At 56.5% G+C, this 69770-nt stretch overlaps 2 protein-coding genes across 3 annotated transcripts in view; both read right to left on the reverse strand.

The window, feature by feature from the left end:
• VPS13D (vacuolar protein sorting 13 homolog D) overlaps positions 1-5292 on the reverse strand; it is a 254821-nt gene extending 249529 nt beyond the window's left edge. The window contains exons 1-2 of the mRNA XM_080800390.1: positions 5205-5292; positions 1445-1617 (exon numbers count right to left, since the gene is read on the reverse strand). Coding sequence (XP_080656516.1) covers positions 1445-1541 — 97 coding nt within the window. The 5' untranslated portion in view covers positions 1542-1617; positions 5205-5292. The remainder of the gene's footprint in view (positions 1-1444; positions 1618-5204) is intronic.
• Positions 5293-14577: 9285 nt separating this feature from the next.
• TNFRSF1B (TNF receptor superfamily member 1B) lies at positions 14578-48201 on the reverse strand. 2 transcript variants are annotated; one of them, XM_080802157.1, is made up of 10 exons: positions 48036-48201; positions 29894-29993; positions 28033-28161; positions 27169-27318; positions 26587-26680; positions 25898-26136; positions 25300-25377; positions 24666-24700; positions 18906-19113; positions 14578-16521 (listed from the first exon to the last, which is right to left on the reverse strand). In XM_080802157.1, exons 1-10 carry the CDS (start codon positions 48111-48113, stop codon positions 16241-16243), a joined length of 1392 nt encoding a protein of 463 aa, XP_080658283.1. In that variant the 5' UTR covers positions 48114-48201; the 3' UTR covers positions 14578-16240. The 2 variants fall into 2 exon arrangements, with proteins under 2 accessions (XP_080658283.1, XP_080658282.1); XM_080802156.1 differs by having other exon boundaries at positions 15494-16524.
• Between the last annotated feature and the right edge of the window lie 21569 nt (positions 48202-69770).

Raw genomic sequence — 69770 nt, forward strand, 5'->3', positions numbered from 1 at the left:
GCAACCTGGATAGCTTCACAGCCTGTACGAGAACTTCAGTAAGTGACCCAAGAGGTGAGCTTGACACTCCTCTTGTACTTTGAACACATCCTCTTCCCTGACAGACTGGTCACTGTCACCTTGTACTTAGTAGCTCCCTTCTAAGGACAAGAGGAAAAGGTCAGGACAGAAGCTAGAGATGAAGGAAAAAACCTACTTCTGTTTCCAATGAAAGGAAGGGAGTGGGCGGGGCGAATGGAGAGCTCCCTACAGCCTATGGCTGCCACAATCCTTGCACAGGTTTAGATGGGTCAGAAAAACGTGGAAACCAAACTCCTGGGGACAAGCGAACCATGGGCACCCTCTTCACAGACCCCACCAGTCTGTACCACTGCCATGCCCACTAACCTGTCCTGGTCCACATGCCAAAATCCACACCCTCAGGAAGGTGAGTTTCCCGCCATCTCTCAGATCCCCTTTCCACTTTTTGGGCTGCTACATGCTTGCAGACTATCTCCTCTCTCTAGATTTGCTCAGGGGCTCCATTTTGAGTTGAGCAAAGAGAACTTACATTAAAACAAGGAAAAGGAAAAACAAAGCAGTTTTCTGTCCTCACACCAGTCCCCTGCACTGCATTCAATCACGTCTCGGCACTCACCAGGGAGAGGCCTGTGAACGTGACTCGAGCTTTAGTCTATCAAAGCCCCCACAGTAACATATTTTAAAGCTTCAACTTGGTGTCTGTTAATACACTAGCAGGACGGGAGCTGTAAATGTCATTCCATTTGATCCGTGTGAGCCTTACGGAAACCCTGGAGAAGTACCTTTCCCACTTTTCCTTTTCTTTAAGATTTTATTTACTTAATTGAGAGAGGGAGTGAGAGCGAGCATGAGCAGGGAGAGAGGCAGAGGCAGACCTCCCACTGAGCAGCGAGCCCAACGTGCGGCTCGCAACCCTGGGATCATGACCTGAGCCGAAGGCAGACACTTTACTGACTGAGCCACCCAGGCATCCCTTACCCGCTTTTCCTAAAAAAACCTGAGGCTCTGAATTTCAATGGCTTGTTCACATAGCTCATAAGTAATACAACAGGATTTAAAGCCAAAGTCAATGCCACTGTCACTACATCACTACATCATGGCCACCTCCAAAAAGCTTCATAAAGCTAAACAATTAGCTGGGATAAAGCAGTCACCAGCAGCATAGTCTTTTTCTTTTTCATATTTAACAGTTCCCTAAAATCTATGGCAATACAGCCACATACTAAAGTTACCCTATCATAATAATCAGCGTCATGTGAGAGAACATATTTCCTTTTACACATAATTAGTACAAAGCCATCTGGGCATTACGTTGTATTATTCTCAGTACAACAAAATGAATATAAAAAAAAAAAAAAACAGAAATGCCATCTGCAGTGGCAAACTTTACCAAAAAGAGATACAGATACACGCACTCACCCACCTTTCAGAAGCGCAACAGAGAGCTGATCGGTGTTCAGGTTATTGACGTATTTTCCCAGATAGGTATTGAGAACCCAGGCTACAAGACCTTCCAACATGACTATATCCTCAAGACAAGGTGTTTAAAAATCATGGATCATTCTTTACTTCTCCCTCTCATGGTCATAGAAGAACCTAAGAAAGAAAAAGAAAAAAAAAGGAAATCAACAGAAAACCAGATGATTTTTTTTTAAGGATTTTACTTATTTATTTGACAGATAGAGATCACAAGTAGGCAGAGAGGCAGGCAGAGAAAGAGGAGGAAGCAGGCTCCCCACTGAGCAGAGAGCCCGATGCGGGGCTCAATCCCAGGACCCTGGGATCATGACCTAAGCCAAAGGCAGAGGCTTTAACCCACTGAGGATGATTTTCTAAGCTGGTTTCCTATGCTACCTTTCCTAAAGGTGGATGAATGAAAAGCACAGATTTAAAAAAAGATGGGGTGACCAGTACTGTAAGACCCCGTGTTAGCCAAGGATCAAACAAACATGTTCTCACACAGCTACAAGGAACAGTCACTTATAAATATACCAAACATACCTACAATTCCAAGTTGTCTCTCCTTTCGATGTAACTGATCATTAAACTGCTTGCCTTTAGTAATTCACCTTGGCATTAGACTGTACTGGTCAGAGGTTCTCATCCAAGTGTAACTAGGCAATGTCTAGACACATTTTTTTTTAAGATTTTATTTATTTATTTGACAGACAGAGATCACAAGTAGGCAGAGAGGCAGGCAGAGAGAGAGGGAGAAGCAGGCTCCCCACTGAACAGAGAGCCAGATGCAGGGCTCAATCCCAGGACCCTGGGATCATGACCTGAGCCGAAGGCAGAGGCTTTAACCCACTGAGCCACCCAGGTGCCCCACTAGTCACATTTTTTATTATCATGACTGGGGGTCACTACAGGTATCTTGTGAGTAGAGACCATGGAAAGAGCTAAACATCCTGCAATGCACAAGACAGCTCCCCCATGGCAAAGAATCATCCAGCCCAAATGTCAACAGGGCCGAGGCTGAAAAACCCTGTCTTTTAAAAAAAAAAAGTAAGAAAGAAAGAAAAACCCTGTCCTAGATTAAGGCAAAAATGCCCTAAGAGATTTCAATGAATGTGTTCTACAATGATCCTCTTTAAGCCTTCCCTAATTCAAATGTGCAAATTCGTTCATCAAGATCATTCATAAAATAACATAAATGAAAAGGAGAAGGCAGAGGTTTATCACTGTTCTCAAAAGTTTCTGGAACTGCGGGTGCCTGGGTGGCTCAGTGGGTTAAAGCCTCTGCCTTCGGCTCAGGTCATGATCCCAGGGTCCTGGATCCCAGGATGGAGCCCCGCATCAGGCTCTCTGCTCAGCAGGGAGCCTGCTTCCCCCCTCTCTCTCTGCCTGCCTCTCTGCCTACTTGTGATCTCTGTCTGTCAAATAAATAAAATCTTAAAAAAAAAAAAAAAAAGAAGTTCTGGAACTGCATTATAGGAACCCAGGCACCAGACGATGCTGATACAATGAACTACCTTAATCAGTAATACAAATACAAGAAATTCTCTGGCTCCAACTACAGTATTTACATCCACTACTGCTTTACCACTACCTATAAGAAAACTGTGTTTATTAGCATTGCAAAAAATATACACGTTACTTTTAGTATTGTAATAAGTTATCATGAGGGAACTTGAGACATAAAAGTTTCAATGTGTTCTGAAATTGCTCAGCTAGCTAGCAGATCCCAGTTAGAACTGTGAGTTCCAAATCCTGCTCTGAGCCAAACACATCAGACACCAGCCCACCATGCAGGACACTCCGGATTTGCTATGGCATGTGTCCCACTTGGAACCAGCCCTTTCAGGATCCTTTCCAGGCACTCTGCCCCACCCCCAGTGATTCACCTTAGCGCCAGAAAATACACTGATCCCAAATGAAAGGCTACCACCCAACAAAGACCCAAAACATAAGGCCCTGTAAGAGTTAAATGAACCTTCAGGAAAGACTGACTTTTATTCGTCAACAGTGACTTGCACTTGCACTTTCCTTTTTATTTGCTATCAGTGACAGTAAAAATAAACAAGTAAATAAATAGCATTTGATGAAATACTGATTTCTTTCCAAAAATTTTTAAGCCATATCTTGTGTAAAACTAAGAATTTGCTAATTATTGGATACATTTATTTAAAGGATAGGTTATAAGAATAAACTCTTAAAAATAAGAAATGTTTAACAATCTGGTAAAATAAACACTTCTATATTATAACTTCAAACAAGTAAATCTGTGAGAACAAAATGTGAACCTGACTTATTCTAGTATTACTATGTAGACTCCAAACACACTTAGGCAGGGAGCCAAAATCAGAGTGCTCTCTATTTTTGAAGTTAATGCCATTGCCTCCACCCCTAAAATGCCAGCAAACTCTCTATTAAGTGCCAACTACAAATACTATCCCAGTAGAGGGAGAAACTGTGGGAGTTGGTACCCAAGATCCCGCCAGACTCTACTTCCCCTGAAGGTGGAAGAATGCAAAATACAGATTAAGGAAAAGATGGGGTGAGAAGCACTGTAAATGCCCCGGTCAGTAAATTAATACTCAAGCCAGAAAGAGTCTATTAGCTCAGCTAAGCATCTAACCCAGGCTTGAAGCCACTTCAAGGATTCCCTTAAGGAATCCGGTGTCAGGAACGGCCGCCAGACTGGCTAGAAACCCAAAGTGTTTACACTCGGGTCCACCAGGGCTTCCAGGCAGTCGCCTGGCACTAACTCGCACCTGACCTCGCCTAATCGGTGGGGTAGGTGACACTGGGGATCAGGGCTCAGCCCACGGGCGGGCAGACAGCCCGGGCATGACCTTGAGCCAGGCCCCTCCCCCGAGGGGCGGCCAAAGCTGGGAGTAGGAAGGACTGGCAAAGGGACCAGGGCGCTGCTCCCCAAGCCGGCCGGGCCCGAGTGCTGTGGGAGTCAGAGAGCTCAGAGGATTCGGGAACAGAGGGGGCCTCGAGCCCCACAGGAATGGAACTGCCCTGAAGGCGAGGGACCCACAGCCCTTCCTCCACCCCGTGGGCTCGAGGGAACGGAGACCCCAACACGCAGATAGAGGCCGGAGGAAACCGCGCCTGGCGGCTGGGGTCCCGCACCTGAAAGCAAGGACTCAGCTTGGGTGTGACCCCGGGGAGCGGGTGTAAAGACTGGCTTGAGGCCTGAAGTCCCCAACCCAGAGCGTAACCCCAGAAGGCTGGTGGGTGGTTAAAACACTGTGGGGAACTGACCAGCGCCCCCGTTCTTGGGCGTGAGGGAGAGGGGCTCGCACACGGGTCCCGCACGGAGACCGTGGCTCAGGCGGGGAGACGCGGGCTGACACCGTCCCCGAATCCCCGGGCACCAGGCTGCCGGGACCCCGGAAAGGGTGCCGGGTGCGGAGGGGACTCGGACTCCCAGGACAAGGACGCCGGTGTCCCGAGAAGCCAGGCAGCTCCAAGCCTGTCAGTCTCTGGGGGGTCCCCATGAGGGCAGCTGGCTCGGGGCTGTCGGGAGCACGGACGCCCCAGGGCCCCCGAAGGAGCTCAGACGGCGGGAGGGCCGGACGCCGGGCTCTCCGGGCTCCCAGCGGCGCGCTCCCCGCGGGCGGGCCCGGGCCCCAGATCCGAAGCGGAGCCGGGACGACAGACAACAGGCCCACGGCCCACCTGCAGTCTCCGACCCTGCGTGTCGCCCGGCGTCGCCCCGCCTCGGCCCGTACCTGCCTGTGTCCCGGGCCGCCCGCTTAGCCCGGCACTGCGCGGCGCTTCCTCTCCCGGCTCCTCAATGGCGCTGGCCAGCGGCGCTCCGGCCCGTCCCGACCCGACCAATCGAGCGGGCGACGCGCCGGAGCCTGGCCAGCCGAGCGCCGAGTCATCGAGGAGGCGCCCCCTGCCGCCGGCGGCCGCTCGCGGATGCAGCTGCTGCTGGAGCTGGAGAACCGCCCGAGGAACCTGCAACCTACCGGGCTGGGAGGAGACAGTCCCACGGGAGGGCAGGGTCACAAATTCGTGTGGCTTCAACAGTGTTGGAACCCAGCGTTCTTCCTCCATCTGGCCCACCGACAGTGGGTTCCCCACTCCGTAGCCGCAGGGGTCTGCTAAAACATAATTCAGACCAAGCCGCTTCCTTGCTTAAAACGGCTTCCCCCCTTGTGCTTGAATTAAAACCGGGCTAGCTCCTGCTAGATCTGATCCATTCCTATTTCTGCCACTCTTTCTGGCTCCCTGCCTCCAGCAGCCTTCAGTTTCCCCCTACAGGACTCTGCGCTTTTACCATTCTCTCTACTTAGGATGCCTTTCTCCAGGATCCCTACTGTCCGGTAGAAATAGAATACAAGCCACACATACAAGATACGTCGTAATTTTTAATTTAAAACTTGGTACATTTTTAAAGAAGAAAAAAGTAAAAATGAGTAATGTATTTCATTTAATTCTATATGTCCAATACATGATCATCTCAACCTGTAGCCAACAGAAAAAAGAATCAATGAGATATTTTAGGGGTTTTTAATAGTAAGTTTTTGAAATTTAGTCTGTATTTTACACTTACGGTGCATCTCAATACAAACCAGCCACAGTTCACAGCCGTAAGTGGCTGGTGGCTACAGAGCAACCTTGGAGAGTCCTGCAGTCCATTCCTTCTGGTTTCAAACATTCCACCCCAGAGAGCATTTCCCCGCCATCTTTTTTTTTTTTTTTTTAAGATTGTATTTATTTATTTGACAGAGAGAGAGAGATCACAAGTAGGCAGAGAGGCAGGCAGATAGAGGTGGAAGCAGGATCCCTGCTGAGCAGAGAGCCCAATGCGGGGCTCGATCCCAGGACCCTGAGACCAGGACCTGAGCAGAGGCTTAACCCACTGAGCCACCCAGGGGCCCCATCCCCGCCATCTTATCTAAAGTTCCCTTCAACCATCACCCGGCTGTGTTTTCTTCACAGACCTTAATGCTACTTGAAATTATCTTATTTGTTTATACTTGCCTTGTCACCTTTCTCCACCTTGAAAGTTCCCTGAAAGCAGTGATTTTATCTTTTTCACAAATGCCTCTCCAGCACCTAGACATTGCCTAGCACAAAAAAAGACTCATTTAAAAGTGTTATACATAAAAAAAATAAAAATTAAAAAAAAAGTGTTATACGTGAATGAAGGAATAAATGAACAAATTAGCAGGTCATCCTGCCTTAGCCCCAGAAGGACAGAAGGAAGACCTCAGGCTCATAAAAAGTCAAAAGATACAGGAGACATAATGGCAAGTTTGCAACAGTGTATTTGCCATAGTGATTATCAGCTCTCGTGATGCTGAGCTAATGAAGGTGACTCACTATGGGCTGAACATTCCTGGCAAGACCTGAGTTCCTCTGGGGTGGGAATAACCTATCCAAATCTCAGACCTGGGTCCACTCAGGGGCTAAGGTTTGGGTGTAAAACCTCAGACTCCATAGACGGAAGGCAAAAGAGAAGGAACCCGTTAGAGCCGAAGGTTCTCAGAGTCCAGATCTTCTAGCACAGAAACACCTGGCTATACTTGGGGAGTTTATTAAAAATGCAGATGCAGGGGCGCCTGGGTGGCTCAGTGGATTAAAGCCTCTGCCTTCGGCTCAGGTCATGATCCCTGGGTCCTGGGATCGAGCCCTGCATTGGGCTCTCTGCTCCGCAGGGAGCCTGCTTCCTCCTCTCTCTGCCTGCCTCTCTGCCTACGTGTGATCTGTCTGTCAAATAAACAAATAAAATCTTTAAAAGTAAATAAATACATAAATAAAAATGCAGATGCAAGGACACCACTCATTCAACTAGTATTACTGAAAGTCTTTGGGCCCTCACTTTGGAATCTGTGAAGGTATGTTTACCAGACAGCAATCCTCCTACTAAATATTTACCCAAGGGATGTCTGGGTGGCTCAGTCGGTTAAGCGGCTGCCTTCGGCTCAGGTCATGACCCCAGCGTCCTGGGACAGAGTCCCACATTGGGCTCCTTGCTCAGCGGGGAGCCTGTTTCCTCCCACCCCTCTCTCTGCATGCCTGTACTCTCTCTATCTCTCTGACAAATAAATAAGTAAAATCTTAAATATTTACCCCATAGAAATGAAATCACAGGTGCATGCAAAGACGTTCGGAAATGTTCACAGAGGCTTTATTCACAGTAGTCAAAAACTATTTTGACAGATAAATAATCAAAATGTCCATCATTAGAATGGATAAACAGACTGCCATGTACCCATACGATAGAATACTACTGGGGCACCTGGGTGGCTCAGTGGGTTGGGCTTCTGCCTTCAGCTCAAGTCATGATCTTAGGGTCCTGGGATCGAGCCCCGCATCGGGCACTCTGCTCAGCAGGGAACCTATTTCCCCTCTCTCTCTGCCTGCTTGTGATCTCTCTCTCTCTGTCAAATAAATAAATAAAATATTTAGAATACTACTCAGCAATAAAAAGGAACAAACTCTTAAAACAGGCACCATCTTGGAGGAACCTCAGAAGTATTAGCTTTGCGTAAAAAGCCAGACCACAAAAGACCATCCACTGCAATGATTCCATTTCTGTGATATCCCAGAAAAGTCCAGCCTAGGATGGCACAAGCAGATCAGTGGTTGCTAGGGACCAGGTCCGGAGGAAGGAGACTGCCTAAGGAAGGGCACAAGGGGGGCACCTGCGTGGCTCAGTGTTAGAGCATGCGACTCTTGATCTCAGGGTTGTGATCTCAAGTCCCATGCTGGGTGTAAAGATTACTTGAGAGGGTGCCTGGGTGGCTCATATGGTTAAGCGTCTGCCTTTGGCTCAGGTCGTGATCCTGGGGTCCCGGGATTGAGCCCTAAATCAGGTTCCTGGCTCAGCGGGGAGTCTGCCTCCCCCTCTCTCTCTCCCCCTGCACATGCTCTCTGTCTTTCTATATCTCTCTGTCTCAAATGAATAAATAAAATTTTTTAAAAAGGATTACTTAAGAAAAAAATTTTTAAATAAAAAAAGGGGCACAAGGAAACTTTTGGGGGTGATGTCACTTCTATACCCTGATTGTTGTGGTGGTCACAAGGCTGTATACAGTTGTCACAATTCATTGAAGTATGCCCTTAAAATTGCTAAATTGTGTTTTCCATCCATTATTCCTCAATATAAGTGATTTTTTAAAACTCCTTGCCCTCATGGGACTTACATACCAGCAGGGGAAGAGAGGGTAGCAAAAAGCAAAATGAGTGAACCTGATAGTTATAGGCAACAAGGAGGAAAGGAACACTGAGACCAAGGTAGGAAGGAGGAGGGTACCATTTTAGATTGGTGACCAGGGGAGGTGTAAATAAGAAGACACCCCCCCCCCCGCATTCTAATTCAGTGAGTCTGCAGGGGGACCCAGCCACCCAGGGGATGCACTTGGAGATGTGGAGCTGGTTCCAAGCCCTTACTGTACCGAACGGAAAACAAAGGGCAAGAAAGGGGAAGGGACTTACTTAAGACCATGCAGAGAGACTGCACGACAGTCTGGACTCTGCTGCAAGCCCGCAGCCCCCTCCGATACAACCCCCAGAACTTCCTGCACCAGCGCACTACCCTCAGCCGTCTGTCTTCAATGGTGAGAGCAAAAGTTATTCCTGTTATGGGGGACCTAGGGGACAGAGAGGTCAAATGTTGGCCTGGCCAAGAAAAACGGGTTATGTTGGCCACAGGGAAAGTCCTCTGTTGGTCCCCACCCATGCTGTGACTGCTGAAGCTACAACTACAGACACAGCACAGGTGAGGGGCTGCACGAGATGGGGCAATGCCCCTTAGGGACCACCCATGCGATACTCTTAATGTACGTTGGCCCACAAGGGGCAAGTTTTCTGGGACAGGCCAGATTTGAGGGGCCCACTTGGCACTCCACCCAACAGACCCTTCCTCACCTGGCCTAGTGTATATCAGCCTCCAGAATCTTCTAGACCAGAGGACTGGATGCTATAGAAATGTTTCTTTTGGCCCACACAATGCATTAAAGGAATTAAAATTACAACATTGAAAAACTTGGAGATTCAGGCGTCTGGGTGGCTCAGTTGGTTGGGAGTCTGACTCTTGATTTTGGCTCAGGTCATGATCTAGAGGTCGTGGGATCGAGCCCCGTACCAGGCTCTATGTCAGCAGAGAATCTGCTTGAGATCTCTCTCTCCCTCTCCCTCATGCCCGTACTCCCTCCAAAATAAATAAATAAAATCTTTTAAAGAGCTGGAGATTGTACATGAAAATCTGTATTTGGAGCTTTTCTAGAAAAATGGGAAGATTTGGTGATAGCAGAACCTCCATACTTCCTATGCCTACATTCATACATTCGTTCACCATTTATTGAGCACCTACTGTGTGCCTGGCACTATTCCATGCACTTGGGGCTCCATCACTGAGCCAAATAGCAACACTGCCTTATGGGAGCTTATGCTTTCACAAAAGGAGCAGAGAATGAGCAAGAAATAGAACAGAGACATAAATTATACAATACTGGAGCAGAAGATAGGACTCTAAGAGTCTCACAGGGGAGGTGGGGATCTCACGGGTCGGAGGTTGTAATTTTTTTGAGAGAGAGAGAGCACATGAAGAGGTGCGAGGAAGGACAGAGGAAGACAGAGAATCCACGCCCAGGCTCCACGCCCAGAGCAGAGCCCAACTTGGGGCTCAGTCTCATGATTCCAAGATCACAACTTAAGCCGAAATCCAGAGTCAGAAGCTCAACCCACTGAGCCATCCAGGCACCCCCAGGGTTTGGGTGGGGGGTTACAATTTTAATTATAAATTGATTTCATCGAATCTTGAAGGCATTTAACTGCCTGATAGAACTACAAGGCAAATCACATCCATACTTCCAAATGTTCTAGTATCCAGTGAGAGTGAAAAGAAATAGGTAAAATGAATGTTAATAATTTATTTAGCCAACATCTCCAAAATATTATGTCAATACACAATCGATATAAAAATTACAAATGAGGGGCACCTGGGTGGCTCAGTGGGTTAAAGCCTCTGCCTTCGGCTCGGGTCATGGTCTCAGGGTCCTGGGATCGAGCCCCGCATCAGGCTCTCTGCTCAGCAGGGAGCCTGCTTCCCCCTCTCCCTCTGCCTACTTCTCTGCCTACTTGTGATCTCTGTCAAATAAATAAATAAAATCTTTTTAAAAAATTACTAATGAGATATTCTCTCTCTCTCTCTCTCTGTGTGTGTGTATATATATATATATATACACACACATATATACATATATATATATATAGTACTAAGTCTTCAAAATTCAGTATTCTGCATTGCGATGTAGTGCACACATCTCAGTTTGGACTAGTACACTCAGATGCTCAACAGACACACATGCCTAGTGGCTACCGTATTTGACAGAGCCAGTGCAGAGTCTCTTGTGAAAATGCGGACAGCCTGGGGTGCCTGGTGGCTCAGTGGGTTAGGCATCTGCCTTGGGCTCAGGTCATGATTCTGGAGTCCTGGGATCGAGCCCCACATCGGGCTCCCTGCTCAGTGGAGAGTCTGCTTCTTCCTCTCCCTCTCATCCCACTCATGCTCTCTCCCTTCCTCACTCTCTCAAATGAATAAATAAAATCATGAATGAAAGAAAGAGAGAAAGAGAGGAAGAGGAAAAAAAGGAGGGAGGGAGGGAGGATGGAAGGAAGGAAATGCAGACAGCCCTATGGGAAGGACGAGGACAAACCACAGCCCAGGGCCAGCCCCTCCTCTTACAGCGGGAAGCTCTGAGCTCCAGGCGGGGACAGCAGCTGCTTTAGGTTCACACTGCAGGTGCCTGGGGAAGATAGGACAGGATCCTGGGATTCCTCACGGTTAGCTTTGCCCCAAGCAGCCTCTCCGCTCAACCTCCTGGCTGGCTAGATCTACCCTGCTTGCTAGCTTTTGACTACAGAGCTCCAGGCTGCCCGGGAGAGAGAGAGAGAGAGAGAGAGAGAGAGAGTACTTGCCCTTTAAACCCAGACGTAGTTGATTTTCTTGGGAAATTCTAAAGGGCTGGTTATCAAGAGCCTCCCACGGGGAACAGGCTGTCCTCCAGACTAGACTCTAGATAAGTATCAAACTTCCGCCCTGCCCCTAGGTGTCCTCCCCTGCAGAGCGGGGATAATGGGTACTTGGCCTATCTTCCTAAGGCAATAATGGAGATAAAATAATTGAAGGCTGTCGGGGCGCTGGGGTGACGTGGTCAGTGATAGCATCTGACTCCTGGTTTCGGCTCAGGTCTTGATCTCAGGGTCCTGGGATCTCGCACTACCCCGGCCTCTGTGCTCAGCGCAGAGTCTTCTTGCTTCTCTCTCTGTTTCTTCCCCCCGCCCCACCGCCAAATAAATAAATTTCCCAACTCTTAGACTAGGCAACTTAAGGAACTTCTCATACTCCCTGGACCCTCCTCCACACTGAAGCGTAAAACCCAACATCCTTTCCAGTGGCTTCTGGCGCTCAGGACCTCACGTCCTGTCCTACCCCCGAGGCCCAAGGCTGTACCGCCCTCTCTTCACCCAAGGCCTCTGCTCAAACAAGCAGCTCCTCCAAGAAGCTTTCCTCAACCCACCCAGCTAGCTAAAAGCACCCCAGCTCCCCCACCCCCATCCCTGTTGCTGCTTTTTCTTAGCACTGCCCGTCACCTGGCGTGGCCTACGTGTGTTTCTTTACACAGTCTGTCCTAGCACGTCAGTTTTGGACAAGGACCTTGGCTGCCCTGAACTCTCCCATTCCTAGCACCTACCTACACACAAAATAGCAACTAACATTTACTGAGCACTTACTACGTGCCAGGCATAGTTCTAAGTATTTTACAGACAGTAACTCAAGTAATCCCTCACTCTGAGGGAGGTACGATTTTAATCCTAATATTTTAGCAGATAAGATGGCTGAGGCACAGAGAAGTTAATTAACACCCCCCAACCCAGGTCACATAGGAAGTGGTCACACCTGGGCACACGGGTTTCGGGGGGCCCCCAAGTCTTGACTTCTGTGTTAGTGCACCAGAGCGCCCCACAGCAATGATGACGGCATGAAGATTACACGGAGAAGAATGACAGTCACCACGACCCCCGCTCCCCACCCCCCGCACTGGCCCTGCTTCAGCCAAACCACTTGTTCCATCACGGTTAAAAAAGAAAAAGAGGCAGGAGGGACTGCATGGGGCCCATTTTACCCCATCAGACAGGTGGCTGCCCTCGGTCGCTCCAAATTTACCCCCTCAATATTGTGGTTTAAATCTTTTTTTTTTTTAGATTTTTATTTATTTATTTATTTATTCATTTGAAAGACAGAGAGAGCACAAGCAAGGGGAGAGGCAGAGGGAGAGGGAGAAGCAGACTCCCCACTGAGCTGGGAGCCTGACACAGGGCTCGATCCCAGGACCCCTGGGATCACGACCTGAGCGGAAGGCAGACATCTAATCGTCTGAGCCACCCAGGCGCCCTGATCTTGGGATTTACAATAAGAACTACCTATTTGGCCTCCGTCCTCTGTTTCTGGCTCACGGCCCTTAAAATGCTTCAAATTTCCTAACTGATCAGAGCAGTGGGAGCATCTTTTGTTCTAGTATTGGGCCCTGTGTACTCAGTTCAGGAAAGAGCTTAGGTCATAAAGGTGAAAGGAGTGTCTTGTTATTCCTGACAAGCCCGTTTCAACCACAGCTGAGTAGATGTTACTGGGGTAACTGGAGGCAAGCCGCTGAGCATGGGGGCTGGTTGCCAAGGAAACCAATCATGGCATCAGGAGGCGGGAACCCCTCACCTCCACCTCTGGGCTGGGGAGAGGGGCTGGAGGTTGACTCCATCACCAATGGCCAATGAGTTCATGGACCATGCCCATCTAATGAAGCCTCCATAAAGCCTCCTCCCAAGAGGACGGGGTTCGGCCAGCTTCTGCACTGGTGGCCACGTGCAGAAGCTGGGAGGGTGGCCGATGTAGGGGACCATGGAAGCTCCAGCCCATTCCCACGGAAACCTTGCCTTATGCATCTCTTCCCACTGGCCGTTCCTGAGTCCGATTTACAGGCTTTGTAAGCAACCGGTAATCTAATGAGCAAACGGGTGTCCGGAGTTCTATAGGCCGCTCTACAAATTAATGGAACCCGAGGAGAGGGCTCGTGGGAACCTCTGCTTTATAGCCGGGGAGCCTGAAGCACAGGTGAGACCACTTGCCCGGGTGACTGGCATCTGAAGTGGGGGGCAGGCTAGTGAGGCTGAGCCCCTCCCCTGCCGGGTCCGGTGCTCCCGCCAGGTAGAGAGCATCAGAACGGAGTTCGTTTTGGAGGGCGCCTCGCCGGTGTCTGCGGAGAACTGGGGAATTGCCGGGTGGCGTGGAAAACACTCCAGACCCTCACTGGTTGATGTCCTGTCTGCGTCTGTCTCCTGCCTCAGCCGCAGAGCTGAGTAGTCACAGAAACCGTTAAGAGTCCCCAAGTCTGAAATATGTACTACGCGGCTCTGTACGGGAGGTTTGCCGAGCCCTGCTCTAGGGTACGGGTAGGGGAGAGGGCAGGGCTGTGGGAGGAGAGGCCCAGGAAGTCCCCGAGAATGAGGAGGGTCGTGCTGAGGGAGTGACCGTGACCCAGGAAAAAGGGTGAGTGACCCAGGGGTTGGCTTAGTGAATTCAAGGGCCAGGGTCTCTTCTCTCCCTCCTGGCCTTTACATGAACCCCCTTTGCCTGCAATCTCTCCCCACCCTTCATTCTGGAAAACTGCTCCTGCCTCAGAAGCAGGTCAAAGGTCACATCCAGAACTATCCCCTGGCTGTGTGTGGGTGGGGGGGGGTGGGGCAGAGGCTCACCCCCTAAGTGAGAAGGGGTGCTGCATGTGAACAAGGAGATCTGTAGAGACCCCGGCTCACCCCAAGAGCAGTGTCTCACCCCAAGAGTCAAGGACACTGAGGGACAGGGCTGATGAGGGCGGAGTCAGAGGCCGGAGCGGGGAGTCCGGTCCCGAGGGAGTGGCCAGGCTCTCAGCATAGCTCAGCTGTGCTTCCGGGGAGCTTCCGGGTCCAGGCACAGCACGGGCCAGTCAGCCCCGTGGCCAGGACTCCATCTCCCCCTACACATGGGCGGCAGGCAAGTAGGACCACGGGTGAACCCCAGCTCAGACCCGAAGCCAGAGCCAGGAGCCCATGTGTGAAACAAACAGGAGGTTTATTTAGAAGCGGGGATGCTGTCCAGTATATACAGTACAAACTCTGTCTTGGGATCCACACAAGCCTGGGAACTGAGGCCACGTCCGGAACGGGCCTCCTTGCAATTCAGAGCTGCCCTGGGAAAGAGCAGGGAGGCTGAGGTCGTCCCAGGGTGGTCCACCAGGGGGCAGACACGCTCCATCGCCGCCCGGCATCCAGCGCCGGCGGGTGGAGCCCGGCCAGTCCTGACTCCCAGGGAATCCTGATTCCCGGCAAGCTTTTACTTTCTCTTCATGGTAAAGGCTGGACTCTCCCACCCTCCAAAAGTTCAGCTGCCAAGTCCAAGTCCAGTGGTCTTCTTCAGCAAGAGATCCAAGTGCCTGGGACCCAACTGGCTACTCCAGGAGTCCCCTGCTCCTTCCAGAATCCGGTGAGGGCCGCACGCGATGCTCTGCAGGACTCCAGGCATGGATTGGGGGGAGCGGACGGACTCTTCAATGGAGAAGAATCCTTTGACAAAATTACTGATTTCAGCTGCCTCGGCCAGGCCGTTCAACCCAACAACACGGCTACACAGACCAGCCGCGCACGACAGACACACGGACACAAGGCTGGCTCTCAGCACCCCATGTCCACCTGAGATCACGGCAGGCACAATACCCAAGTGGTCCCATGCTTTCCCTGGGGCCTGGGACTCCAGGAACAGCGAGGGGGGCCGAGGCGAAGAGGAGCCCCTCCTGGGGAGGCAGAGGAAGGCCCATGAGGTAGGAGGAGAGAGATGGCCGTGGGCCTCACGCATCTCCTGGCCCTGAAATTCCCTGACAGGGGTGTGGCCTCGCACAAACTCAAAGTTTGGCTTTGTCCCTTCCTTGGCTTGTTTGCCTGCATGGCGCTTTTTTTTTTTTTTTTTTTTTTTAATTGCCCCAAGCTGAAATTGGCAGATTTTCGGCTAGAGGTTTGCCATCTTGCCCGAACTACAGGACTCCCATAGGTTGCTTAGCTGGGCTCTCTGGGGGTCTGATTCTCCCACCATTGTGCAAGAGGTGAAGCTGGCAGGAGTGGATCTGGAGGTGGTACCAGCTAACGTGGGGGGCGGGGGGACCCCTGTCCCCTGCAGGCGTTGCCACCCCCTCCCTGCACAGGACCATCTAATCAATGACACCCACCCCCGCACCGCCCGGCCCCCGCTGGGACCATGCTGCGGTCTCAGCACTCAAGGCCCAAGCACTGCTCCTTTTCCACGGCCCCTTCTCCGGGGACGACCCACACAGCGTCCCTCCTCCCCAGCAGGCCCCACTGGAAGGCAGGATGCTGGGGCCTCCCAGGAAGCCAGAGCTGGGTAGAGCCCAGGGATCAGAAACAAAATAACGGCTCCAGAAGCCCAACTCACAGGACCAGCTGGGGGGCAGCTCTCAGAGCGGCGGGGGCTGGCCCCAGGCTGGCCGGCATGTCCGTGTCCAGCTAGCCTTCTGAGAAGGACACACACCGTGACAGGAGCGGTTTTCCACAATTCTCCTTCTGCCAGTAGACGAGAGGAATTCTGAGGCTGTGGTGGCCACTAAAGGAATTTGGCCCAGAAAGAGCCAGAGTCCTGCGGGGTGGGAGGCCCAGGAGGACCAGGGAAGAGCCCACCGTGGCTGAGACACGACTCCCACCAGTCTGGCTAACTGGGCTTCATTCCAGCGTCAGGCACGCCAAGGGGCAGTGGCTTGTCCTCTGGGCTCGCCAGCAGAGTCTCTGGGGCCCCCGGCTGGGACTGAAAAGGGCATTCTTCCTTGGAGAAGGGGACCTGCTCGTCGTCTGGGGAAACGGAGGGGCTGGCGTCCACGTCCCCCGTCGTGTAACTGGCCTGTGAGGCGCACTGAGAGGCGTGGTCAGAGCCGCTGCACACATTCACGATGCAGGTGACATTGACCTGGGTCCCGTGGCCGCCGGAGGAAGTCTCTGCTGAACAGAAGACGGGGGAGGGGAGGTCAGTAGGGGGGTCCTGGAGTGGAGGAGGTCGTCCCGGCCCGTCTGCTGCCCAAGAGACACATTAAGACAAAAGGGTCAAGAAGAGCACCGAGCCGGGAGCCTAGAGGCCTCGGTTCTAGCCCAGCTCTGCTGTGTAACCTCGGGCAAGTCGCTTAGCCTTCACGTGTTCGTTTCCTTGTCTGTCAAATAATTTTCAGCTCAACTCAACCCCAAAGATGGGAGGAGCCAGTTACATAAAGCAGGTGAAGGTTCTCGGAGCACAAAACACAGGCCCCGCAAAGAACTGGAGAAGCAAGCAGGGACCTTCAGAAGCCAGGCGGAGTTCTCTTCCCGGACCGGCAGGAAGCCTTGGCAGTCCTGGCCAGACCAACCAGGCAAGGCCGGACTCCTCTGTCAGTGACCCCTTATCTGCTGGCTGCCAAGTCCACATCAAAGGGTTTGGAAACTGCTCCCTTATGGAGATGCAACTTTGACCGTGACAGCGTCTTTATTCCCAGCAGCCCCTGTTTCCTCCACATAGGGCTGCCTCTGTGATTTCATAGATCTGGGATTCCAGAATGGGGTGGGTGGTGGACTGTACCCATCACCGAGGCCAGGAGGCCCGGGGCAGGTTCATGCACACCTTCCTGCCCGGCCCTGTGGGCACCTGCATTTCCTAACTCGGTGAGGGACGGAGTGTTGGATGAGCCGAGGGGCTAAGTGTAAGGGGCTGGATGCACGTTAGCCCCTCTAAGAGGGGGAGCTGCCCCTGCTGTCCTCGCGGGGACTTGCCAAGTACCCAAACACGCAGGGGAGGGCTGCAACTCCGGGGAAGCCTGAAAGCAGGATGCAGCCAGCCAGCTGCTCTGCTCAGAACAGCCGCAAAGAGGCCAAGGGAGGGAGGGCTGAACTCATTTGACCGGAAGGAAATTTCCACCCCGAGCCCCCACGGCACCCAGATGTCACTCAGTCACCATGGCCTTTGCACACGGTGAATGAGACACTGCAAGGGCGGATGGGTGACCACAAAGGGGGCACAGCCACATGTTCCCACAGTAGAGGGAGGTGCTGGGGTAGGAGGAGAGAGGGGGAGAGCAGAGGTGACACCAGAGAGCAGGGGTGGAAGGTAGAAGGGGTGGACGGCCATGGTCAAGGGTCCATGTCTGGGCCAAGGAGGAAGCCACAGCAGGATGACCGTGGAGATGCGGCTAGGAAATCAGAAAGATGAATCCCAGAGATGGACAAAAACCAAGAGTTTATATTTGGAGCTCCGTTTGCTCATCCAACGAAGGTTTAGGACCACAGGCTACGTCTCTTCCTGGGGAACGCTCAGGCTGGGGTAGGGCACCAGCAAGACATCAGAATGACGAGGGCAGGCTAAGGCAGGGGACATAGGGTGGCGCACCTTGGTGCGGGCGGCCGTCGGGGGTGGGGGACAGCAGTCCTACAACAGGTGACAGGGAGGGAAGATGGTGCAGCCCTGCCAAGGTGAGGCCATGCTCCTCTCCAGATGAGGAAACTGAGGCTCAGAAGGGTTAAGGAATCTGTCACTACAATACACCCAAAGGAGGCCCAGGCTTTCTTGGGGGGGACCCCGGCAGGGCCTCCCTCCACTGTGGGCACTGAAGCTTCTTGCCACGGTGACCCCTGCCACAGACCGGGCCCAGGGCAAAATGCATTCTGTGTGGCTTCTCCAGAACCCACGAGGTCCCTGCAATCCTGAAGCGCCAGGCCCAAAGGGACTGGACAATGGGCCACAGTGAGTGGAGCCCTGAACACACCCATTTCTTCATCCAGCTTTGCACCCCAGGGCTCTGGAGCCTGAGCACCCAGGGGGTCTTCCTGGCTAGCTCTGTGCCCCTGAACAAACGCTTCAACCTCTCCGGGCCTCACAGTCCTCATCTGTAAAACTTAGTAAGTCTTAATATGATCATATTTAATATTATATAGTAATTTATATAATATACAAGAAACTATATAATATGTAACTATGTGATAATACATGTATAAATATATTTAATTATATATAAATAAATATAAACTTAGACATGAATATGTAAATATTTAATTATTTATATTTAATTATAAATATTTAAATATATGTTTATTTATATATTATAACATATAGGAAAACTCCCTTCCTGGATATCAGGGACTCAAAGGACAAGCTGGGATTGTGTAGAAGGAAGGGTATTCCCGGGGAAAGAACCTACATGGGCAAAGGTAGGCAAGATTTTCTGGGTTCAGAGAAATGAAAGAGGTCTGTGGGTCCGTGTTGCACCCAAGGGGGGCTAGGGAGACAAGGCTGGCAGGTGACAGAGAGCTGGAGGTGGGGGGTGGCAGGGAAGGAAGCCAGGTGGGCTCCCGCCTCTCACCTGAGCTGCCAGAGCCGGCCCGGGCCTCCCCGGACCCACTGGCCTTCTCGGAGCCTGGTGCCGGCGGCGGGGTCCTGGCGGGCGCCCCCCTGTCTGCGGTGCTGGCTGAGCTCTCCAGGGAGCTGCTGCTGGAGCTGGGGGCGGTGGTCAGCAGGTGCTGTTGCTCTGCGCCCTGGGCGCCTCGGGCATCATCAGCGGGCAGGTGAGGCTGGAGGGGCAGGAGCAGGGGAGCGTGGTCAGCGGGCTCCTCTTGCTGCTTCCCTCCCTCTCACCCACCTGCCTCCCCAACCCCGTGACATCAGCGTTGCGGTGGATGCTGCACCTCTGCCCACGCGGGCATGGTCCCCCCACGCACGGCGCTTTCAGGACGGTGGGATTCTGCACGGTGTCTGCGACCAGCGCCTGGCTGGCCTAGGGGAGCTTGAGCCGAGGAGGGTGGGCCCGTGTGGCCCTGTCCATCGAACTGTCCTGGAGGTGGGGCAGGCCTTTCACCCTCGTTTTGCATCAGGAAACAGAAGCCCAGAGAAGGAGAGTGACTCTCTTAAGGTCACTCCAACGGCACAGGGTGACGTGGCCCAGTGTAGCAGCCCAGATCGCAGACTCCAGACAGACAAGAACAAATGGGTACAAATCATGGCTCCTTCACTTCCTTGGCTGTGTGACCCTGGACAAGTGGCCTAGCCCTTCTGTGCCTCCTTCCTTTCATATTATCAGGGGAGCATTAAAAACCTACCTCCTAGGGTTGTTGCAAAGAGTAAATGGCTGACTACTTGCCTCGTGCTCAGAACCATGCCTGGTCCACAGTGAAGGCCTGGGCACCGGTTCCTTACACGAGGGCTCGGCACACTTACCACCACGAGCCGAATCTGGCCTGCTACTGTTTTTTGTATGTCCAGGACACAAGCCAAGAAGGGGTCTTACATTTTTTAAATGGTTGGGAAAATGTTTAAAGAATATTTTGTGACTTGCAAAATGTTATGACACGCAAGTGTTAGTGTCCGTACACGGCCCCTTGCACTGGCTGACTGTGTGGCTTTCCTCCTCCAGCGTAAGGCTTGAGTAGCTAGGACAGAGACCGTACGATCCAGAAAGCCTGAAATATTTGCCGTCTGGCCCTTCGTGGACAATGTTTGCTGGCCCTTGCGTTCGATCCGTCAATGCAGCGTAGACAGCCCTCGCTTAAGACCCTCAGCCGTGGGGAGCCGGCAAGCCTTTCCACATTCCACTCCCCAAGCCTGCCCTGTGACTGCGCCTCCTACCTCTTCCCACAGAAGAACACGAATGACACCACCCATAATAATAAAGTGCTAGCCAATAACTGAGGGCCATCCAGTGCCGAGGGGCTGTGAAGTCCTTCCAAGACTCTATCTTGAAACTTCCAACAGCCCAGTGTTGGCAGAGGAAGGACCCGAGGTCCAGACAGATTGAGTTCTTTTTGTCCAACGTCACACAGTCAAGACATGGTACAGGTGGGCTAAAACCGTGACCCCCTTTCTGAGTGTCTGGGTTTTCGGCTCTGGAGGCTCGAGACAATGAGGTGCTAGGTTCCAGGCACCCCCGCTGGGAAGCACATCAGAGCCTGTGGCCCGTCCACACCACCTGAACAGGCACACAAGCACTCCTTGCCTTGGGGGTCTTGCTGATTGCTGGATCCCAGAAAAAGGGGAGACAGAAGGGCCCACATTCTCATCTGCTGCCCTTGGCCCCTGGCCTGTGCAGGATGCAAGGGTCCAGTTGAGATGGCAACCAAGGCAAATGAAGGGCTGGGGGGATGTGGCCAGGAGGACAGAAGAGGAAGGGGGAGGTGAGGGTCAAGACAGCAAGCCTCTGCTATAGGAATGGGGGTATGTCCGCCCCGGCTCCCCAGGAAAGGCTGTGACCCCCTGGCCTCGCTCCTGCTCCCCAGGCTCCCCAGGGAGCAACAATTTCAAGTGTGCTCTGGGCAGCCGACTCACTCTGGCCAGCCCCCAGCCCCCAGCCCAGCCTACCAGGGCTACGGCCTCGCCAGCAAATGAGGCTGACCCAGCCCTCAATTCCCTGAGGCCGGCCCACTGTCATCAGACTGAAGGATCTTTTTTACAAGCTGTCCCTTGAGGCCACTGAGTCCCAGAGAGGGTGAGTCCCTGGCTCCGTATCACAGGGCTGGTCTGGTCCGTGGCAGAGGCACAATGAATCAGTGTAGCAGAGATGCTGCCTTCCTGGTTTACAGCCCCTGGCTTTGGAGGGATGGAGGGCATTTCAAGTGCAGGCCGAACCTTTGCCCAGGTGGTCTGACTTAGGCCACTGGACAGCACTCTAACCCTGCTCCGACTTGGACGGGGAAGAGAATGAGGGACAGGAGGGGCATCCAAATGTCACTTCTCACTACCTCACTACCTCCAAAGAAGGGACTTTTGGGGCCAGTACCCTACTCTGCTCGTGGCTAGGGCTGGAAAGAACAGGAACCCCCAAAGGTCACAGTCCGCCTCCTTCCCCCAAAGCCACAAGTAGCAAAGTTCAAGTAGGCTCTGAGCGGGGAAGACGGATCCTGAGTTCTGCCGCTTCGGCCGGGTGGGGAGTACTGAGGAGGCTCACTCAAAAACACAGGACTGCAGACAGCCAGCCCCGATCATGGCCCAGCCCCACCATGGGCAGGACAGAGCCACCAGCCAGGCCCTCCAGAGTCCCACGGCTTCCGTGTTTGTCTGTGCGAGCATGTGCTCATGAGGCTCACATCTGTATGTACAGGTGTGGGGGTGGGGGGTGTGAAGGGTGCACACGCACCTGTCTATGGTGGGGGGAAGGGGTGCATATCTGAGTGGTAAGTTCATGTGCGTGCTGGGGCTGGTGAGGAGAGACTCTCCTAGGCTGATGTGTCAGGCCACTCTCATCAGCTGTGTGACCTTGGGAAAGTTCCTGAACTTCTCTGAGCCCAGACTTCCTAGGCAAGACACCTGGGGCAATAATCGTTCCGCCTGGGTCATAGCCTGGGCTGTGAGACTAAACAATGCTCCGCACGGTGCCTAGTCCACACTCAGCGCCTCACAAACATTCACCCTCCTGTGAAACGTGAGCCCTGCCGGGGCGTGTCTGTGGGAGTGATTGTGGGCGAGCTCACACGTGTGGATCTGCCAGCCTCTTCCGAACGGAGAGAAGCCACTGTCCCGTAAAGCCTAGCTTTACCCCTGTGGCAGGAGGGACAGGAGGTGCAGGGTCTCCCAACACTCCCCACCCCAGCCCCCAAGCAGGGACAGCGGCCCACTGCCGAGGAAGAGCTGGGCACCGGCTAAGCGTGGGGGTGTGGGTGGGAGCCGGGGCAGCACAGGGCCCCGGGGGAGGAGGCCCACCCTGGGGGCAGGCAGAGGCCTGCAGATTCCCATGGAGCTTGCAAAACCCGGGCTCAGCCACTCACCCAGGCGTCTAACCTTACCCGGGTCCCCAACCCTCCCTGGGTTCATCTCCTGGGCTGCAACACGCAATCGTGGTGGGGCTTCCCTCCCGGGGGTGCATGGGGGTGCAGGCGAAGGGCCTGGCGGGGCTCTCGGGCTGCTTCCCCGCCGAGCACTGAGGAAGCTCTCGGGAGTCTGAACCCGGCCACGGTGGGAACGGTTGCAGTGGTGGGAGCAGACACCACCCATCAGAGTCTGGGTTTGTTGGGTTTTTTTAGCTGCCCAGAGAGCCGGTTACCAGCACACCGCTGGGCTCTTCACTCAACCGCACTCAGCAAATAATCGAGTTATTCTCAGTGAACATGAAACTCAGGGAACGGAAAGGGGAAGTGGAGGCCACAGGGGCACGCCCGAGACATGTTTGCTGCCTCGACTGCTGGGAAACCCTTGGTCAGGACACAGGCTGCAGGAGCCCGGAGGGAGCCCTTGCTCTGCGCCCCGCCAGGCTGCAGCTGTCAGTGCCCCTGAACCAAAACCAGAGAAGAGGAAGGCGTGGCCTTTGAACCCCGGGGGTGCTGAGAAGCCCTGTGCACTTCCAAGCCCATACGGTTTGTCTGCAGCAACACCACAGGCCAGGCGGGCCAGAGACACCCTGCTGTGTGACCTTGGGCAAGTCACATTCCCTCTCTGCACTCCTTTTCCTGCCGGCAACTTAAGGAGCTGATCAGTCTCTGGTCCCTCCCAAGGCTGATTCCCTGGGTAAACCTTGTGCTCTGGGCCACCAAGGGCGGAGCTTTTCCCTAGCACAGTGGTTCTCGGTCGGGCGATTCTGGCCTCCAGGCGACACTTAAGCAATATCCGGAGACAATTTCAGCTGTCACTCCTGAGAAACGACCAGTGATATTGGCAAACAGCCCCCAGGGCACAGGACAGCTCCCCCCACCCCCCAAACCCCCGTGACAAAGAATTATCGGGCCCCAGATATTAAAACGGCCGAAGTTGAGAGACCTTGCCCAAGCAGGACTGGGGACATGGAGGGAGCTCCTCAGACTCTATTTCCTCATCTGTAAAGTGGGTAAAAAAAACCTCCCCTGCCTACCAGGTAGAGGTCACAGCAGACACTGTCCTGGCTCATCCAGTTCCCGAGCCCTGTCCCTCCCCTCCCCAGCCCACGGAGGCTGGGAACAGCCAGGGGTGGTCCCATGGCAGGGCTCTGGCCAATAAGAAAAGAGAAGCCGGGCGCCTGGGTGGCTCAGTGGGTTAAGCCGCTGCCTTTGGCTCAGGTGGTGATCTCAGGGTCCTGGGATCGAGTCCCGCATCAGGCTCTCTGCCCAGCAGGGAGCCTGCTTCCTTCTCTCTCTCTCTGCCTGCCTCTCTGTCTACTGTGATCTCTGTCAAATAAATAAATAAAAATCTTAAGAAGGAAAAAAAAAAGAAAGAAAGAAAGAAAGAAAAGAGAAGAGAAGCCCACCCAGGACTCTGAGGACAGTTCCTGACCTCCTGACCACTGCTGGCCTGGCCACATTCCCCTCTTCTTTCTGCCTCAGACCTGAAGGTCACATCCAGAGTGGGGCCCGCCATCTCACAAGGTAAGGCCACAAGCAGGAGAACAGAAGCCGACACGTCGAAGGGGGCAGAGCCTGGGGTCCTGCGGGCCTCACAGAAGGATGCACCTGAATGGTGCCAGCAGCTGACAGCCCCTCGACTCCCTGGGACGTGAAAAAAACAAATCCCCTTCGTTTTAAGTCACTTGCAACCGAATGTCTTCCTGAGGAGAAACCGATGAGCTACCACGCCAGTGTTCTAGCAAAATCCCTCACAGACCTCACTTCAGAAAAAAAGATCGAAGGCGAGCTGCTTTGGTCGAAGCAGAGCACAGGACGCAGGACCCCACCCCAACCCTCAACCCCGGAGACGACCCCCTCCCAGGCCCAGTCTGGAAGGCCAGGGCACCCCCGCACGGCTCATGAAGGAGCGGTCTGTGAGGCCTCGGGGAGACGCTGAGAACTGCTGCCCCCAAGCGAGCAGCATAGCCCTCGCGTGGGGCTGAGCAGACACCGTCCCCTTCCAAAGGGGAGGAGACAAACGTCATGAGTGATTTCACATCTGCCCAGCATCACAACAGGGGTCCACGACCAGGTGCGTGACGACGACACCAATGACCCCCTGCTCTCTGATGGGGCACTTCGCACGCGCACTCTGGTTTAGCCCAGGGAGGGCTGCCTAACCCCCAAGGACACACTGGCTGGCCTCTCCTCGGCCCCTCAGGGCTGCACACCGCCTCACACCAGACGGACCGGCCAACCTTCAGAACTCGCGACTTCCCATGGGAACGACACGGCCCACCAGGAGGGAGACCAGGGGAGGAGGGGAGATGCAGAGGGACACTTACCACTTTGGCTTCTCCTTGTAGGCAGAAGGGCCTCTCTGTGAAGAAGAGAGAGGGGACAAGTCAGGGAGAGCGGCTTCCTCAGGCCACACCTGCTCTAATGAGGAAGGCAGCGTGGGGCCCAAGTAGAACCATTCAGAGTAGGCCCAGCCCCGGGCAGCAGCAATCACCCACCAGACAGGGTACACAGAAGCCCCCGTCCCAGCTCCCCAGCTGACCCAACCCTGTCCCATTCCCCTCCCCCACGCCCAACTGTTCTCCAGCGTCCCCTTCTTTGTTCACACCATGCCCTCTCCTTAGTGTGCCTTCTCTGTCCTGCACACGTCTTCCCACGGAAATCTGACCCAGCCCCGAGGCCACCTACTCCAGAAGGCCGGGGGAGGTCCCCCAGGACTTCCAGACAAGAATCCCAGACCGCTACCCCCTCGCATTGCCCAGACGGCATCCCGCCTCCTAGTAGGTAAGTGAGCGGCAAAGCCTTCTGCCCGCCTCTGGGCTCCCGCGGGACCAGGACTGCCGTGTCCAGGTGTGTTTGACCCACACGGCTGCGCCTGGTGCTGGACTCACGGGAGGAGCCCCAGGAAAGCTTCCAGAGAAAATCGATGAACACATGAAGGAGGAAGGTATGAAAACCTACTCTTTCTCTGGGTCACGATGACACAGTTCACCAGCCCTATCACCAGCAGACCCAAGGCTGTCACGCCTACGATCAGTCCTGGAAAGAAAAAGAGAAGCTCGAGGCAGCTGCAGAAAGCAAACTCAAACGCACCGGGGCCCAGGCAGCCAAGTCCATGACCGAAGATGTCTGGGATACCACAGGAGGGTAAGCCCAGGCCGGGGTCTCTCAAATTCCAATACAAGACCGACAAGCCAAAAACTTCATACCAAACAAAACGTGTCTATCGGCCGCATCGAGCGCCCGGGACACCACTTTGAGATCCGTCGCCTGCTGGAGTCCTAACCCCAGAAGGGAAACCTGTGAGGTGACCTGGCCCAGCCCACCAGCTAATGATCAGAAACGGCAACCAGGAGACCATCTCCCCTTGCAGATAAAACGCTGACCACCGCCCCCCCCCCAACCACCAGCTGTCCTCAGTGACAGCACCAGGTCTTGGCAGAAGACAGGTCTCACCGGCACCCACCTCCTGGGACAGAGGACAGGGTCCAGCCTGCAGAGGGCACTCAGTAAGACTCTGAGATAGTAGAGCAGCTGAACAAGCCCTATTGGGACTTACCAATTGGAAGAGAGATGTCGCCTGTGCTGAGCCCTTCGGTGGGGGGGCTCGGAACCATCGGCAACAGAACGGAGGTGCTAGGAGCCGTGCTGGGCCCTGGAGTTGGCTCCACACGCTGGGATCGCGTGGGCCCTGGCTGGGACGTGAAGGCCGGGCGTGCAGCCGTTCCCGGGCTGGGGGGCACGGAGGTACACACTGCGTCCATGCTGGCATTGCCTGGGATGGCCACCGAGCTACAGCTGGGGGAGGAGGAGGTTTGCTTAGGTGACAACAGAAGCCAGAAGGGCTCAGCGTGGCTGGGCCCGCTCACGGGAGACAGACCAGCAGGCAAGGAGTCCCGGCAGCCAGGATGCAGGAGAGAGTACTGGTACCACACCGCCCCCTCAGAACCGCCCCTTTCTGTACCCCCCACCCCCGCCCCAGGCTGCCCCATGCCCCCCACCAGGTGCTGAATTCCAGGCCAAGGCTACTATACACCTGCTGGCTGAGCTAGGACCCGCCCACCAGCCCACTATGGGTGGAGCCATCCCGGATGAGAATAAGGCTCCCCAGTGCTTCGACCCCAGGCAGTGAATTGGTGGGGGTGTATTTCAGGACCCATGCCAGGGTTGCTCTCTGCGCTAGACCACACAGTCCCCCCCAGGGCCGCCCTCTCTGCTCCTGCAGAACCTGGCGACTCAATCACTCACATCTGGTGGGGCCTGCAAGTGTCCGTGGATGATGTCGTGTTGGAGAAGGTCCCGGGGGCACAGGGAGCGCACACCACGTCTGACGTGGCAGTTCCTACAGGGAAAGATCGGAACCCGTCACCAACCCAGACTCTCAGTAGAACGAGTGGGCCTTGGCACGGGCGCCCTGGGAGAAGTCTGAGGGGCCTACGGACCTCGGTCTACACCTCTGCCCCCTGAAACACACACGTGAGCATGTGCATGCACACACACACGCACAGCGGGGAAGTTTGTTCTTTAACCAATTCTAGTGATGTCCTGGCCTCCAGGATCATGTGGGTTCATCTTCTGGGGCACCGCCTGGTTTTCCAAGAACTTTGGGCTTAATCTGATCCCTCTCTGGACCCCCCCAAGGCTGAGCACACAGTAGGTCCCTAATCCCGCATGCTGGAGGAATGAACGCGAGGGGGAGGGCTGGACAGCTGGCTGGGTAGCCAGCACCTGGCCACCATTGCCCAAGATCCCGGGCGGGGCTGTCACACTGACACCCACGCAGGAGAGGCCCCCGGGGGACCCTGAGGACCGCTGGCCCTGCCCCTATACCTGGTTTGTGCACGCCGAAGCCCGGGCGGCACCTGCGCAGGGGTGCACACAGCCGGCACCCCTCCTGCTTCGGCAGCGTGCAGTACCAGCCTGGTCTGCAGGTGCAGATCCGGTTCTGCTCCGGAGTGCAGGCCTGGGTCTCCACTTGGTCTGCAAGAGCCAGAAGGCCACCCAGGGTCATCCCCGCCTCCACCGGCCCCGCCCACCACGTGCCCGCTCCACCCACCACCCCCCCAGCCGGCCCCGGAGAGCTCTGCTTCCCGACAGGCTGGCGCAGTGCCCCCCCCCCCCCGCCACCAACCCACAGCAGGGGCAGAAAGAACACCAGCTGGGCAGTCCCAAGGCCTACGGTCTTTCTCCATCTCCGTGATGGCATGAGCAAGTGCACCTGCTCTCCAGGGCATGGCTTCCTCAAGCTCTAACATGGGCACAGTTCTCTCCCTGCTACCCTCGGCCTCTCTGCCCATGGGGCTGTTGGACAGGATTGGGTGAGAGAGAGGGTGAAAATGCCATGGGGGGGTGGTGTGCCTGGATGCCTCAGTTAAGCATCTGCCTACAGCTCAGATCATGATCCCAGGGTCCTGGGATCAAGCCCCGCATCGGGCTCCCTGCTTCTCCCTCTCCCTCTGTCTCTCCACCCCCGCTCGCTCTCTATCTCTCAAATAAATAAATCTTAAAAAAAGAGAGAGAAAAAGAAAATGCCATTGGTGAACAGGGAAGGGCTGTACCCTTACAACCTCATGCTCTGGGGCACGAAGACAGCTGGCCTGGGGGAATCCTAGCCGGCGTTCAGCCGGAGGGGCTGGGCTGCACAGCGGCCAGGGGAAGGTTCCAGGGCTCGGCCCGCTCTCTGTGCCCACTCACCAGCGCTGCAGCGGGAGCCACAGCTCAAGCACTCGGGAACCCAGTTCCAGAGCTGGGTGTATGTGCTGTCCTCGCAGCGGGCACACACGGTATCTGAGGTATTGGTGCAGAACGATCGTGCATGGAAGCCTGAGGAAGCAAGGGCCGGAGGTCAGTGGCTCATCCACCACCCCCCGCCCCCGCCCCGAGCCCCAGCATCCTGAAGCCTGGGTGGGGAGGCTCTTTGAAAGCATTCCGGTCCTTCGCCGACTCATCTCACATCTTGCGGGCCCCAGCTGTTCCTCCATGGCCAAAGCCCTGATGCTCATAAAATGCCTTTTCCTCCGCTCTTTCCAGATGCCTGGGATTCCACCATTGGAACTGTCTATTGCTAGTCAATCACACCTTAGTGAGAACTGGTTTGCTAGCTCCTTTCTTCTTTATCATTGGCTAAAATTCTCCACCTGTGGGTGTGAACTACAACGACGAGTGGGAACGCAGTCCCTGGTTTCCCATCGACGATGAGGGCATAGGTCTCTTGCAGGCCTGGACAGAAGGCATGCCAGGAGGTGGGAGAACGCCAAAGCAAAGCTTTAAGGAGTTTCTCTCTTGAGCCTTGAGCACTATCCTGCCATATTCACCGCCGTGCTAATCCAGTAACTTCTTACCTTAACCCTGCCTGTTAACAGGAAAAGGAGTCACTTGTGAGATCTCTTAAATTGGCCATGGGCAATGACAGGTACACATACGCCTGCCCACACCTCAGGCTAATGGCTCAAGGGCCCTCCGATGGCTTCCTAGCTTCTGAATCTAAACTCTTACTGTGGCCCCTGCTAACTTACTGTCTCTGGGCCACACACTGGCCTCACTGTTCCTCAAGTTCCCCCAAACAGGCTCCCACCTCAGGGCCTTTGCACTTGCTGCTTCTCCAACCTGGCAGGCTGTTCCCTGGCAGGCTGTTCCCTGTATATTTGTATGACCCACTCCCTCACCTCCTGCATGTCTCTGCCCAAGCGTTGGCTCTTCAGAAAGGCCCTCCCTGACCACCCTGTACCAAAAAGCATGTCCTCCTCCGTCTGTCTCCATTGGCTTTACCCTGCCCTGTTTTTTTCACAGCATTCACTCTTGGATAGGACCACACATCTATTTCCTCTGTTGGCTTCTCTGCCTGTGCCTCTATTAGATGCAAAATCCACAAGCGTGAGGATTTTGTCTGCTCTGCCCTCTGCTGGACTCCCAACACTTAGAACAGTGCCTGGCACTTAGACGGTGCTTCATAAATGGTACAGGAATGCGGGCATCAGTGAACGAGTAGACGGATGACACCAGCAGTTGAGCTACTCAGCTCTCCCAGCTGGGGTCAGGCCTCAGGCCCACCATCTGTGAAATGGGTAAGCACACATCGATTCGGTCAGATATGCACTGAGCACCCACTATGTGGCAGGTGCTGGGGATTCCGTGGAGAACAAGCCCACAGCCCCTGTCCCAGGGGAGGACGCCGTGGAGGTGACAAAAGAGGAACCAAGACATGACTGCTGGCTGAAGAGCTACTGCTATGGGGGATGCCCGGGGGCCGGTGGGAGCTTATGGGAGGGGCCAGATCCGACCAGGCCGTGTGGGCAAGCTTCCTGGAGGAAGGTACATCTAACCTGAGGTCTACAGGAAAAGCAGGAGTTCACCTGGGGAAAGGAGTTGGGAATTAGGCCAGGAAGAGGGAACAGAATGTGCCAAGGCCCTGAAGCAAGAGGCAGCGAGGGACCAACTCATGGCACTAAAAGGAATTCAGCTCTAACAGTCAGCTAGGACGCTACCCCGCTCCCTGCAAAGCACCCGTCCCCAGGGCCCCAGGCGTCCGGGAGTCAGGGCCCCAGGCTGCCCTCACCCGGCGCACACATGCTGCAGCACATCCGGGCCCGCTTGTTGAAGTACTCTCTGTGCCGGCAGGCGCTTCCAGGCTCTGGAGCGTAGGGGAGCGATGGCACCTGGAGGGGGAAGGGAAGGACGGCCATCAGCACAGCCACCCCTGGATCCTGTCACCCCTAACACCACAGGATGGAGGTCTTGGGGCCTGCAAGTGTTTGGCCTTCTCCCTGTTGGGGCTCTCCTGATGTGGAGACATCTCCCTTGGAGGGGAAGGTAGCAGGAGGTTCCCCACCTTCTTTCCCTGCCTCTTCTCCCTCCCTCACAGTCACACATGCATGTCTGCCGGCGGGGCACCAAGCCAGATGGCCGGAGCACGGGGCTAGCTCTTCTGACACTCCAGGGGACAGGGGTGGGGCCGCAAAGCTGCCCAGAAGGCAGCGGCTTCAGTCACAGAAGACCACCGTGCCTAGCACAAAGTGGCCCTCTGCCTAGGATGCCTCCTTCTCCCTCCTGCACCTGGGAATCACCCCCTTGGTGCTTCCAGCTGAGTGCTGCCTCCTCTGGGAAGCCCTCCCTGACTCCACCAAGCTGCAGCAGGTTCCTCCCCACTCTGGGCTCTCTCTGAACACTGGATATGGCCCCTTCGGACAATCAGCTCATTATGCTGAAGTGGGGGGTGGTGCGTGTGCACCAGCACACGTGTGCACATGTACATGCATGTGTGCACACATACACACACGCACCACAAACATCTGTGATGCAGGAGCAGAAACAACGGCCTCATCCTCTCTAGACCCTGACACAGGGCCCACACAGAGTCGGGGCTCAGCAGATGAATGCTGGTCGATGACAACAATGAGGACAGTGACCATGCCCTGAGCACTTACGGGAGCGCCACGTGCTGACCCAAGGGCTCCAGGTGCTCTAGGCAGTGGATGCCACTGCACGCCCCTCGGGTCCCCTTGTAGCAGGAGGGCGTCCAGCCCCCAGCCGCCCATGCTGCCCAGGAAGGGCCCTGGCCTCCCTGAGGGACTGACACTGTGTACAGTTCACGCCCCAGAGACACCCCCCCACCCCGGGAGTCATGCCTGCCGGAGCCTGTGCCGGGCCCTGCAGGGAGGACGGGCGGGCTGGTGGGGACTGCCACACCCACCCTGGTCGCCCATGGCTTGGGGCCAATGGCTGGAAGTCTTGGGGCACGCGGAGATGACCCCTGGGGCGGGAGATCCCTGTGACACAGCCATCTGTGGCTCTTCCTGCCCGCACGCCTTGGCCCAAACGGCCTCCTCCGCCCGGAACAGCTTTACGTTTCCTCGGACAAAATTCCGTGTATCTCTTCTGCCGGCAGCCCCCCCTTGAAGGCTTCCCAGCCCACACCCCACCCTGAATCATCACTCAGACCCAGAATCCCGGCCTCCTCCTCCAGGGCTCCTGTCACCCGGGGCTGTGCCCCCACTAGCTGGGTGTCCTCTGTGCCTGTGGGTTGGGCGTAGCTTGGTTATCACCCCGAAGCCTGGCACGTAGTAGGTGTTCAGGGGTCACTACCCTAAGCAGTGGGCTTCATTATAAGGTCATTCTGCAAGGGGTCCAATCCTGCCCCAGGCCACACTGGCCTGGCCCTGCGGCCCACCCTCCATCCTGGAGCCAGGGCCAAACCCCCTCCAGTGAGACTGGGAAAGACACAGGGGGCTCGCAAGGGAAGTGGGAACCATTCTGCACAACACAGAGCCTAAAAATGTAACCTCCATTCCCATCGGGACTACAGGCTTGCACGCCCGTGGCTGCATGTGTGCGCGCATGCACACACACACACACACACACACACACAATCCCAGTCCTTCTTCCTTCCCCATTTGGTCCTAGAGCCGGCTGGACAAAAGGGGAAGGAAGCAAGGTCCCTTATCAGGGCTCCTCATGGTTGGGGGTGAGGCTCACTGTCAGCATCTGAAACACCTGGGCCAACGATGTTCCTAACGACCCGCACCCCGACAGATGGGGCAGAAGCTCAGGGAGTGGGCCCAGAAGCTGTTCCACTACAGAAAGAAAGGAAGAAAAAGAGCCTCCACCCCTGCCCAAGTGATTCTGATGCCTCACTGCTGAACACAGCCGACTCCCTGGCACCCAGGCATGGAGCTAGATGACTGGTGGGGGGGCGGGGGGTCACAGACAGGAGACCCAGAGACCAAAGGCCAGGGAGCCCCTGAGCCAGAGAAATCATACCTTCTGCAGCCCCCTTTCCACACATCATTCAACCGCATACCAACCGCAGCGGAGGGCCTGACTGTCCCCCGCGGCCCCCCAGACGGGCCTTCCCTGCAGGCTGCGGCTATGCGGCTTCCCCAAAGGAAGGGGCTGTGTCTCTCCCTCCAGCTGAGCACCCCAGAGGCAGCTGCCTGTCTCCAGAGAGCAGGGAGGGCTCTACCTCCTTCTCTTGCAGACCCTGGGCCTCGGGAACCCGATCCAGCACGCCGTGGGCTTCATCGCCACCGGGACCCTGGGCAGTACCTAGGGAGGCCCCCCACTCGCGTGGGGCTGAGAAGCACCAGGCCGGTGCAGCTCCAACGGGCAGAGAGAAACCCTCAACCTCAGGGCAGCTCCTGGGGTGCAGTCCTGGGAGGCCTGCCCTGGCCGGGGTGGGGGGAGGATTTCCTGTCAGGGTCCAAAAGGCCTGATGGGAAAGGGCCCTGCCCTGGCCAAGTCCATGTTCTCTCTCCACCCACAGGCCAAGGGTTCCTGGACAAAGGCAGGCGGCAGGACCCCCACAGTCTGCCCCCCTCACACAGCCCCCCAGGCCACTGCCCGGAGGTCTCCCCTCCGGGGCCTTTTCCAGTCAGAATCTCGTTAGGAACGCCCTTCCCTATACTTCCTCCTGCTGCCCTGTGTGATCCCAGAGCCGAGGGGCTGGCAGCGGGCGGGGGGGGGGGGGGGGGGGGGGGTCAGCCCTCCCTTGAGCAATCTCCGGGCTTGTTTATCCTCACGGACAGGAGGAAAAAAACCACCAGCCACAGCCTTGTCATGGCTCAACAATGAGGAACAGAAAGCCCCTCTGCAGAGTGGGACAAAAGGTCACTCACTCCCGCTACTGTGGAGCTCCCCAGAGCAGAGGCCCTGCTGGCCCACAGCCCCAGGAGCCGGCCTCAGGCCACCTCAGGAGCCCCATGGGCCCTGAGGGGTCTCCGGATGTCCCCAGAACGGGGCAAACGGGCTCTGGGGAATGCAGAGTTATGGAAGCTTCTAGATCCTTTGGCTGCTGTTGGGGAGGCTCAGACCCACATATCACCCACCCACAGGGGAGCTCTGACTGACATTTTAAAATGAGGAAATAAGTTGGATAGAACTTAATTTACTCAGCAGTTTAGCAAACCCAATCTTCCAAAATGCAAGGTTCCCAGGTGAAAATCTGAAAATCACTGATGACGCTTAACCACTCCTTTAATGGTGGAGGGTGGGGGGGGGCAATCCGTGACCCCGTGTGAGGATGGGGGACTGGGGAGAAGATGGATGGATGGGTGGATGGGAGAATGGACGGATGGGATCCTAAATAAGGGGCAGAAAGGAAACTAGATGAAAGGAAGGAGGGAGGGAGGGAGTTAGGGGAGGGAGGAGAGGGGTGGGGAAGGAGGGTGGGAGGCTGGGAGGGGAGGGAGCCCAGGGAGATGAGGGAGGGAGGGCCTATCTAACACACAGTGTATGAGGCACCCCTGATTGTGTGGAATAGAGACCAAAAGAAGCAAAGCCACCTCCCTGGTCTCCCAAAAGTTCTAGGCCATTCCCGGGCCTAGCTGGTGGCAGGCTGACAGAGGACCATGCGCAAGGAGGCCATCAGGGACCCCTCGTCCACCCTCACATCAGGGTTGCAGCTGCCTTTCCTCAGCTCAACATGCCCCCCCACTACTCCCAGACAGGGCGGACTGAGCACCTGCCGTCTCCCAGGACCAACTGTATGAGGCGCCAGATGCATGGCCCCACGGGGTCTCCCCTCAGACTCTCCCAGCTGCCCAGAGGGGAAGTGCCTTGAGGGGAGATAACAAGAGGTGAAGCACACCACTCCTCGCCCGTCTTCTCCTGTCTCCCTTCCTGTGGGGTGTCCCCAGAACATGGGGCCCAAGCTTCCCCTCCCCCTTGACACAGACCCGGGACCCCAGGTGCCCCCAAAGCTCAGCACTCCCTCCCACCACATGGCCTCCGTCAATCCTCCAGGTTCTCAGCTCTGGCCTTTGGAGGAGGCAGGAAAACAACAGGATCTCCATCAAGCACCTACTGTGTGCCAAGCACCTACCGTGCACCAAGCACCCACTCCCTACCTCTGTCCCCAAAATGCCGGTGGGCGCGTGCCCATCTCACAGTGGACCGAGATCAAGTCATTTGTCTGAGGTCATCCAAGAAGGGTGGGGTGGACTTGGGGTGTGACTCTTGTACTGGTCCCACTGGAGAAGTCCTCATCCCCACCTCAGGACAACTGAAGGCGCCAGGTCCTCGTCTCCGGGTCACTGCTGCGCCCTTGGCCCTGGTTCATCTGCCTCCGTGAGATGCGGGGACCAGGGCCCCAGCTCACAGGGGTGTACAGTTTTTGTCTATCACTCGGGCTCTCTTTCCTACACAGCCCAGTGCAGGGGGACTCCTCTCGCCTCAGGCCACCATTCTCTGACCTCAGCCCTGACCTGGTTTCCAAGGGGAACCCCCCCCCAACAGGAACCTCAGAACAGGCCGGTCCTCTGTAGCAGGCAGGGGCAGCGGCCACCTGACACCTGGCTCCTCCCAGAACTGCCTGTGTCATGGGGCTCCCGAGAGGATCCTTCCTTACCCTCAGCTTTGCCAAGCGCTGGAAGGATGCATGGGAGCCCAGGAAAAGGAGGTCGGGGCCCAGAAGTGGGGGCAGGAAGGAGGTGTAGCTGCTGGGGGCCCGCGGGGGCCTCAGACACCACAGCGACCTCCCACTGAACGGTGGAGAAAGTCAGGGACAAAAGTGGAAACGTTCATTCATTCAACAGACATACAGACCACCAGCGTTCCAGGAGCTGGACATTACCACAATGACCCTATCCCAGTCCCCGCCCCGCCTGGGCCAGAAGGCATCGGGAGGACGGGGGTGGTGTATCGCAGGCCCAGCCAGGAGGAGGCTGGGAGGAGGCCAGGCAGCTAGCCAGGGTGCGGGCGCAGGACACGGACACGGGGACAGCACCTCCTCCCAAGCTCGCTCCGAGCCAAGCATCGTGCAGAGCTGGTTGCACACCCCGCCGCCTCTCTCCGACCTCGTCCCAGCTCTGTGAGGTCAGCGCCGTTCGTACTCTGAAGTCACAGATGGAAACTCTGCCTCAGACGGTCTCCTGTCTCCAGCCCTGTTTCCTCCCTGGCATCAAGCTGGTGTCTTTATCTCCTCCCCCCGCTCCCAGGGAGACTGCACTCCAACGCCCCTGGGCCCACCCAGAGGTCCTCCCTGTCCTACTCAGGCACCCTGCCCTTGCAGGGCAGTAATTGGCTTCTCTGTGCCTCAGTTTCCTGGTCTGCAAAATGGCGCTGTGGGCCTCCTCGGCGCTCTGAGCCCTTTCCAGCTCTGGCTTCTTAATGACGGGTGCTAGAAAGCGCGGGCCCCTCGGCAGACCTCAGAGGGCTGGGCGGGTGAGTGGGTGGCCTGCCCACGTGTGAGGCGGAAAGACTGAAAGAGCGGGAGGGGGTGCGGGGGTGGGAAGCCAGGCTGAAAGTGGGTGCCGGGAGGGGCTGGCAGGCCCCCACCTCCGCCTCTCACTCCTTCCCCCAGGGTGAGGGCAGCCTGTGCAGGGGGCCTCGGGGAGGAGAGGAACCCGTGACACAGAACCTGGCATCACAGGAGGAGAGCTAGAGTGTCTGGGTGCACGTGCTGGTCCTGGGTGACTTGCGGGTGTCACTTACCGCCTCTGAGCCCCAACACTGTCACCTGTAAAATGGTAACACATGGCCTTGCCCTGCCTCCTCCAGGGGCTGTTGTAGGAACAAAGGCAGGGGGTCTGAACATGGGCCCATCACCTGCTCCCCAGCAACCAGGGGAACCCCCCGGGGGAGTTCTCAGGGTCTGCAAAGGCTGTGAGCTGTAGACCCCGGTCAGACGGAATGTGAGAACCGGCTCCTTCTGCTTGGCTGCAGCTAAACATGGACGAGGCGAGGACAAGGTGGGCAGCAAGTTGCCCAGGGCCCGTGAGAAGCAGGATGGCTCATGTGGGCCTTGGGAAGGAGGGCGTTCCCTCCCACCTTGAGGTCAAGTGTGGGGAGACTGACCTGTGACCACTGGAGTTACAGGGCCGCCCACGGGCTAACCCCAGGCTTGCTCCTCGAGGAGCTGAAGTCAGGAGACCGCGGCAGACCGGCTGCCATAACAGTGGGGTGGAGGCCTCATTGGGGTCGGGGGGGGGGTGTCCCATGGGCCAGAGGCGAGCTTCCTGAGGTAGTTGCCTCAGGTAGTCTCAAAGGGGCTTCACTCCAGGGGACCACCTGCAGGGGTGACAGACCCCAAGATGAAGAGCCCGGGTGAGCAGCCAAAACCCAGGGACACAGTGTCCAGGACAAGGGACAGTAATATGGCGGTGGGTTCCCGAAAGCAAGTGAGCCTCGGAGGCCTGCTGGGGCCAAAGCTATAGCCGGACGAGAGTCAACCTGAGGAGTCAGAAGTTCCTTTTCCTGCCCGTGTCCCCCTCCTCTCCTCCCTCCTCCCTCCCCGCTCACTCCCTCCTGGAGGAGCCGGGAGGAGTTCAAGGTGGACACTGCACCGGGGCCATGGGCGGCCTCGCCAGCCTGACTCTGGAGTCTGAGTCAGCGCTCTCCGGGGGACTTGGGCAACCCTGCCCCAGCTGACTTCCTGTCTTTCCCGCTCCTGGAGCACAGCCCCGGCCCTGTATGTGCCCCAGGGTGGCAGCCCTCCGTCCCTTCTCCTATTTATAAATAGACAGCGAGAGAGAGGAAAGCCGAGCAGGGCAGGCCCGGGGAAGGAGAAGCGGCTGCCACCAGGCAGGGTCTTCCCAGAGCACTGTGCACAGAGTCTTCTGCTCGTCCTGCCACCGCGAGCACAACACCTTTGAGGACTTCGAGGCTTTCGAATTTTCTGGAGACCCTCCCCCCGCCAGCTTAGATGCCTGTATTGTTGGGAAGGGGTCACAGCCCCGGCCCCCCCCCGGGAGCACCCCTGCGTGCGGGGAGAGGGCCAGAAGGGGAGAAGATGGACAGGGGACCCAGGGAGAGGCTTCAGGCTGTGGGGAGTGGCACATGCCTCTCACACCTACCCTTTGCACAGAGCCGGAAAGACAGGAGACCGCGCAGACCCAGGAGAGACGCCTGCTGTCTACACACAGCACCGCGCTCCGCACGCATTCTCTCCTTCATTCCCGCACCAGCGCAAGGAGGTCACTATTACTCCGTTTTAGGGATGAAGCCATAGAGGCCCCTGGAGATTCCATACTAGGTGCAAGAACAGAAGGGGACCCAGAGGGAGACAGAAGCTCGTCACAGCCACGTCCGCTTCCCCATGGCCTTGGACAGTTTTATACCCTGTGGCCTTGTCTCACTCCTCCGTCTTATAGAAGAGGGGCCCCGAGAGGGACAGTGACCCCTCTGAGAACACTCAGCGAGCAAGGAGGGAAGACGCAGTGACTCCCCCAGAAGGGTCTTTGGGGTCCCAGGTGCAGAGGCTGCAGCGGCGCGGAGGGACCCCTCCACAGGTGGAAACCATCTTCAAGCAATAGAGAAACCCCATCATTTGCATGGCAGCCCCCTGGGGCCCTGTGATACCGTGGGAGGTGGGGGGTGGCAGAGCTGTCCGCAGCTCCATCGTGGGGGGTTTGCGGGAGACCCGGGGACTGTGGGGGGGGGCGGTGGGGAGGGACAGCCACACGAGGCCGGGCCAAGCCCGCAGCACTGCTGGGGCAGCAGAGGCTCGTCTGCCGTCATGGAGAGAGGGACCACATCACAGGCGGCGGCCCAGGGTGACACTTCCCACTCTATGTCTCCTGCCGGTGATGTTGCTTCTGAAGTGAGCCCGGGGCAGACAGGAAGCCTGGGCTGGTATCCGGCTAGGGGACCAGGCTTTGTGGGGAGCACCAGGGCTTGAATCTAGCAGGGTGTGGTCCCCAACCCCGAGCGCCCCGCAGCAGAGGACGCCCCTTCCCATCCCTGCAGGCCCACACACACCACAGCATGGCCCCCCCTCCACGCACCTGGCTCCTGCCTCCCCTGCCAGCTACAGCCCCCTCCCTCTGGGTGCCCAGGCCTGTCAGATGGACCCCATGCCACCTTCCTATAGCCAAGCCGGCCTGTTGAAAACCATCGGCTCCACTGCCCTCAGGCCCAAGCTCAATGTCCCCAGCTTGGGACCTGGGCATCCCCGCCATGGCCTCCCAGACAGGGCGGCATCTGGTTCTTTCCCGCTCTTCCCATGCCTTCCCTTCGCTCCTGCCGTTTCCTTGCCCGAACATCCAGACCCCCCACCCCCTCCCCCACAACCCCGGCTAACTCCCCACTTCTTTCAAGAGTCCTCTCCAGGGGCGCCTGGGTGGCTCAGTGGGTTGGGCCTCTGCCTTCGGCTCAGGTCATGATCTCGGGGTCCTGGGATCGAGCCCCATATTGGGCTCTCTGCTCAGCGGGGAGCCTGCTTCCCCCTCTCTGTCTGCCTGCTGCTCTGCCTGCTTGTGATCTCTCTCTCTGTGTCAAGTAAATAAAATAAAATCTTTAAAAAAAAAAAAAAAAAAGAGTCCTCTCCTCTCTCATGTGAGGGAATCCTTCCCCAAACTCCCAGATGGGGCTGGAGGGCCCTCCTGAAGGCTCCAGGCACAACCTGGGAAGATCTCTATAGTGCCCGTCTAGACCATTGTTCGGTTCATTGTCCATTCTGCAGTGTCTCCCCCTCCAAGACAGGCTCCAAGCCCCTCTCTACACACAGTATTAGGAGCTGCGAGCCAGACACCCGGGTTTTAGTCCCAGCTCTGCCATTCTGCAGCCTCGGATCTGTCGTCTATAAAATGGGGACAAACACAGTCCCCACCACATAGGGCCATTATGATTCAACAGCAGTAAGAGCCAAGTGTTACTTGTTGGGTTTTTATTACTCATTGCTCCAGGTCCGGGGCATAGGACACAGCAGGTGCCTAATAGACGCTGAACTGTTTAACAGAAGCAAAAGTCTTCGTTTCCAGTTAGTTGAAATGAGTTGGAGCCAGCATGAGTACGGGGCAGGAAATGGCTCACAGAGAGAGAGGGAAAGGTATGTCCCTAGTTGGGGGAGACTAACTTTCAGATAAGGTCCCTCAGGGCCATGGCGACCACCGTTACATCCGGATGGTGGTTTCCTCTGGAGCCCGACCACCTGGGGTGGAAACTTGGCTCTGCCTCCAGTGAGCTGAGAGCCTGAGCACAGGGCTGAACCTCTGTGCCTCAGCTGCCTCGCCTATAAAATGGGGGTAGTGGTCGTCCCCCTCCCCAGGGGGCTGTGAGGACTCAGGGCTCAGGGCAGGCAGGAGATCCTTGCCTGGCCCCGTGAAGCACGCCCCCCACCCCCGGATGTCAGCCCCAGCCCTTGGTTCATTGCACTTTCCCAGCCCCAGTGGGAAGCGGCAGAGACACTTTTATCCCCACCTTACCGAGATGGAAAAGGGAAACTCAGAGAGGAGCTCAGGGTATCCCGGGACCCTGGAAACAGAGTGAGGACCCCCCAGAAGTCCTGTCCCCTGCCAGCTGGGGGCACATCTCATCTCACACCACACCTGGGATGAGTGGGTCAGCCTGCCCAGTTTCACAGCACCCCAGCAGGAGCCCAGGGGACCAAGGCCAGGGTCAGCCTGTGGCTCCCAGTGACAGCTCCAGGAATGCATGAGGCTGACCATGACCAGAATCGCCGGGCTCAGGCTGGGGCAGGGCTGAAGGCAGACGTGCCTTGTGTTTCAGGATGGGATGGAGAGAGACAACTCCTCTTCCTCCTGAGTATCTCTGTCCCACACTAGGTCTTGGGTCTAGTCCAAAGGCTCCTTTCCCTACCTGAAGCCTTCGATCCTTGCTTCCTATTCTGGTGCGACTCTGGCTTCAACTATATTACACAGTCTCCACCTCACCTGGCCTGCCCCCCAAGGCCAGAGTGATCGTCCCACTACACTCTCTGCTCTAGTCACTCCCGTGCTCTAAAACTATCAGTAGCTCCCCATTGCCTCAATCCCTGATAGGAGGTGAGGACGGTGCCAAAACAGGAACTCTGGAGTGAAGATGCCTGGCTTTGAATTCAGACCTGCCCTTATTAGCCAGCAGCACGAGAGTTTTTTTGTTTAAGAAATGAGGTCAATAAACGTCAATCTTTTCAGACAGTGTACACTTCGGGGGGCTACTGTGAGGAGTGAGTGAAATAAGACAAGTAAAGTGCTGGGCACCTGGGTGGCTCAGTCGGTGAAGCATCTGCCTTCGGCCCAGGTCATGATCTCAAGGTCCTGGGATCGAGCCCCACATCGGGCTCCCCAAGCAGGGAGCCCGCTTCTCCCTCTGCTTGCCGCTCCTCCTGCCTCATGCTCTTTCGAATAAATAAATAAAATCTTTTAAAAAGAGAGACATGTAAGGTGTTTAGTAAACATTCCCCAAATCACAGGTGCTCCCACTTTACATTTTTTACTACTCATATTAATGGGCCCCAAACAGCTGACAGCCCCGTGGGCCATCTCTTCTCCTCATGAGGCTTTAGCTCCCGCAGGACTAGTCCAGCTACTGTCCCCTCCATGCCTCCCTCCACACCACCCGCCCTCCGGTGCCCACTCATTCCCATCCCGCCCACCCTCGGGGCTCAGCTTTTAGAGGCATCCCTGTGGGGTCCCTGCAGAAGGAGGACCCGGAAGAGGACAGGATGGGTGGGCAGAGCCAGAAAAGCGACAAGAAAAGATGAGGGCAGTGACCAAGGGGCCAGGCCTGGAAGACAGTGAAGCCATCTGGGGTGCGGGGGGGTGACGGCTGGGAGGACAGGGAGGGGGCTCCGGACCGCTGGGAACGCAGGACAGGAAAGGGCGGGAGGAGAAGCAGCAGGCAACAAGCTCACCAGGAATAAGCCCAACCCGGAGTCTCTGCAAGTGGCAGACAGAAGCCCCAGGGCCATTGGTCAGCAGGAGGAAGGACAGCCAGGGGGCCCAGGATGCCGGGTTGGGGGAAGGAGAGGGCAGATCCTGTGAACTAAAGTAAAGTGCTGGGAGCCGCTCCCAGGAGAGTCACTGTCAAGTCCAGACCGGGGCCTTCTGAGTGGGGGCCACAAGGAGGCCAGACCTGCCCTCCACGCCCACCCCTGCACCACCCCAAGTGGCCTAACACTTGGGGCCAAAGGACACAGAGGCAGGGGTGTGCGAGGTCCTTGCTGTTCTCAGTTCCCGGCCCGGGCAGCTGAGGCTCAGTGAGAAGGAACCCGGCCAAGCCTTCCAGAGCGGGAGGCCGAGGCAGGACCAGACCCCCGGCTCCCAGCCTCACGCTCCAGTCCCTCTGCAGCCTCTGGCATCTGTCCTAATGGGCGTTTGACAGGGCCTCCCACGGACGCCCCAGATGATACCCGCACACAGCCTGCCTGTCCCCAAATCCCTCCCCACTCCGCTCCCCCCACCCCCAGCCAGACCCACTCAGTTCCCTAGGTCCGTGGCCACGGCCGCCGTACCCACTCAAGGCCAAGCTCAGAGTGAAACTGAGGGTGGGCCACTGTCTGGACAGCAAAGGAAAACAAACAAAAGCCCCTGGGGATTTCTACGCTGTCTCTGGCCCCTTGAGGACCCAGCGCTCCAGAGACAGACTCAGCCTGTGCCCCCTGAAGTCAGTGCACACTCCACGCTGCCCACTCGCCCACGAGTGCCCACCCGGCGTCTGATACCAAAGCGGGGAGGGCGGCGGCCCCCCGGGGCCTGGGAGGTGAGTCCCGCAGGCTCCCTCCGCGCCCACGTGCCTAACTCGGTGTGAAAGAGCGGGCCGATGGGCCTTCCTGTTCTAGAAAGCGAACCAACAGTCTAGTGATCATAAACCTGCCCAGGTGACACCAGAGACATGGCCCTCCCCTTCTGCAAAGATGACGCGGAGGCTCAGAGGGGCAGGACGGCGTCACGCAGGACGAAGACAAGACCACAGCGGCAGCCTGGGGCCTCTTGGGCAGCTGCCCCCCCTACCCCGCTCCCCCAGCACGGCTCACATTTGGGGCAGAAGGAAACCTGCTCTTCCGAACCCCAGTCGGTAAACAGACACTTCCTCCGACTTGGTGCGCAACCCGAGAGCCCCAAACCACAGTGACGTCACTGCCCCCATCCCGTGACCTCACGACACGCCACGGTGGAAAATGACCGCGGGGCCCCACAGGGGTGGGGTTCAGCGTCCTAGCCCCACAGTCAACAGCCCAGCAGAGGGGGACAAGTGCCCACAGCCCTGGGCTGTGAAGGGGGCCGGCAGGACTCAGAACCAGCGGGGAGGGCCTATGCCCATGTCAGGTGACAAAGGGGTTCTTTGAGGAAACCGTCCTTCCCCACCCAGGCTTCCTTGAACCTGTGGGTTCGCAGACAGCAGGTGTCGCAGTGGATGCCCACAGCACTGCCTCACCCAGTCTGGGGCCCCAACAGGGCTGGCTGCTGAACTTTACCAAGGGGCAAGGAGGCAGGAAACCCACGAATCCTGTTCTGCCTGAAGGTTCCGCGTCCTGTCTTGGAAGGAACCTGACGGGCAGCCAAGAATTCTTGATGCCCGAGGTGCCTGAGCCGAGGAAAGCATTCCAGGCACAGCAAGTGGGATTGAGGTCAGCAGGAAGACGGTCTGGGAAGCCAAGATATGAACAGTGGGGAGTGCTGGGCTCTCCTTCCTGGCAAAACTTCTGGAACCCCTCCCCCCTCGGTCTGTGCCCTTGGCAACCCTGTGCAAAGCTGGCGTTTCCCCAGCATTCCAAAGAGAGTGTTGGGATCAGCGGTGCGAGGTTTGATGGATGGGGATGCTGAGCCCCAGAGAACCTAAGTAACCCGAGCGAGGTCACACAGCAAGCCGGGGAGCTCTGCTCTCCGGACACCCAGGCCAGTGCTCCCTCCTCAGGGCCTTGCTGTCTCGGCAGTCCCTTGGGGGCTGGAGAACGGACAGCATAGCCTCAGAAGATCCTCCCTTCTGGATCACAGAGGTTAGAAATGGAAGAGGTCTTAGAGATAGCCTGAAAGGCCCATCTTGCAGGCAGGAAAGCTGAGGCCAGGACAACCCCTTCACAGCCAGGACATCCCCTTCACAGTCAGACCATTAGATACCTCTGTACTACACCAAATGTGACCCCAGCTCACCCTCAAGGGACACAGAGCACCTGTGACTCATGGACGGAGTAGGGTTGAGATTCCCTGACCCCCCCCCCAGGCGTGGCCACATGCTACGGTCAAGGCCAGGCAGTTGGACAAGTGCTGTGAGAGGCCCAGCAAGGAACAGTGGGGTAGGAACGACAGCCAGGAAAAGGCAGGCGGACTGAGAGCTGCGCTCAGGGACACTGGGCAGAAGGTCTGGGCAGCCGGAGGTCTACCCCCCAAATCCTGGGGCCCCACGGCTCAGACACTCCACGGTGGTCCCTGCCGCAGCCGGAGCACCGCCCCTCCACCCAGAGTCAGGTCAGGCCCCCCACAACCACAGACGCTCGGTTACCCACTCAGGAGCCCTGTGGCCTGTGGATCACTTTCAGCCCTGACCGCCAGCCATGGAGGTTGGGGTTGTTCCCCGATTTACAGAGGGGAACAAAGAGACTCCCAGAGACAGAATGACATGGCCTGTAAACAGCAGAGTAAGGATCTGAGCTGAGGTCTGCCTGGTTCTAAGGCCTGGGCCCGTCCCCTAGGTCATCAATACTGCTTCCCCCTGGCCCGTCAGCGCATCCGGAACTGGGAGAGGCAACATCTCTACTCTGTTCCCGTTCCCCTGGTGGCACCCCTCTCTCCTCCCTAACCCCCAGCTTCCCTCCCTGCCTGCTTCTGAGCAGGTCACATGCCTACCGGGGCCCTGAGTCATTGCCAGTGGGTGGCCCTGTCACGGGCTCGGGTGGGGAAGTGCGGGACTGGAGGGAGCACTTTAGGGAGAGCACCCCTAGGCTCAGAGGACTCAAGTGCAACATGAAGAGGAGCCCAGAGAAACATCCCAGCCAGAGGGTGACACACTGGACCCAGCCCTGCCACCCCTGGCTTTTTACTTTTCTGTCTTATTCGTTAAAGCAGGGCCATAATAAAGGTCAAAGGAATGTTTCTGCTCATGTATTCAGTATTTTTTAGCACCTACTACATGCCAGGCCCTGTTCTAAGCCAGAGCAGTATCTTCCCCAAGGGTCATTTAGCGATACCTGGTGACGTTTTTAATTGTCACACAACGGAAGGGGGGTTACTACCGGCATCAAGGGGGTACAGGCCAGGGATGCTGCTTAACACCCTACAAGACACAGGACGGCCCCATGACAACTACATGGCCCAATGTCAGGAGCACTAGAAACCCTGTTCTAGGCCGCGAGTCTCCAGCGGCGAGCAGGTGCCTGCCCTTACCGAGCTCACATTCCAGGAGGAAGGCACAAGGAAAGCGAAAGAAACAGAACAAGTTGATGGGTATATAAAAAAACAGGTCAGGCAAGGGAGAACTTTTTTTAGGCAGGATGGTCAGAGAAGGGCTGAGAAGAATTCATCTGAGCAGAAAGAAGTAGAGTGAATGAGACTAGGGATCTCAAAAGGAGGAACAAGGAGGGCAAGGCAAGTGCAAAGGCCCTGCGGTAGTTGTTGGTGTGCGGCATGCTCAAGAACCACAGAAGCAGCCAGCGTGGCGTAAAACTGAGAACTGGCGTTCAATGTAACACACACACACACACACACACACACACACACACACACACGTACCATGGCTGGCATCAAAATTCCCCACCCAACACACAACCTGCCTGGCTATTCCTCCAGGAAGCACTAGATGGTCAGGACCATAAAATATCTTCCAGCCCTGGGGAGGAATGGCACTCCAGGAGCCCCTGGCTCAGGCTCCAGGATGGCAGTGAGGGTCACCACCCGACAAAAAATGCCAGGCAGGTTCTCAGCCATCCGTGCTGCAATGTTTTTCATACACACTCGGTTCTGTGAGGAGAGCCAGGCGGGAAATACTCTCCATGCCCCAGACAGGAAAACGGAGGCTCCCCAACTTGGCCCAGGTCACGAGGTCACGAGGGCAGGTAGGGGCAGAGCCCAGGTCCGTGATCATTGGTGATGCGGCTGCTGGAGGGCTGGAGCCGGGTCACGGGCATCTCGACGTTCCCAGAGCCCAGCACTAGGGTGGGCTTGGAGTAGGTGTCCATGAACGTTGGGGGAATGAATGAATGGCACACGTTGGGAGTGCCTGGCCGGCTTGCCCACTGTCCTCTGATGGAGCGCCCCTACCACCAGGCCACGTTCTCACTCAGCACCCAGGTCCCCCTCTGGGATGTCAGGCAGGGGCCAAAGGAACATCCTGGGACCGCAGGCACACTGCTCACCCACCTCCACACCAGAGGCCACCAACCCCAGGCCAGTCTGGGAGCCCCAACCTCTCTCCTTAACTCAAGCTGGCCCCGGGCCCCTGGGGTAATGAAGAGGCAAGTGGTGAGCCCTCAGCCTCAAGACTTGCACTGGGAGGTGGGCCCGACCCCACCCCCGCCCACGAGCAGCCAGCCAGACAGCTGGGGACCCTGCCCACCGCCATCAGAGGGCACCAAGGGCTCACTCACAGTGCCGGCTCTCCTGCCCTTTATTTGCTGAATGAATGAGTGAATGACTGGATGGAGGGCCGATGTGTCCCACGCCAGCCAGCAAATGTGGCTTTTAAAGGAGCAGTGAGTCAGCCACCCCCCGCAGCCAGGTTGGGTCTACTGGGGGCTCCTTCTGCAACTCCACTGAGTCACAGCCCACATTCCTGAGTCCACAATGAGTGCGTGGGACCTGACGGGTGCGGGGGGGGGGGGGCGGGAGGGGGAGGTTTGGCATCCAGACACGGGGAGGGTACAGCAGAAGCTCTGCAATCAGGCAGACCTGCATGCAAATCGCCGCAGCCCCTGACCTACCCCCAGCTCTGCAATCCTGGGAAATGTCACCGCCTCTCTGGGGCTCAGCTTCCACATCTCCAAATGCAAACACGGGCAAGGCCCTTTTAGGAGTTGCTGTAAGGAAGCTCTCAGTGAGGTTCTGTACAGTGCCTGGCACTCCGTTCCAAAAAAGGAGCTACGGCGGCCCTAACAAGGAAGAGGACCCCAACAGGCCCCGCACTCCACAAAATTCCCATCGGTCGAGGTAGATAAGACACAACTAGATTAAAAAGCAGAACAGAGTCTGTCCTTGGGAGGAACAAAGAGCCAAAGATCCAGTCCAACTGGGAGAATGAGGAAAGGCTTTCCTGGAGGAGGGAGGCATGTGGGAAAGGCCCTGAAGGAGGAGGCAAGGGGAGTACCATGAAAAGGGGACAGACAGCTCAGGGACCACATCTCACTGGCTGTGGGGTACAGATGCAGAAAGGTGGCAGAAAGAACCCAGACCCTTGACTCGCTCCAACCTGGGACACTGGGAGGAATTGCTACCGCTGCCAATGGGAGCCATAGGAGGCTTCTCAGGCAGGGAGAGAGAGGTGAGGCCACCAAGGAAGACCCATGGGAGACGCAGCAGGGGCCAGGAGACCAGCCCCAGAGGCTATGGAGATAGTCCCAGGGGGAGGGAACCCGTTGGTCAGGAGGGCTGGGAAGTGAGAGACCTGGAGGACCCCTCACACTACTCCAGGACTTGGGCATGGTGCTCCAAAGAGAAGCCCTTCCCGAGGGGCTCCCATGACCCCAGGGGTCACCAGCGCAGGACAACACCCCTTGAGGCCTGAGTCTGTGACTTGATCCTGCACTCAGGATCTCAGATCCTGGACTCTCTCCTGACCCTCCTCTGTTTTAAAGACAACCTCTGGGGCAGCTCCCCAGGGCACATCCCGGCACCCACGGCTGGTGAGTCAATTCTGTTCTGACAGCCTCTGTCCTCTGCCCTCAAGAACTGGACTCGAAAGTAGCCTCTAGCCGCAGCCAGTGAATCACTTCATATTACATGAGCCAATGCCACCTGCCACCCTCGTCCCGGTCAAGAAAGTCACCTGAGTCGGCACACTGCACGTCCATCAGGATAAGGTCATGAGGAAGGAACAAAGGCACACCAACTCCCTAGTCAGGGCAGGCCGGGTGGAGGGGCAAATGTCCCCCTTTAAAGGAAGAGTGCCCCCATGCCCTTCCATGAAATACAAGTTCTCTGAGTCTCTGTTTGCCTTCTCTGTGAAATGGGGTTACTCTATCTTACCAGAGGATGGAGACAGCCAAAGAAGGCAAAGGATGAGCCATCCGTTTGCAGACTCTACCTTGCTACTGGACGCAGGTACTGACCTTCACCTCTGGGGCCTCTGTTTTCTCCATGTTCCTGAAGTCCCTAAGGGGCCCCCGCTGACTTTAATAATCAGCCCAGAAGTCCTCCCTCACCTCCTGTGCACCCAGAGCTCAGCCCAGGAGAAGGTGAAGACACTGTCTCCTTCGCATCACCCAGAGCCCACAGAGAACTGGATCTGAAATGGTCGCCGGACACCCCAAGTCGGTCCTGGGGAGGGGGTCTGTGCGAAGAGCTCAGGAAACAGCCGGCGGTCCTTCCGTGCCCTTATTAGGCGCTTACTGCACACCTGGCCCTGTTCTCTCAGGCGCGCAACCCTGGTATTTCTAAGAAAGAGGAAAACCATAGCCCAGAGGAGGAGGAAGTCTGAAGAGGGTGCCCGCGTCCGCAGTGGAGACAGCGCCCCAGGACGGAACCCCCTCCCCCAGCCGCGGGAGGCAGGCAGGGGTGTCCGAGCTGGGGGTCCAGGCTGTAGCGGGATCAGCCCAGGGCCGGCCTGCCAGCCCCCAAACACCCGGGCCTGCGCGGGCGGAAGCGCCGGGCTGCGCCACGGGGACCAAAGTTCGGGTGGCCCGAGCGCACGTGTGCCACACCGGCCTCGGGGACCGGAGGGAGAGGACGCCCAGCAGAGGTCCAGGCGCGCGCGAGGCGTCCGTCTGGCCGGCGGAGGGCGGCGCCCCGGTGGCCCCGAGCCCCGGCACGGCGCCCCGGCGGGAGCGCGGCGAGGGCGCCCCGGGACGGGGGTGTGCGCGCCAGGCGGGGGCCGTGAGGACCGCGCGAGTCACCCACCTGGACAGGCACAGCGTGCCCCGCGCCCCAGAGCTGCAGTCCGACAGCCAGCGCGGCCCAGACGGCGGCGGGCGCCATGGTGCGGGCGGCTGCGGCCGAGCGCGGGCGAGTCCGGCCGTCCCGGACCGTCGCGCCCTCGCGCCTCCTCTCCGCGCTCCGCAGCCTCCGGCGCCTGGGACGGAAAGCGAAACCCCGGGCGGGGGCGGCCGGAGGGAGGCAGGTGGCGGGGCGGGGCGGGGCGGGGCCGGGCCGGCGATGGGCGGGGCGGGGCCTCTCCGCCACGCCTCCTCCCACGCCCCCTCTGCCGCGTGCGGCCCCGCATCCCCAGCCCGGCTCTCCTTCCACCGCCGGGCGCAGCCCGAAGCCCCGCTCCACCGACCGACCCATCTGCGGGTCGGTCCCGCCAGCGCCAGCCATTCCCAGCCTCGGGCACCCTCAGCCTCCTCGGCCCCCTCCCTTGCGAGTCCCCCCCCCCCACCCACCAGGCTTGTTGCTGCCCCCAGGCTAGGCCTCTCAAACCCGGCCTGTGTCCCCAACCCCAACCCCTCCCACCTCCCGCAGGCTCCCCACTCCTGTGCGGGTGGGGCATTAACTTGGAAAAACATCTCATAGAGGTGACACTAGCTCTGAGGGGACCACGGATGTTCTACATAATTCAGTCATTTAGACTAGAGCCGCCTGAGTGAGTCTCTCCATTAACCTCATAGGGTTACATTTTCTGAAAATTAAAAGCTATCTACTACATGCAGTATACATGACATATGTGTGTATGCTTGCAAAATATATCTGTGACTTAATAAACTGTATATTTGTATTAGCTGCTGTTACTATCATTCATTTGCTCATTTATCCTTAAACTTTTTTTTTAAGTAGGCTCCTTGCCCAGTGTGGGGCTCGAACTCACAACCCTGAGATCAAGAGTCCCGCACTCCACCCAGACGGAACGGCCAGTCCCCCTCTATCGTTAAACATTTTTCAAGCCCTTCTGAGAGTGAGCCAGCTCCTGCCCTGCCTTCTTTCTTAAGTCCCTTGCCCAGGTGGCAGAGAAGTAAACAGAGGCTGGGGCAGAAAGCCGTCCAGGAATGGAGGGGGCTCAGAGCGGGGCTGACCCAGGCCAAGGGCCACGAGGGCTGGTTGGCTTCCCTGGGGCTCACCTCATGACCGAGCCCCTACTCTAGCTGCCATCTTTACTTTCTCTCTTTGAGTGGGAACTCTACTGCCAAGGCCAGCCCTGTGGGGCCACAGGGTCTTCTCCCAGCCCTGGGAGTCCTTGCCCGCAGCACACAGAGCATTTCTGAGGAGTGAGGTGGGCAGGGCAGTGGAAGACGATTCTGTTCCCCTGATCCCTAACAGCAGGCTGCCCAAGAGGTTCAGGGACCTCTCCTCTGGGCCACAAACACCATGATGGAGACAGCCAGGATGGAGCTTCTAGGCGCTGAATGAGAAACTGAGAAGTGACTTGTGGGGTGGAAAATCCCACCTCCTGACCAGGAGTCTGGGAAATTACCTGGTTCCCAAACATTTCTGAGTGATAGGCCATGTTGAGGTTGTGGCTAGCATAGCCCACAAACAGAGCTCCGCATAGAGTCAGTCTCTAAAGCTGGCATCAAGATTTCTTCTTTATGGCCATTACCAGCCTCACCTGGGAATGTTGAGGACTCCCTGATCCGTAAGATAGAGATGCAGACTGGGAGTGCGGTGTCACCTGGTGGAAGCAGGGCCAAATGGTTCTCCGTGGATGATCTACACACCTCATACCCAGTGGGTCCTATAGACTCATCCCCTCCAATGGCTCCCCATCACAGTGAATGGCACCTTCACGCCCAAACGTGGGGATCCTCTTGGGATCCTACCTCCATCAGCTGGACCCAAGGGGCAGGCAACAGCCAAGTCAAGAGGAAAGCAAACCCTCTGCCGAGTGATTCTCTAAAGAGTATTTGTGGGCATCTGGGTGGCTCAGTCAGTTAAGCGCGAACTCTTGATTCCAGCTCAGGTCATGATCTCAGGGTCATGAGTTCGAGCCCCACGTCAAGCCCCGTGTTGGGCTCTGAGCTGGGCACGGAGCGTGCTTGAGATCCTCTCTCCCTCTGCCCTTCTCCAACCTCCCCAACCCCACTTGCACTCTCTCTATCTCTAAATTAAAAAAAAAAAGAAAGAAAGAAAAGTGTAAAGTTAACAAAAATATATATTATAAAGGATATTTAATAGAGAGGAATTAGTTACAAAGATGTTAGAGGAATTAAAAGAACAATTAGGGGAAGGGAAGGCCACCCAGAGATTAGCAACTTCGAGAAGCCGCCACCACTTCTAGGGCTGGAGAGCACGGTTCCTCAGCCAGGAGCGAGGGTATCGGGGGAATCTGGAACCATGGAGAAGGCAGAACCTCTGCCGGAGACACAAGAAGCACAGAGGAGGGAAATGTAAAGTCCTGTCTTTTCCCTCCCATCCCTCCCGTCCCTCCCACTAATCTCCCACCAGGGCCTCCCATTGGCTGAACCTAAGGTGGGAAACATTTGACAAAGGAACTTGGGAAATGTAGTTTGTGGGGTCAGACCACTGCTGGAGAGCAGAACAGGGGCATGGCAGCCAGCTGGCACTGGTCCAAAGAAGTAGCCACACTCCTCCTTAAACTTGCCGTGGGAGTCTGCCTATCCCTAGCCGCTGCATGAAATCCTGGGCAGGTCCTGGAGCTTTTCCAGGTGTCTCAGGCAAGAAATGACCCTCAGTCCTGTCCTGGGAACTCATCAGAGCTCCAGTCTCTGGCCAGGGGGCAGCTTCGCCCCTTCTCCAGCTGAACCCAGGCTTGGAAATTGCCTCAGAGGGGGAGGAGCTGGCAACTTCTCTCCTGACTCTGCCAGGTATGGTCGGGGAGAAGCTCCCCGCAAATTCCCCCAACCCTCTGTTCTATGGCAGCTACAGGTGTCACCCCGCTCACATTGGAGCCTTTTTTTTTTTTTAAAGATTTTATTTATTTATTTGACAGAGAGAGAGACGACGAGAGAGGGAACACAAGCAGGGGTAGTGGGAGAGGGAGAAGCAGACTGTCGGCTGAGCAGGGAGCACGATGTGGGGATTGATCCCAGGACCCCGGGATCATGACCTGAGCCAAAGGCAGATGCTTAACGACTGAGCCACCCAGGCGCCCCTGGGGCCTTTTGGAAACAGTTTGTGGCTCATTCTCTGAGGCACTTTTGCAAGCATCTTGAAGGCTTTCTTGGTAATTCCTCTGACCACAGCTCCCCTCATTGGAGCTGCCCAAGCCTCCTGCGGACCACAGCTGTCTGCATCCCCTTGCCTCCGGCATGAATGGTGGTCCTCCAGGCTTCTCCTGATGAGGGCTGCTCGGTCAGAGCTCGAAGCACCTTGGGTTCGAGACGCCCCAAAGCTGGCTTCTTCCCTGGAGTCCAAGGTTGCCCTTTGCCCTTCACCTGTAGCAGCCTGGCTCACAGCTCACGTAGCCCGTCTTGCCCCGGGTCGGCCACCTCGGGCCCATCTACCCTCAGCCTCCCATGTCACACACCTCTGCACCTGCAGCGTGCCTGCCCCAGGATGCTGGGCACTCAGTGCACAAAGCGGGCAATAACCTCCTATCAGGCCTGTGGGCCCTGAACTCCTTGGATCCCGAGCTCTCAGAGTGGTCCTTTGTAGCCGCCCTGCCCCCCCGCTTTTGCCCAAGATAAAGGGAAGCACCCCCTCCCGCAAGAGGCAGCATGGGGCGCTCAGCACAATGGCCACACCCTTCCCCAAATCCCTTCTCTCTGGGGCGTCTTTGGGCTGGGGTTGGGCAGTGGCAGATTCTGGCTGAACCTGTGACATTCGGTCACTCAGCCCAGCTCCACGGGTGGCCCGGAGCTCTCTCTTCAAGATGGGCTTCGATCTGGGCACCCACCATACTGTACCTGCCACCAGGAGGATCTGGTAGAACTCAGCGACAGCACAAGGAGTTCCCTTAACACCCTGCCTCGGTCTGGATCACCTGGCCCTTTCCTCCTGCCCCACAGACTGACCCCTGCTTTGGCCTTGGCCGTTTCTCACTTGTGATGCTCCCGTGGCCTCCCGGCTGGTCCTCTGGCCTCCAGGCTCTGTCCCTGTACTCTGTTCTCTGTGGTGTGGTCAGGGCCAGCTCTTGGAAGCTCAAGGCAGTCGTGTCATTTCCCCCCTGATGCAGTAGTTCTGAAATCAAGGGGTGATTTTCGCCCTTTGCCCTGCGAGGGGCATCTGTCAATGTCCGGGGAACATTTGGGATTGTCACAATTGCAGGGGGCAGGGTCGTGGGTAGAGACCCGGATGCTGCTAATATCCTAGGACCCACAGAACAGCACCCAGCCCAAACTGTGCATAGTTGCCAACGCTGAGAACCCCCAGGGTCCTCCCCACCCTAGCCTGTGGCTCCCTGCAGCCTTCAGAATGAGCTCAGCCTCCTCGGTGAGATGCTGGAGGCTTCACATCCTGGTCCAGGCTGTCTCCCAGGCAGATCCCCACCCCTACCCGCCCCCACCCCATACCCTAACCACCCTGGACTCCCTGGATAACCTTGAGTCCCCACCTCTGTGTCCTTGTCGACGAGGCCTCCTCTGCCTGGGATGTCCTCCCTTTCCATCTGCTTGGTGATCATCTACTCATCCCTTCAACTTGAAGCCCAACTCCTTCTTGTGAAACTTGCCCTTAACCACGTCCCAGCAAGCCAGACAGGGTCTGGTAGTGCTACAGACCTTTAGTAAAACACTCGCCTGGGGATGGCTAGTTGCATGTCCCTCTCCTCTCTTAGTCATTGTGATACTAGCGGTTATTGGAAATGTCCCCTGGGCCAGATGACTTACGTTGTCTCGCAGGAGAGGAGACAAGCTTTAGAGGAAGCTTAGACAGCTAGGACAGGGAACAGCGCCTTCCAGCTGTGTTTGTCCCCCGACGGCCAAGAAACTCTGCTCAGCCAGCCACTGGATTAAAGGACGGAGGGAGGTGGTCATGGTCCCTGCTGCGTCCCCGGTGGCCAGGCGATACACAGAGGAAGGGGCTCGGTAAAGCCGGACGACGGCACCATGGGTCTAGCGTATGCAGGAGGAAATGAAAGGGTGCAGAAGTGAGCGAGTGAATGAGTGAGTGGAGGTCAGAGTCGAGGCCCCAGGAAGCGAGTTCATCCCATCACTTCCAGGCCCTACCCACTCCACTTGGTGTCCTAGGTCATGCATAGCTCACCCGGCAAAGCCTGGCGGTGCAGAAGAAGCCCACTGTTTCCGCTCCTTGGCAATGGGGAATAAGCAGGTTCCGGCAGACAGGACTGTGGCCCTCCGGTCCCCAACGCAGGGCCATAAGCCCAGGATATACTCTTGGCCTGGTGCTCCCTGGAGCCTCTCCTCCCTTCCCCGGGAAGCCGGTGGCCCTCAGAGAGCCCCCCACCGTCTCTCCCCACCGAGCTGATGACTCTGCTTAGCAGGCAGCTGGCATGGAAGGTGACGGGCGCAAGAACAGCCTGCCCATCGGTTGACACTTACTGAACACCCACTGTGTGCCAGGCTTTTGGAGGAAGGGCTCTCCAGCTTCAGAAAGCATCAGAGTTAGCTGGAAGGCTTATGAAACATGCAGATTCCTGGGCCTTACAGGGCCTGTTGTGTCTGTGGAGCACCTGCTGGTCTGGCTTTTGAACGTACCCTCAGGTGACTAATGGCTATCTTTTGGGAAACATAGAGGGTTTAGCAGGTGCTGTGGCCAAGGGTGGTTTGGAAGGCAGAGCTGTGGCTGGGAGGGGAATGGCAGCTCACAGCTGGGGAGGTCTCAGATCTCACCGAAGGAAGCCAGCTCCCCCCACCCCACGACCTGCTGGGGGGCCCTGTGGGATCCTGCCTTGCAGGGGCTGTCTGAGCAGCCTGAGCCCCTCCCCTTCCCCACCCAGCTTAGCCCTCAGCCAGGCCAAGCAACCTTCTCTCCTCCCACTGTCCTGCTTATCTCAGCGCCCTAAATGCTCTGGGCCAGCCCCGTGATGACTCATGTCCTAAAATCACGAACAGGAAGTAACACTTGGTGGTAGCCAGAGTGCCGAAACTGCCTCCTTCATCTGAGCCTCTGCCCTCCTGCCATCCCAGGGCCCTGTCTTGGGCTAAGCCGGCCACATCGAGCTGCCGGCCCCCCTCCCCCAGCCCAATTCCCTTCCAAAGGGGAGGAGGGCCAAGGAGTGCCGCTCCCCCTCAACCCCTCCGAAGCCCTCAGTTTGTTTGTTTCTTTCTTTCTTTTTAAAAGATTTTACTTATTTATTTGACAGACAGAGATCACAAGTAGGCAGAGAGGCAGGCAGAGAGAGACGGGGAAGCAGGCTCCCCGCTGAACAGAGAGCCCGATGCGGGGCTCAATCCCAGGACCCTGGGATCATGACCTGAGCCTAAGGCAGAGGCTTAACCCACTGAGCCACCCAGGCGCCGTGACACTCAGTTTCTAAGCCCTGCAAGTGGGCCCAGCTAAGAGTCCGGTGGGGGGGGGGGGGACTTCCCATTCTAGCCCCTCCCTGTGTGATCTAGATCCCACGTTCCTCATCTATAACAGGAGGGAGCTGAGCTCGGTGGGGCAGAGCGGCTGACTTCAAGTCCATGCCAACTCTGCCCCAGGGCGGCTGCCTAGGTGGCGACTGGTATTCAGAAAGGCTGTGAGCCCAGAAAGGCTGTGAGCCCGTGTGGGCTCCGTAAGGAGGGATGCCTGGCCGAGGAGCCAGGTTTCCGCCGGGGCGGGGGGCAGGGGGGGGGGAGGCAACCACAGCGCAATCACTGGGCTCCTCTGCCATCTGGGGACTAGGACTAGGACCCAGGGCCTCTCCTGTCCTGAGGTTTGAGGATTGGGATTATCCAGAGACGAGGGCAGGTAGGGAGGCAGTAGGGCTGAGCCGGATTCGAAATCCACGCCTTGAATGGTACAAAGAGGGCGTGCCTGTCCTGTAGGAATGCCCATCCCTTGATCCCTCACGGGACCTCACCAGCCGAGCCCTCCCTCTCACCCTCCCTCACGCCTCCCGGTGGCTGTATTTTACACCCATCTGTCTTCTAACCTCACATTGTCTTTGCTCAGATTTTTTTTTTAATTAAAAAGAAATTAAAAGGGCGCCTGGGTGGCTCAGTGGGTTAAAGCCTCTGCCTTTGGCTCAGGTCATGATCTCAGGGACCTGGGATCGAGCCCCGCATCGGACTCTCTGCTCAGCAGGGAGCCTGCTTCCCTGTCTCTCTCTGCCTGCCTCTCTGCCTGCTTGTGATCTCTGTCAAATAAATAAATAAAATCTTTAAAAAAAAAAAAGAAAGAAATTAAAAGCATACAATCAGAAACACCCATATTCCCACCACCGGGAACCGAGCAAGGTTAACATCGGAGGCTGTCCTCTTTCCCCTCCGACCTCGCATCGTCACCTCTCACCCATCTGCCCCCCTGGCTGGTCCTGAACACGCAGCGCACGTTCCCACCACCAGCCCTTTGCAACTGCAGTCCCCTCTGCCTGCATCACCCTTCCTCCAGATACCTACATGACTCACTTCCTCGCTTCCGTCCAGCCTCTGCTCAAATGTCACCTCCTCAGACAGGCTTCTCTGGCCCCCGAACTAAAACAGCCGCTTTACTCTTCCTCTGAGCACGTCTAGAATTTCTGTTGATGGACTGTCTCTCTCTCCCGCGATGGCAGGGACCTGGCGTGGGCTGGGCTGGTTTGCTCTCTCCTGTGTCCCCAGCTCCTAGAAAAGCAGCAGACACCAATTTTATACATATATAAATATATGTATATTTATATAAATATATATATTTAAAACAGTAGGTTCTCAGTATTTGTTGAATTATTTTTGCTTCAAATGATTTTGTAATTCAAATCGAAGCCCTTCTTGACCCCCTAGTTCTCTTCCCTTCTCCTTCTCCCCAAAGGCAACTGTTCCTCTGACGGCGCCCTTTTTCTTTCTAGTCCAATCGGGCAACACAGAGCATCATTCTGGATTCGTGCCTCTGCATCTACCCCAGTGGTAGAAAACCAGCCTCACTGTTTTGGCCCTTGCTTGCTTCCCCTCCCCTTGGCTGTGTTTCTGAGAACTTTCCATGTTGATGAGTTCAGAACGGGCTCATTCTTTGTACCTGCTGTGCTTCGCATGCCTGTGCACCCCCCCCCCCGCACCTCCCCCTCCCCCCCCCTCGCCTGCCTGCTTTGGGACTCCCTCCCCTGGCAGGTGGTTGAGCTCTGCTCCAGGCCCTGCTCGGGGATGCCCATCCTTGTGCCTGCCTCCCCGAAGCACAGGATTGAGCGCTTCCTAGACTCCTAGGTCATAAACCTAGAAAGTTGAACTGCCAGGCGGTGGGGTTTGCCCATTTTCATTTTCACTAGGTCCTGCCAAACCCCTCTCCCAAGGGGCTGTACCCGGTTACACTCCCACCAGCGGCCTGTGGGACTCCTGCGTGCCCACATGTGCAAGGACCTTTGATCTCATCCGTGGGTTTCCTTTTACAGCCCTTCATATTTTCAGACGGCTTTCAATTTTCCTCCCGGCTTTCAGACTCATCCTGGCCCTGTGAACATCCTTCTCACTCGAGGCACGAGTGCCCCAAAGTCTCCTGACCCCTGACCCCTCTACCCTCCAGCCCCCAACCTCCCAACCTGCCACCCACCCTCCACCCCACTCTCCAAACCCCCTTCCTCACCCCATTTCATTGTCTCCCCGTCAGGCCCCAGGGGAGCTAGGAAGCAGCTGGTCCCCACTTTCTAGTTAAAGACGTAAAGATACTATGGCTGCCCTCTGCCCTGCTCTCCCCAGGCACACCTTACCCTGCCTCAGTTTCCCTGCCTCCCCTGGGTCCCCTCTGAGTTCTCCACCCCATGACAAACTGGGCCGCTCTGGCCTGGGCAGGAGGGTCTCCCCTCAAGCGGCTCCTCCCCCACCACCCCTGTTTTGTAAATAATTCCCAAGTATTTTATAATCTGCTAGCTGGGATGAATGGACTCTTTTTTTTTTTTTTTTTTTTTGCCTAACTTCTCTCTCTCTTTTTTTTTTAAGATTTTATTTATTTGACAGAGAGAGAGAGATCACAAGTAGGCAGAGAGGTAGGCGGGGAAGCAGGCTCCCCGCGGAGCAGAGAGCCTGACGCGGGGCTCGATCCCAGCACCCTGGGATCAAGACCTGAGCCGAAGGCAGAGGCTTCACCCTCTGAGCCACCTCTCACCTCTCCTGCTGTTCGTTGGCCGTCCCATAGGGCAGCTTTAGTCGATCACACTCCTCTACGCAAACCTCGATGCTTGCTTCCTTTTTTCCCTAATCCCTGCTCCCGTTCCCCTCCCACCCTGAGCTCAACCCTGTGGCCTCGTGGGGGGTTTGGATCTCTCTGCAGTGGGACTGCCGGGTCTGGGGTAACCGTGTGCCTACTTCCCTGACACCACCAGAAGTTGCCCCAGGAGGGCCACATCAGCGGGGGGGGGGGGGGTCCCACTTCCTCAGGCTCCCCCGGGAACTCACCGCCAGCCAGCGCTCTGATTTTGGCCGACTGGATGGAGGGGTGTGAAGTGGGACCCACTCTGGTACAATTTGCATTTCTCTGAATATTCGTGGGTTTGAGCACCTCTTCGTTACTTGTTAGTCATTTGGGTTTCCCCTTCTGTGAACTGCCTATTCACATCCTTTGACCGTATTTCTATTATTTCCTGTCTTTTTCTTGTAGCTTTGCAATAATTCCTTGTATATTCTATAGATTAATCCCTCGTCATTTTTAGACATCACAAACCCTTCTCTCATTCTGTCACGGGTCTGGTATCCTGGCTTAGGGTTGTTAAACACACACACACACACACACACACACACCCCTACACACACACAACTCTCCTTAACGGAATCAAATCCATCAATCTTTTTCCCATTTAGATCTTTGTCGAAAGGTCCTTCCCCACCTGTAGAATAAAGAGGTATTTTGCCATAATGCTTCCCATTCACTTTTATATCTCCCATCGAGGTCTTTAATACAACCCGATTGTATGTGGTGTGTAAAATCTAGAGACCCAACTTCATTTTACTACGGAGTGAGCTGGTTGCTCCCGTCCCACTGGCCAGAGCCCACCTGTGCTCCCTGGTCCCAATTCCCAGGGTCTATGGCTGGATAATCTCTTGCTCCATACGTCTTCCTGCTCCCGGGATAGTTCTACACGGTTTTTATGAGCAGAGCCTGGGAGACTGTTCCGGATCTGCTAGAGTGAATCCCTCCTGCTCTTCTTTTTCGAAATCGGCTGAACACATAGGGTTCTCTACTCTTCCATCCTCGTTTTGAAATACACTTGTACGTTCTTTGAGCTCCAGCTGGGATTTGCATGGGATTAACAGGTGAATGTGGAAGACAATTGACTTCATGGCAGCATCGAAGTATCCCACCTACCATCCTGGTGTTTCCTTCATTTGTTCAGAGCATCTTCTAGGTCTTTTAATTTTTTTTTTTAATTTTTCTCTGTATGTCTGGGTGTGGCTGGGTGAAAGCAGTCAGCAACTCCCCCAACCCGCTCCCACCTGATGTCTGCCAGGTGTGCTGAATGGCAGAACCTAGTATCTCCAGGTGTGCTGAATGGTGGAACCTAGTAGTCCCATGAGATGATTGAAGAGATGATCTTATGTGGCTCACCTAAGTCCCCACAGCCAGCAGAGTGTGAACCCATAACACAGAACAAATTGACACTACAACAAATATCATTAACACCTGAAAATTTCTGTTTCATAAGGGATTTGCTGGACCTTCAAGCAGTGGCCTATTATGTTAGGTTGGACCACTCATTCGAAAGAGGCTGCACTTCATAGTTGGAGAACCTGGGGTTCTTCTTGTGCTGGGAACACTAGGCTTTCTCCGGGCTGGCCCCTAGGGAGAGGTGGGATTACCAGGCCGATCTGCCCCCATCACCAGGAGCTTATACCTACTTGGTGGCCCCAGCTCTTTAGACAAGCCTGGCCAGGAGGCAAAGACCATACCTGTCACATCTTCTTTGGCCTTTCCTAGAGAAAATAGCTTTCCAAAACCTGTCCTTACCTCACTCACCTTCCTCCAAAGTGCCTTCCCAGAGGGGTTCCACCTGGACCCCCAGGCAGTTTGGGCATAAATGCTCTCACGTTGAAATGGGATGCCTTCCTCCTCTGATGCAAAGCCATTCTTCCTGGCTTTGCTCCAACCCCACCTCCTTCTTGAAGCCCTCCAAGATGTCTCCAGCCCACAGGGGTCTCTTGTCCTCTCTACAGGAAGTCTGGTGTTGGAGAAAACGGAAATGAGCTAAACCAGAGTCTTGCCAGAAAATTCTTTGTTCCATTGGAATCTTAGATGGAGAGATAACTGTTTTCTCAGCTTGCCGGGGTCTGGATCCCGACTCTGCCACTCACTGGCTGTGTGACCTTAGAAGAGTCACTAGACCTCCCTGAGCCTCAGTGTCTTGATCTGTAGAATGGCAGCAATAACTACACTTGCCCCCAAACTTTGCTGGGAATAGTAAATGTGACAGTACGTGAAAATACCAGGCACAGAGCGGGCGAGCAGTAATGATGACAATTGGGATGGAAACCTAGTTGATAAAACAGATCCAAGGGCTGCTACTTCTTCTGAAGGGGGCTCAGAAAGGCCTGCTCCCCACTGACTTGGATCACTCCTGACTTAATCCCCAGAACCCTTAAATCCCCAGTGTGCCTCATTTGAAACTGAAATAGGTAAAGGTGATTCCTTAATACAGCATGGAGTTTGAGAAGGAGCAGGTCTCTTATGTAAAACAAAGAACAAGAGGGGTACCCAGTTGGCGCACTCAGGAGAACACGTGACTCTTGATCTCAGGGTCGTGAGTTCGAGCCCCACATTGGGTGTAGAGATGACTTACAAATAAAATCTTAAAAAAAAAAAAAAAAAAGGAATGAGAACTAAAAGCAGGAACCCTCTAGAAGTTCCATTTAGAATTGCTAGAGGCAAATCCCTCAGTGGGGGCTCCGCTGAGGTGAGGTTCATGGGGGCAACCCAAAGTCATGAACTGCCAGCGAATTTTAACTGTGGGATGGGAATGGTTTTAACTGTGTGAGGAGAGCTATAAGTTGGGAACCATAAGTTGGGAAGTTTTGCTTTGTTAATAAATCACCAAAGATAATTTTTAAAAAATTATTTAGAGAAAGGGAAAGAAACCAAAATGTCTGAAGTGGTTATAAGGGGTATGGGATCACGCATAATTTTATTTTCCTTAAACTTTTGTTGTGTTTATTCTTTTTATTCCCCCCAATTATATTTACTTCCTTATTTGTAAGGATTTTGGTTTTTGTCTTCATATGTATTTTTTAAGATTTTGTTTATTTCTTTGAGAGAGAGTGTGGGGGAGGAGTAGAGGGAGAGGGACAAGCAGACTCCTCACGGAGCGCGGAGCCCCACGCAGGGCTCCATCCCAGGACCCTGAGCTCAGGACCTGAGCTGATGTCAGACGCTCAACTGACTGAGCCACCCCGGCGCCCCTTGTTTTAATATTTAAAGCACCAGCAACCGGGTTTCTAGTCCTGAGGCTGGTGACTTCGGACACTTTTCTCATCTCCAGGCCTCCAATTTCCCCATCTGTACCCTGAGGGGGGGGGGCTGCATGGGGCTCTGAGGTCTGGGGGTCCCAACTGCTCCTGCACATCAGCCTGCCCCATGCACCCCATTTGCCTCGGGCCGTGTCAGGGCGCTGCCTCGCTTCTGGGACCCATCAGCACAGATGGCCGGCTCGCAGCCAGGTGACCCCGCGCATGTTTTTCTCATTAGCGAGACTGTGGTTTGCAGCCGGCACAGCTGGGGAGCGATCTGGGGGTGACAGGGCTGGGAGTGGGGGGTGTGCAGGGGGCAGCACCCTGCCAGGATGGACACCACGTGGCTCTGTGCCCATCTCTCTGACGCGGTACCCAGCACACGAGCCCTCCCTTTGCTCATCAGCAAGGAGCGCACAATACCGGTCACTGACCTCATCTTCCCGGCAAGTTTTCCCTTCCCCCATTCAAAAGAAGGAAGAAATAAATAATTTCTCCCCTGGTACGATTTCTCAATGTTCACTCATTCAGATGTTTATGAGTGCATGTCTACTGGCCAGAGCTGAGCTGGGCAGGGCCAGACGGGGGGTGATTCAGTGTAGGCACACCCTGGACAGAAGCCTGGGAGGCAGAGAGCTTGGGGAGGGACAGAGGGACCCTTTCTTGGGAACCGAGGGACTTCTTGAATTAGATGACAGTGACTCGGCCACCCCTAGTTCAGCACGTGGGTGGTGTCTGTCTACAGGATCGCACTCCCCCAGGCCTGTCCCGCCTTCCCTACAGATGCCCCCCACATACTCACTGAGCACCTACTGTGTGCCAGGCAGGTTCTCGTGCCACTTGGGGAGACCCTGCTCCATCCCCAAATGAGGATCTCAGGAAACTGGGAGCACCTAGCAAGGACGGTAGAAATCCAAGCACCAAGAAGGCATCAACTTCACCACTGCCTAGACGTGGGTTCAAGTCCTAGCTCATTTACTGGCGTGTGACCTTGACTTTGGACAAATCACTTCATCTCCTTGAGCCTCCACTTCCTCATCTCTAGGATGGGAATAAAGAAGTCCCCTTTGCAGGGATGCTGTAAAATTCAGAGTTTGGGAGTCCACAGCACCCGGCACATAGTAGGTGCTCAACAAAGGGAGATGCCGAACTTGATGGTGGCCATACATCCTGCCTCCGGAATGGAGGCCTGGGTCCCCCAGTGTGCAGGCGAAGGTTTCCCTGTGGAGTTCCCAGAGGGTGCTCAGCCTCCCTCTTCCCCTCCACACTCAAAGGAAACTCCCCTCATGCCTCGTTCCCCTGCAGCTCCCCCACCCTCAGGAGGCTGTTGCAACTTCCCACCAACACCCAGCCCAGTCCTTCCAGCCTCCTTCTCAGCTCCAGCACAGGAACGGCCCCCCTAGAACACGGCCCTGCCTCCATCATCCTTAGAGACCTCACCATGGGAATGCAGGAGAGAGGCCCCGGCTTCCCCGGACCTGCAAACACTCATCTCTGAGAGTCACTAGAGCCCCAGCAGTGGTCACACCCTCGGCCACTGCTGGACTCCAGTCAGGCCTCCCCAGTTGGACTTGGAGTCCCCGAGAGCAGTACCATATATCCCCGTCTCCTCCCTGCCCCACTGTGTTTCCCAGCACAGTTCCCGACACACAGTAGGTGCTCGGTACAGGTTGCTGCTCAGATGACTCAGTGAGCGGCTAAAGGAATGGACAAATTCATCTTTTCACCCAGAGTTATTTCTTGGGAGCCTGCTAGAACTGGCCTCCAACCCTTCTCACAGCCAGTGCTGAGGGAACTCAGAGGACACAGAGGTCTTGGCCCTGGGCGGTCCTGGAAGGCTTTCTGGAGGAGGAGGAGAACGTTGAGGATGGAGGCTTGGGAAGCAAAGCACTGGGCTGAGATTTCCTGGTGAGATTTACCCCCCACTCACCCTGTATTTGGTGATGGTTTGGATACAGGAGCTACAGGAGGTAGTAGGACCTGCCTGTGAGGGCTTGATCGGCCGACTTTGGCTTACAGGTCCTGGGGAACCATCGAGGGTTCCGTGAGAGAACAACCCAGTCAGGGCTGGGCTTTGGAAAAGACAGGCGGATGGAAGCTGGCAGGCAAACTCCATTCACTGTACGGTTCCTGAGCCCGGCGGACCCCTGGGTGGCGTTCCATAGGGCCTGGCACTCGGGGGCGGAGCCGCAGCACAGTGGCGATCCCAGCCTCAGCTACAATGGCCCAGTGGTTGGGAACGTGGGCTCCAGCCAGGTGGCCTGGGTTTGAATGCTGGCTGCCCCCACTTAGCAGCTGTGTGACCTCAGGCCAAGTGACAGAACTACTCTGTGCCTCTGTTTACTTGCCTGGAACATAGGGATGACAATAGCAGTTGCTGCCTCGGGCCCTGTGGGGTTTCAAGGAGAACCCAGAAAGCCTCGATAAGTCACAGTTCTTAACTGTCTTTCTGATGTATCACTTCCTGGATGGTAGGGATGGACCCTCTTCCCTTTCTGTCAGAGCCCAGCTCGCAGGGGCACAGAGAGGCTCTCCGAGAACTTCCAGTAATGAACCTGGCCAGGGCACGCTGGTCCATCTCGAGAGTGCCCCAGCATTCACGTGGGGTCTTCTGCCTGCAGTGAGGGGCCCTCCCTTGACACCTGCCACGACACCTCCCTCCCTCCACACCAAGGCTGTGGGTACTTCCTGGGTGAAGTGTAATCGCAATGAAAAACAATGTCCCTGCGACAGCCTCTTGCATAATCTGCCCACAGCTCTCTGTGATTTCCTGGCCAGGCTGGGTACAGCCCCGAGAGGGGGGCCCCCATCCTGTCTTGGAAGGTGCCAGACCCTGCCCCCCTTCTCAGGGGCAACAGCGCTTGCAGCCTCAGTTTCTCCGTCTGGAAAATGGGGTGTTGGAGCCAATTAATTTGAAAGCCTCAAACGTTCTTGAATCAAACAGAGGTGGGCTTGATTTCTGGCCCTGCCGCATTCTGCCTGCGGGGGTTCCTGAATGCACGGGGTGTCCCCGTGGTCAGATCTCGCTCTGGACACAGGCCAACTTCAATTCCAATTCCAACTGTGTGACCTTGAACACGTGATTTAGCTCCCTTGAGACAACTTTGGGAGCAAGAGCAGTTCAGTTACTGGGAGGATGAAAGGAGGCAGGAAGCAAAGTATTAAGTGCAGTCCCTGTCACATAGTAAGATCTCAAAATGCTCCGTGGGCTGGGGGGGTCTGCAGCCCTTCCCCTTGAGCCTGGGCTCTGGGGCTGCTTGACCAATAGCATGGGGCCACAGTGATGCTGGGCCCATTGCTGGGCCCCTGTCTTAAGAACCCGGCAGGTCCCACTTCCTACGCTGGGGCTGTTTGTTCTAAGAAGGCAGCCGCCATGCTGTGAGGAAGCCTCAGCCTCCCCGAGAGAGGCCCGTGGAGAGAAGCCCACAGCCCACATCCACTTGTCAGCTGTCTCAGAAGTGCGATCCCCGGGGCCAGCTGTGAACAGAGGTGAGCTTCCCGCCCCGAGCCCCAGCCAAAATGCATGCAGATCTGTGAGCAAAATCAGTGACAGATATTGCTGTGAGCCACTGAGTTTTGGGGTGGTTTGGGATGTAGCAAGAGATCATCGGGACAGTTCAGGTCAGTTACTAGCCACTCAACGTCACTGTAAGAAGGGGCTCCGCGAGCTCATCTGCAAGCGTGGTCACTGAGAGCGGACGGGGCAGGGTGCGGGAACAGCCCCTGCATCGAGCCCGGTCCGGACAGACAAGGATGCCGCCCCTGAGGAGCGGCCTCCCGATCTGGGAGACCCAGTGAAAAAGGAAAACACAGGCACCTTGTTAAAAAAAAAAATGCACAATCGTTCGGACAGGGCAACGGAGCATTAAACCGAGCGCTGGCCCTCCAAAGCAGGAGTCCTGCCGGACCGCACAAGCCGCGTGCCCGGGAGGCTGCAGACGGCTCCCGAGACCTTCTCGTCTACCTGATTACGTGGACCCCCTCGACGCCTGCAAAGCTGCCTTATCCATAAGGACCTAACTCACCCCGGTTACTCTTGTGTCAACACCAAACTGAAAGAATAAATAAATAAAGGGCAGAACCAAGAGCAGCAAGTCCTCTTTACCGATCGCCCAGACAGAACAGTGATCTCCCTGCCGCCCTGTCTCCCCCAGGCAGCACCGAGCTGGGACCATAGGGCAACTCGCTTTAACCTCTCTCGGTGGGGCTCAGTTTTCCCATCTGTGATCTGGGGAGGTTTGCTCCTGCCTTGTCTTCCTTCCAGGGCTCCTCAGGGGCGTGGGGCAGAGAGTGGGGTATGAGGGGTGGCTGAGAGGGCACACGGCTCTCTGCACTGTCTGTGCTCCCCGCCCCGGGTCTCCCCTGAATGGGGCCACCTGGGAGAGTGCAGCTCTAAGGACAGAGGTTCTATCTGGACTGCTCCGTGTCCTTCCTGCCTGCCAGGGGGACTCAGAAAGCCACACCTGGTCTGCCGCTTGAACTTCGCAGGTTACCCAGGCTCCCGTGATGATCTCTGCCTCCCCAGAAGAGGAGGGCTCAAAACGACCTCCCTCCTACCTCCCAGCTATGGTGAGCTGGAGGCGAGGAAGCTTGTCCAGAGGGCACAGGGCCTGAGGATAACCTTGACATTAGCGCCGAACCAAGCACAGCAGGAGCCCGGCCCCGTGGACAGGAAGGCACCTTCCTGGCTGTGTGACAGTCGGTCAGTCTGTGTGCCTCTCTGAGCCCCGGTCTGTAAAAGGGAGCACTGACCCTCAGCCTTTCAGCTATTATTAACGAAGCCCGAATACAGAAATCATCAAGTCTAAAGGCCCCGAGATGCCTACATGGGCCACCCTGTACCAAACAGGGAAGGTGCCCAGCGCCAGGCCAGGGAAGGTGCCCAGCGCCCAGAGCCAGCTTACCCCAGCACCTCACAACCCTCTGTTGAGGGGGTTATCATGTCCATGTTGCAGATCTAGGAAACGGAGCTTGGGGGGCTCTGGGGCTGGAACTGCTCCAGCGGGAAGTGAACGCTGATGGAGCCGCGCCCTTCCAGGCAGAAGCTGGGCTGATCAACAGAAGGGGGCGGGTGAAAGCCAGCTCGGAAGGGGCCCCTCGCCCCCGCACCCAAACACAAACAAAGGCTCCTCCCTCCCCCAGGAATTTTTGTTGTGGTTTTTACTCTCCTGGAAGACAGCCAAAGAAAGGGGAACCTAGACCCGCCCGGCTCCCACTCCCCCCCACCCCCCGCCAGTGACATCAGCCCCAGGAACCATGAACTGCTCTCAGCCAGGAATGCACTCTGAACTCTGCCTTTTCTGAGAAAGCTTGGCCAACGGCCCCTTGACACCAGGCCCCCGCTGCCTCTTTCCTAGACTTCCCTCAGAAATAGGTTAAAACAACCTTTGGTGCCTCTGCTTTGGCCCTTCACGCCTATTCCTGAGATAATACCAGGATGTTTATTGTTCTCCCAGAGAAAGACAGACATAGCCGTGTAGACCAGTGTTTTTATGATAAAATCTAAGTGTCTTCCAGGAGCCCCGCAGGCCCTCTGTGATCCACCGGCTTCCCGGCTCACCTCCTTTTTCTCTCTGCCCTGCTTCTACCACTGGGTTGGGTTTCCTGAATCTCGAGGCCAGAAGCACTCCTACCTCAGGGCCTTTGCAGCTGCTGTTCCCCTGACTTCCCGGAATGTTCTGTCCCCAGGTTCCCAGTACCCCCTCTTGCCATGTCCTCTGAGCTCAGCCAGCCACCTGGCTGGAGCTGGTCCTCCCCTACAGATACTCTGCCACAGACCCCTGTTGGGGGCTTCTCACAGCACACAACACGATGGCTTCTGGAACCACCTTGTTCACTGGTCAGTTATGCACTGTCATCCGTCTCCATCCACCGGACACAGACCCACGCAAGCGAGTCTGTCTGAGTGCAATATGCCCTCTGTAGCTACACGTGGGCCTGGCTCATCACAGGTGTTTTTAAAAGGATGGGAGAAAGGGAAGAAGGGGGTGAGGGAGGCCCCTGGGGAAAGATCTTAGGCAGCAACGCGCTGGAATGCCCTGGAACCATGAGCAGGATGTCCCCTGCAGAGGGACCCACAGCACATCGCAAATGCCCCGAGTGTCAGACATCTAACAAACAGCCCAGTCCTAGGACTTTGACTTGAGGGGTTCTCTGGGGCACCCCGCAGACCAAGAAGGGGTGTATCCACTGTGGGGTTTCCCACGCAACCTGGCCGCAAAGGAGCCCACGTCCCGGGAAAGCCTGAGACCCCTGGTCAACCTTGCCCAAGCCAACACAGGCTCCCTAGAACCAACAAGCAATCACAGCGCGCTTCCGAAGGTGACCTGCAGCTGAGTTCTGCAGCCCCCGGAGGTGGCAGCCACGCTGTGCCCAGGACACAAGCTGCCAGCAGCAAGAACAAGCCCCCGATCGGGGCCTCCAACAGGACCCCATAACCCTACCGGACAGGGGCTGACACTCTTGCCTCGCAGACCAGGAAACAGCTGGACCCGTGTTACCCCTGCGCCTCACATAACCAAGATCACCTCGCTGGTAAGTGGCAGAGCCGGGGTTCGAACCCCAAATCTGACCTGCACACCTCTACTGTTCCGTGTCTTTGCTCCAAAGAGCGGCGGTCGGGCCTCTCTGCCCGTGCCTCGCTCACAACCACTGGTGACCTGTGCTCCTCTGGTCCCTGGGCATGGCCCCAGGGTGTGCGCCCAGCATGGGTGCCAGACCCGCAGGATGGTGTAAGAGCCCGGGGTGGGCTCTGCCAGCTCCTCCTCGGGACAGAGCTGACCTCGGTACTTTTAATATTCTCCCTCTGGCCTCCAGTCCAGCCTGATGCTCCAAGTTCATCTCTGTCTCGGGCCCTGCCCACCCCTCCCCCCGCCTCCTCCACTGTTATCTCTTAGAGGACAGGGTCAAGAACATGGGTGGGAGGGAAGGCACCCAAAACGTGCAGCCAGAGAGCCAGCCGCCTTGTCCGTGCACAGATTTTCATTTGTTTAACCCAACAAGCCAGTTCCCGCTGACCCCTCTTCAGGCCCGCAGCCCGGGGGAGTGGGCAGAGGAGACTCCAGGCTCTGGAGATGCAGCCTCCGGTTCCGTTTCGGGGAGTGGCCCTGGCCCGAGATTCTACAAATGGAAAACGGCTTACAACCCCCCAGACTGCCGTGGGAAAGAATACATTTCCTATGAATGCAAGAGCTTCCTTAGGACACATCACTTACCGTCACTCCCTGAATACAACTGTTCAGGAAAAGGGATGGTATTCGTGCGTGGGAGGATCCCTCTCGGCCTGCCCTCTGCCACCCTGAGCAGCAGGGGACTTGTCCTCTGCTCACCTGGACGTCAGAATGGACAGAGGTTAGGAACTGGACCCTGATCACTGGGCAGGGCAGGGCAATTCCCCCAGCTCTTGGATCAACTGCGTGGCAGGAAGACACAGTGGGTAACCGGCTGGCTTTGATCGAAAGGTCTGGGCACGAGCTGGAGTCCTGGAGATGGGGTGGGTGAGGTCTGACCACGGGCCTCTGTCTCTTTCCTCCACCCCAGGGGCGGCACAGTCAAGAGGGGAGCTCCTGGCCGGCTGCCTGTGGTGGGCAGCAGGGCCCCCACTGGCCCTGAGTTGTGACCAGGGTTGCAGGCTGGGCCCCTCCCAGCTCAGGCCCCAAGTCCAAGGTTTCCATTTACCCCTCAGTCCTCTCCTTGCCCCAAAGCTGGGCATTCATGCTGCTACTTTGGGATTCCCTTTTCCCAAGCTGCCCGCTCCTCCCAGCCCAGAGGGCGGGCCACAGGGAGGCCCAGCATCTCTATCTGCAAATACCCACAGGAAGCCTTATGATAAGAGGTATTTTCTTTTAAAAATCCTCAGAGGACAGGTCTTAGACCAGGGAGAGGGAATTACATGGAGGAAGGTTTGCCGGACAAGGAAGACGGGGGAACGGCTGCCCCAGCAGCAGGCAGGCTCCCTGCTGCAGACCTCTGGGTCCCAAGATGCCTCCCGTGGAGGGGACTGGTGGGGACACTGGGAGACAAGTCAGTCGACCCGAGGCTCACTGTGGGGGCTACAGAATAGAGGAGGGCTGGTGGTGCCAGGAGGGTCTCACTTGGCCCCAGAGGGGCTGGGGGCCAAGTTGGGCACTCACCTTGACACAGGGCACAGAGCTCAGAAGCTGGCTGTCTAGGTAGCTGGGTGAAGGAGGACCCCCCCCCACCCTGTTCTGGGGGAGAGGGATTGCCCAGACCCTTCCTGCTCAGACGTTCTCGAATATTCTCACTCCCAAAAATAGTTTCCTGAAACTTACAACTGGCATTTTTAAGGGTCCTTACAAATTTTCTGAGGATCAAAATTTCAGAGGATCAAAGGTTTTGTGAAGGGACTTTGGGCAAGGAAGTGCTTCATTTCTTCCAACAGGGAGACCGCATCTTCAAGTCAAGACTGCCAGGGCCCTGCTCAGCGGGGTGGGACGTACTCAGGCCCCTTCCAGCCAGAGCTCCAGGCACAGTGCATCCTGGCCGTTCCTGCACGGGACATCTGGGCAAATACTGTCCTCCACAGGGCGACGTCTTCAGGTTCCGATGTGAGTCCCTCTCGGTATCCTCGCCCCTCCAAACATCTGAGCAGTTTCAGAAACTACCCTGTGATTCCTGGCCCAGCCCCAAGTTCCTCCAGAGAGTGAGCAAGCTGGTGGGTAAACAGAAGCTTTCCCCGGCCTGGACTCCAGTGGGTAAATTCCAGGGGCCTCCAGGCAGCTGAGGCGGAATGGCCTGAGCTGCGGGCAGCCCCGTCCTCTGCCCACACGTCCCTCTCCAAGGGCCCTTGTTTGCTTACATGAGTGTGAAAGCCCTGGGGAGAGCAGGCCGGCCAGACCCAAGTCAGGACAGCTTTACTCCTTAGCGTGAAATGCGCAAGTCCTCGAGTCCAGACGGGACTACTAGCTTTTCTGAGAATCCGGAATAAGGCAGGATGTCTGGGCGAAACCGTGTTGCTTTCTGACATCCGTATCCCAACCACGGGTGCTGAGCGGCTGGAGAGCGAGGACAAGGCTGGGCTCACTGGGCTCCGTGTGCATGGCGGGTGTGGGGAAGGCGCATCGCCCTGGGACAGAGCAGAGGGCCCCACAGAGCAGGCAGGCACCCAGGAAGGGCCCGGGGCTCCCCTTCAGCGGGTGCTTCTCCAGGCAGCAGCTGGGTGGGCAGGGTCTCCGGCTGCGGGTGGGGCATGGCAGCGGCTGAGCGTCTGGGTCCCAAG

This window comes from Martes martes (assembly GCF_963455335.1).
Source record: "Martes martes genome assembly, chromosome: 4".
NCBI classification, from domain to species: Eukaryota; Metazoa; Chordata; class Mammalia; order Carnivora; family Mustelidae; genus Martes; species Martes martes.

What these genes read in the sequence shown, in the direction of transcription:
- TNFRSF1B (XM_080802156.1), bottom strand. Translation starts at nt 48,113, where the DNA reads ATGGCGCCCGCCGCCGTCTGGGCCGCGCTGGCTGTCGGACTGCAGCTC. An exon ending in CTGCAGCATGTGTGCGCCGG is followed by an intron (nt 28,162 to 29,893) that starts GTGAGGGCAGCC and finishes TTGCTTCCTCAG; the next exon opens with GCTTCCATGCACGATCGTTC. An exon ending in ACTTGCAGGCCCCACCAGAT is followed by an intron (nt 26,137 to 26,586) that starts GTGAGTGATTGA and finishes CTCCTCCCCCAG; the next exon opens with CTGTAGCTCGGTGGCCATCC.